The sequence below is a fragment of the Capricornis sumatraensis genome, chromosome 8 (genome assembly GCF_032405125.1).
Source record: "Capricornis sumatraensis isolate serow.1 chromosome 8, serow.2, whole genome shotgun sequence".
Lineage (NCBI taxonomy): Eukaryota > Metazoa > Chordata > Mammalia > Artiodactyla > Bovidae > Capricornis > Capricornis sumatraensis.
Window position 1 is genome coordinate 76818949 of NC_091076.1, and position 68013 is coordinate 76886961.

At 53.9% G+C, this 68013-nt stretch overlaps 4 protein-coding genes across 7 annotated transcripts in view; 1 reads left to right on the forward strand and 3 right to left on the reverse strand.

Annotated features, from left to right (window-relative positions):
• The first annotated feature begins 4900 nt into the window (after positions 1–4900).
• Positions 4901–9364, forward strand: CHRNE (cholinergic receptor nicotinic epsilon subunit). Its single transcript, XM_068976723.1, has 12 exons — positions 4901–4946; positions 5202–5344; positions 5459–5503; positions 5609–5718; positions 5861–6016; positions 6313–6413; positions 6782–6982; positions 7060–7174; positions 8445–8559; positions 8635–8821; positions 8906–9012; positions 9129–9364. Exons 1-12 carry the CDS (start codon positions 4901–4903, stop codon positions 9276–9278), a joined length of 1476 nt encoding a protein of 491 aa, XP_068832824.1. The 3' UTR covers positions 9279–9364.
• C8H17orf107 (chromosome 8 C17orf107 homolog) lies at positions 7479–8259 on the reverse strand. The gene is made up of 3 exons (XM_068976724.1): positions 8194–8259; positions 7863–8063; positions 7479–7763 (listed from the first exon to the last, which is right to left on the reverse strand). The coding sequence occupies exons 1-3, from the start codon at positions 8257–8259 to the stop codon at positions 7479–7481; spliced, it is 552 nt and encodes a 183-aa protein (XP_068832825.1).
• A 574-nt stretch (positions 9365–9938) lies between the features above and the next one.
• Positions 9939–56241, reverse strand: MINK1 (misshapen like kinase 1). 4 transcript variants are annotated; one of them, XM_068978769.1, is made up of 32 exons: positions 55988–56241; positions 26343–26408; positions 24632–24688; positions 24414–24539; positions 22636–22746; positions 22173–22263; positions 21656–21786; positions 21280–21334; positions 21091–21169; positions 20686–20861; positions 20215–20284; positions 19651–19864; positions 17819–17935; positions 16823–17038; positions 16485–16658; positions 15927–16127; positions 15404–15489; positions 15139–15249; positions 14883–14995; positions 14639–14727; positions 14126–14289; positions 13631–13733; positions 13406–13543; positions 13109–13217; positions 12600–12767; positions 12350–12493; positions 12050–12184; positions 11761–11861; positions 11527–11676; positions 11283–11442; positions 11056–11195; positions 9939–10752 (listed from the first exon to the last, which is right to left on the reverse strand). In XM_068978769.1, exons 1-32 carry the CDS (start codon positions 56042–56044, stop codon positions 10669–10671), a joined length of 3936 nt encoding a protein of 1311 aa, XP_068834870.1. In that variant the 5' UTR covers positions 56045–56241; the 3' UTR covers positions 9939–10668. The 4 variants fall into 4 exon arrangements, with proteins under 4 accessions (XP_068834870.1, XP_068834869.1, XP_068834868.1 ...); XM_068978768.1 differs by having other exon boundaries at positions 13631–13736; XM_068978767.1 differs by having other exon boundaries at positions 13631–13736; positions 15927–16187.
• A 6355-nt stretch (positions 56242–62596) lies between these two features.
• PLD2 (phospholipase D2) overlaps positions 62597–68013 on the reverse strand; it is a 12977-nt gene continuing 7560 nt past the window's right edge. Inside the window, exons 13-25 of the mRNA XM_068977205.1 lie at positions 67887–67997; positions 67535–67705; positions 67041–67167; positions 66718–66836; positions 66517–66630; positions 66260–66364; positions 65960–66048; positions 65727–65840; positions 65495–65544; positions 65089–65223; positions 64708–64861; positions 63533–63647; positions 62597–63279 (exon numbers count right to left, since the gene is read on the reverse strand). Coding sequence (XP_068833306.1) covers positions 63055–63279; positions 63533–63647; positions 64708–64861; positions 65089–65223; positions 65495–65544; positions 65727–65840; positions 65960–66048; positions 66260–66364; positions 66517–66630; positions 66718–66836; positions 67041–67167; positions 67535–67705; positions 67887–67997 — 1629 coding nt within the window. The 3' untranslated portion in view covers positions 62597–63054. The remainder of the gene's footprint in view (positions 63280–63532; positions 63648–64707; positions 64862–65088; positions 65224–65494; positions 65545–65726; positions 65841–65959; positions 66049–66259; positions 66365–66516; positions 66631–66717; positions 66837–67040; positions 67168–67534; positions 67706–67886; positions 67998–68013) is intronic.

Below are 68013 nucleotides of genomic sequence, written 5' to 3' on the forward strand. Positions count from 1 at the left end.
GACTCATGACAGGGTGTCCTGGTAACTAGATATGTAGGAGGTGGGCTGGGTTGGTAAGTGATGGATGGCACTGGTCGTGTGGCCATGCCCACCACCACCCTGGGTAAAGGGGGCATCTTTGGCCCATTCCAGCACCTTTCTGTGCCTGCACCCACAGCCTCATGGCATCAGGCAGCAAAGCCTGAATTGGCTGCCTCTGGAGAGAGGTCAAGGCTGATGTGGGGCCAAGACCAGGGGTGAGATGAGGTGGAAGACATGAGACAGCAGAGACTACACAGTAGGAAGAGGACGTACGAGATAGAAAAAGCAGGCGTGAGAGGAGCCCAGAGCAAAGGCAGCTGTGGTCAGTCCCTGGGCTGCCTTGGGTGCTGACAGTCGTCTGGGCTGTCCCAGTCTATGTGAAAACCTACAGGAGATCTCACTCGTGAATCTGACTCTTGCAGTGCGAAGAAGCTAAGTGACACGGGACCCTACCCACAGCTTCTGCTTGTCACCTGTGAGGTCTCTTCCTCCTCCTTGGGGCCGTGGCTTATTCATCTCTCTAACCAGAGCATCTGGCCCTGTGCAGGGAAACCTGTAGGTGCCTATTAATGTTTGAATAAATAGCTGCATTTATCACAACAGTCCTTGGCCCAGCCTTCGTCCAGAGGCTGTGGAATGAGCGGCAGTGCAGATTTTAGATCCGGTACCCATATCAGCCATGTGCAAGGAGGTGAGCTGTGCCAATGAAATCCTTTTGGGCGACTAAGTCTAAAATGAGCAATGAAAAGGCATTACCAGGAGGAACTGAGGTTTCAAGGGTGTGTGGGGAAATGGAAAAGCTGTGTGGACCCTCAGTGTAAGGTTTTGAAGGACCTTACAGGACGAGAAAGGAGACCCCAAAATGGTAGATGTGAAACGGTTCTGTGGCCTGTAAAACGAACACAGGTGTCCATGATCAATAAAGCTGACTGTAAGTCTCAGGCGTCGTTGCCAATCTACTCGTGTGACTATAAGAGGGAGCAGAACCTTTGTGTTCTTCTACAAGTTAATCACTAACGGGATGTTGCCTATAAGCTTAAATTACCCATAATGGCCCATCTCTGGGACACTTGTCACCCAGGTAATGAACACTAAGCTAAAATACCTTCGTTTAGCTCACGAGGAAGCATCTTCCTGACCAGACCCATTTGTGAAAGACTGAAGGCAGGAAGAAATTCCTGCTGGAGTCTGGCCAGAACCAGGGCTTTACTCCCTCCTCTTTTAGTGTTAAAAGAAGCCTGAATTCTAACTCAAGGAAGATGGTTCATAAGGACACAAGTCTGCCATCTTCTCAGGCTGCTGGCTTTCTGAATAAAGCCACCATTCCTTGCCCCAACAACTTGTCACTTGATTTATTGACCTATTATATGGCAAAGCAGTATGAGCAGCCAGTCTTGCTGCTTGTGGCCAGCCAGCTCTGGTTGGGGGATTTTGGGGGTAAGGCCCTAGCAGCTGCCCGGACCACTCGTCCTGAGGATCTTCCCCTTAAAATTCCCTGAAGCTTCTCTGGCTGTCCCAGTTCTTAGCGGGTGGAGCAAGGAATCAAGATCTCATGCAGTAGGTAAGTCACTCCATGTAACAACTGGAGATTTTATTTCTTCTCCATTTAGGGCTTCTTTCCTTTAGAATAAGACAATTTGTATTTGAGTGGAGCGTGTGTGTGTGTGTGTGCTCAGTCATGTCTGAGCGACACCATGGACTGTAGAGCCCACTTTATAGAGCCCACTATAGGCTCCTCTTGTCCACGGAATTTTTCAGGCAAGAATACTGGAGTGGGTTGCCATTTCCTACTCCAGGGGATCTTCCCGACCCAGGGACCGAACCCTCGTCTCTTGCATCTCCTGCATTGGCAGGCGGACTCTTTACCACTAGCGCCACCTGGGAAGCACATTTGAGTAGGGCACCCTGTTGGAAAGAGGATAAGAGGACATAGTTGATGGACTTTTATGCAATTTGTGTGAATTGGTTTGTTTATTTGGATGCTGACATTTGTGTGTGCTGTTTGTCTGTCTTGTATTTATGTCTTGAAGAAAAATGGGGAATGGGGAGTTCCATGGTGATCTAGTGGTTAGGATTTGATACTTTCACTGCTGTGGCCCAGTTCAGTCCCTTGTTGAGGAGCTGAAATCCTGAAAGCCATGTAGTGTGACCAAAAAAAAAAAAGGGAAATATTTCAACTATGCCTGAAGAAAGTCCTCAGAGGCGTATTTTGGATAAGTGGTCTGATTACAGCTATGAAACCATGACTAAGAAGTTGAAAATGTATGGCGCCAGTACCTGCTAGGATCTCCTCAAGGGGTTCATTATGCAGGGTTATCCTGGGACCCTGTGTACCATGTACTGCTGTTTTTGCTTTGTTAATTACATCACATGTGGTCTCCCGTGTCATTGGTATCTGTTAAACCCCAAGACCAGACTTGAGGGTTTATTTAGGGTTTTTGGTTTACCCTTTAGGTTTTTGGTTTCATATTGTTTTGGTAGCATTTCTCCAGTTACAGCCAAATCAGTTTTATGATATTTGAAACTTCTACTGATGTCGAATGGAGGAAAGGAATAGAAAAAGTCTATTCTTGTCTAAAAATGGGACATTCAAAGGGCGAAGAGAAAGATTCCACTTGGTTCCTAAAAATCAACAAAAGCCCTGCCCAGAATTCAGCCTGGTTGGTTGATGCTAAGACAAAAAAGCATCCTTTGTATTGTTAAAGATGACGACCTGCTATATGGTTTTACAGCAGTTTTTGAATGGCTCCATAGCTATTCTGTGAAGAAGCAAGGAAAAATGATGGAATCCTCTTATGTTGTGTGGCTCAGTGGTAAAGAATTTGCCTGCCAATGCAGGAGACCTGGGTTCGATCCCTGGGTCGGGAAGATCCCCTGGAGAAGGGAAAGGCTACCCACTCCGTCCCTCGTATATGCAAGCTCTTGTGCTACTGCATTCAGGTGGGAAAATGTCAGACAGTCGTTGTTGTTCAGTTACTAAGTCATGTCAGAAACCCAAGGGTGCGACTTCCCTGTGGTTCAGTGGCTAAGACTCTGTGCTCCCAATGCAGGGGCCTCAAGCTCCGATCCCTGGTCAGGATGCTAAATCCCACATGCTGCAACTAAGAGTTCAAATGCCCCAACTAAGACTCGGTGCAGCCAAATAAATATTTTTTTTTAAAAAGAAAGAAACCCAAGGGTAGGGTGAGGGAATGTTGCTCCAACCTTTGGTCCAGCTGGCTGTCCCAGCTGCTGCATTGTTATGCCACTATATACACCCCTTCCACCATCGGTTGCTCCTATTTGGCCCCAATTCTAATTCCTGAGTCTGGGGCTTTTCCTTATAGGGATCAACTGGAAAATCCTCTGTTAGTTCCTGAGGCACAGGGACCTGGTCTAGTATCAACAGCTAAGACTCAGCAGGGAACCCAGTTTGGGCCAGATGCCACTCCCCGGCAGAGCAATTTGCCTTGCACGTTATCCCCCATTGACTGTGGGGAATTGTAATAAGGAAGAACCTTTTGTGTTCTGTTATGTTAATCACTAAAGAAACATTGCCTGTAAGCTTAAATTATACATAATGGCCCTTCTCTGGGAACCCTGTCTCTTAGGTAATGAGCATTAAGCTAAAATACCTTTGTTTAGCTCACTGGAAACATCCTGACCAGGCCCACAGGTAAGTGGCTGCAGGAAGGAAGACATTAACACATCCCTTATAGAGTGTGGCTGGAACCAGGACTTGGCCACGTCCCACCCCCCCAAAACCACTTAAATAGAAAAGAAACCTGACTTCTGATTTAGAGAAAATAGTTCATTGAGACACTAGTCCACTGTCTGCTCCATCTGCTGGCTTTCCAAATAAAGTTGCCCAACAACTTGTCTTTTGATTTATTGGCCTGTCATGTGGCAAGCAGCAGGAGTTTGGACTCAGTAACATGACCTGGGCCTGACCTGGAGTCCTCTTTGATACGTTTAGGGCAATGGCAACTGCTTTGCTGTACTGGTGTGAGGCTTCCTACCCCATAAGGAAACACACGGGAAATTTCTTAAAGCAGATTCCTGGCCCCTCCTCTGTGTCATCTTACTAAACTGGGATTCTTTGGCGATGGAGCCTAGGAAACTGCATTTTTAACAAGCATCTCCAGTGATTGATTAGGGTGGTCCAAGGAGATTTAGGATAAGACTGAAATGTGGGTTTTGAATGAGGTGGGGCAGACAGTAACTTTCAGATGTGGCCACAAGGTGGCAACAGAGAGATGGAAAACGGGGATCTCTGTAGGTGACAGAGCTGCAGGTGGGCAGACACTGGGACTGGCTCTGGGAGGAGGTGGGCCCTGTACTGTGGCACCGTCTCTTTTGCCATGTGGAGTTTGTTATTGCAGCCTAATCCCCTGTGGCTGCCTGTCTCATTACCGGATCTTTATGGACACTCTGCTTTTGCCGAACTCTGCTGGTGGAAACTGCGTTTGTGTGACCTTGGCTGGGCTATGGGTGGTGCTGAGTGTAGCAGGCAAGGGATGTCACCTGTGCAGGGCAGCTGACTCAGAGGATGCTAGTGCAGTGTTGAAAGCAGGACCTTCCACACCCCCTCTGCCAGGTCTGTGGTTCCAGGTGTTCTTAAAGGACCTGCCCACCAGCATCAGGCCTGCTCCAGTCATGAGAGGATCGGGGCTGGGGCTGGACAGCTGGCCGAAGCCCAGGCAGAGAAGGCTGGGATGGGGTGGGGGCAGGGAACTCAGGATGGGGCAGCTGCCTCTGGAAGCAGCCAAGATGTCCCTGGCTGCAGTAGGGGTAGTCAGAGCCCGGAACTAACACCCTCCTCCCCCTCACTCATGCACCCTGGCCTGCCCTCTTCGGAGCCTGCCAAAGCTCAGAATAACCTGGGGGACCAGACAGCGAAATGGCAGGGGCTCTGCTCTGCGCCCTGCTCCTCTTGCAGCTCCTCGGTATGGGCCAGGGTCGGGGGAAGAGGTGGGACACCCACGCGCAGGACACTGACATAAAGGGACAGGACAAAGACCGACTGAGATGTAGACAGACATATTTGGTCCCCAGGCACAGTATCACTAGTTCGGGAGGCAGACATGGGAAAATACACAGCCTCAGAGACAGAGAAGCAGAGACCTGTAGACCCGGAGGCAGAGCAGGGCGGCTCCTCAGCCTCTCCCTGTCCTGACCCTGCTGCTTCGCCCCATCCCCAGGCAGAGGTGAGGGGAAGAATGAGGAGCTGCGCCTTTACCACTTCCTCTTCGACAACTATGACCCAGGACGCCGGCCAGTGCAGGAGCCCGAGGACACTGTCACCATCTCCCTCAAAGTCACCCTGACCAATCTCATCTCCCTGGTAAGATACCCGCACCGGTACACGCCATCTCGGAGCCTAAAATCCCACTTCTGGCCCCAAGCTCTCAACTCTCTCCGAAAGCTCTCCCCCATCATCTTCATCTCCCACCCACAGAACGAGAAAGAAGAGACCCTCACCACCAGCGTCTGGATTGGAATCGTGAGTCGAGGCTGGGGAACAGCGTGAGATCTAGGGGACCCTTTTCTCCCAAACACCTCACAGGCAGCGCGGCACACGTCCTTCCGTCCCCTCCCCCGCCCCTAGGACTGGCAAGATTATCGACTCAACTACAGCAAGGGCGACTTTGGGGGCGTAGAAACCCTGCGGGTCCCTTCAGAACTCGTTTGGCTGCCAGAGATTGTGCTGGAAAACAAGTGAGGACCGAGCCAGACTGGAGCGAAGCCGAGGTCTGGGGAGGGGTGGGGGCTGGGCTGGACCTGGTTGGGGCAGGGGTGTTGCTTGGGGGGTGTGGGAGCCGCAGATCTGGGCCAACTCTCGGTTTCCTGGAGCCCACAGTATCGACGGCCAGTTCGGGGTGGCCTACGAGGCCAATGTGCTGGTCTCCGAGGGCGGCTACGTGAGCTGGTTGCCCCCGGCCATCTACCGCAGCACCTGTGCCGTGGAGGTCACCTACTTCCCTTTCGACTGGCAGAACTGCTCGCTCGTTTTCCGGTGGGAAGACTTGTTCGCAGGCCCGGACAATTGAGGGATTAAGGGGTGGGGCCAGGTGCGCAGGGGCGGGGAGACCTCTAACCCGGGGCGGGGCTTTGTGCTGGAGGTGGGGCTAGGCATTAGAAGGAGATAGCGCGCTCTAGCGGATGAGAAGTAGGGGTGGAAACCCAGGCTTGGAGGCGGGGCCTGGGTGATCGGGTGGAGCGTGATTCCCCTGCCAGAACCCAGCTTTCAGCGCGGGGCCTGAGCCCCGGGTCCCAGCCTCTGGGGTCGGGGTCCGGATCCTGGCTCTGCAGCTCCCAGACGTACAATGCCGAAGAGGTGGAGTTTGTCTTTGCGGTGGACGACGAGGGAGAGACCATCAGCAAGATCGATATCGACACTGAGGCCTATACTGGTTAGGCTCCCCTCCTGCTCTGAAAAACCCGCTTCTAGACGTGTCCCGAGAGGGGACTTGCACAGTGGGGTTGCCCTGGGCCCTCGATGCTGGGACTAACTTAGACAGCCCTGCTTTAACTTGAGCCTTCCCTGAAATCATTCTTGATTGTCGGCCTAGTACTCCTTCCTCCCTTGTGGTGGTTCCGTAAGCTCCCTGGGAACGCCCCTTTCTGACCCAATTACCAGTCCACCTGCCCTGGCCCAGATGGCTTTCATCCTCTCCTCGCCTGGAACTGCAGGCCCCCCCACCGTCAGATGTGGGGACGGAGAGCAGAGGAGGGCGCCACATTCCCCGAGAGCCAGCTGACGGCGCCTCCCGTCCCGCAGAGAACGGCGAGTGGGCCATCGACTTCTGCCCCGGGGTGATCCGCCGCCACGACGGTGACTCTCCGGGTGGCCCAGGGGAAACTGACGTCATCTACTCGCTCATTATTCGTCGGAAGCCGCTATTCTACGTTATTAACATCATCGTGCCCTGCGTTCTCATCTCGGGCCTGGTGCTGCTCGCCTACTTCCTGCCCGCGCAGGGTATGGAGTCGCCTAGACCCCAAACCCGGGCCCCCTCCTGGGGGGCGGGGCCTGTCCTCACCAGGCACTCCCTCCAGCCGGCGGCCAGAAATGCACCGTTTCCATCAACGTCCTGCTCGCCCAGACCGTCTTCTTGTTCCTGATTGCCCAGAAAACCCCAGAGACATCTCTGAGCGTGCCGCTGTTGGGCAGGTGAGGGGCGGAGAGGATCCAGGCAGTGGCTACGCGGGGCGTGGCTAGCGTGAAGGGCGGGGCCAGGGGGTCTCAGTGGAGAGGGCAGGGCCAATACCTAAGGACTCCGAGGAGCCTTAACTATATGGTCCCCACCTGGACTTTATTTGGACGTGGGGCAGGGCTGGGATCGTAGTGGGTTCTTCGGTCCCCCGTCCTCTGCAGTGCTGCTGGACGCCAACTTGAGGTCTCCGGAGTATCTCTGCTGGGGGTGGGCCGGCTCAGTGCCACCCAGCCGGGACGCCTCTGGCCCCCAACTCTTCCCTCATCTTGAACTCACCGGTTCCCCAGGGGTTCCGAGGTCCAGCTGGCGTTGCCACTGTTGCAGGAATGAGGCGGACCCCTGTAGATCTCGTCCACACAGGCACAGCCAGGCCCCCTGGAGCAGGAGCCGGGCGCTCGCGCCTGCTGCAGCCCCCACTTGCAGAGCCCCCTGCCCCGCAGCCTGAGCTACCCGGGCCAAGGCTCCACCCGGATCCCCAGCGTCTGGGCCCGGACCAGGGCCGCCGTCTAGTCGCCGTAGCTCCTGCTGCACCCACAGGGCTGAGATCTGTAGAGGGGATACAGAAGTTGGTGGGAATGCAGAGGTCTCTGATCCTCGATCCCCTTCCCCGACTCCCTCCTCTGCACCCCGCCCCCGGCGCCCCACCTCTAACAAGGTGGCCCCGAAGTTCACTACGCTGGCCGCGGCTTCTCTTAGCACTAGCCCCAGGGTGGGCTTCCGGGCAGGCGGGTTCTCCGGCTCTCGAGGCTCCAAGGACTTCGGTTCTCTGAACCTCTGCTCCAGATATTCATGGGCTGCGGCCGCAAGGAGCTCCAGGGAAGACAGAAGCGGGGGCTGGAGGGCCACCTGGAAAGGCACAGGGGCAGCGGGGTCATCGGGACATAGGGCAGAGGTCACCGCGGGGGGGGGGGGGGCGCTGGAAACCTTCCCAGAGCGTCTCCAGGTGCAGCCCTTACGGGTATCCGTGTAGGCGCACCTCCGTGGAGCTGTGGAAGTGGTAGACCCACAGCAGGGTTTCCAGGGAACTGGGGGTCCCCTTCATGGTTGCCACTGGCCGTGCGAGGGCAGGGGGAAAGACCGGGCCGGGGGGCGGACCGTCTGGCCCCGCCATGAGGAGCTGCTCTATGCCTGCGGAGAGGTGCGTTTGTGAGGTCAGAGGACTAGTGGCCTCTCCGTGGCTCGTGGGCAGCGGGGAGGCTGTGACATCACGAACTCTGGGCTCCTCAGGTACCTCATTTTCGTCATGGTGGTTGCCACACTCATTGTCATGAATTGCGTCATCGTGCTCAACGTGTCATTGCGGACGCCCACCACTCACGCCATGTCCCCTCGGCTGCGCCACGTAAGCACCGGGTGGATGGGCTTGGGGCAGGAGGTGGGGCTTCAAGCTAACCTCGCCCCGCCCCGCCCACCCCAGGTGTTGCTGGAGCTGCTGCCTCAGCTCCTGGGCTCCAGCGCGCCCCCTGAGATCCCCCAGGCTGCCTCGCCCCCAAGGCGGGCGTCGTCCCTGGGCCTCCTGCTCCGCGCGGAGGAGCTGATACTGAAAAAGCCGCGGAGCGAACTCGTATTTGAGCAGCAGAGGCACCGGCACGGAACCTGGACCGGTGAGCGGACTAGCCCGAGGGGGCCAAGGGGGGCGCCTTCAAGGGCGAGGCTCTTGATCACCCACCCCGGGTCGCCCCCACCAGCTACCCTCTGCCAGAACCTGGGCGCTGCCGCCCCCGAGATCCGCTGCTGTGTGGATGCCGTGAACTTCGTGGCTTCAAGCACGCGGGACCAGGAAGCCACTGGCGAGGTGGGGCCGGAGCACCGAGGTGGGGTGGAGCGCTGGGGGGCCTCGCCATCCCAGACTCTTGCGCAGCTGGCTCCTGCAGCTTTTAGGGACTCAATTTGTGCCCACCCCTTCCCCAGGAGGTGTCCGATTGGGTGCGCATGGGGAAGGCCCTTGACAGCATCTGCTTCTGGGCCGCTCTGGTGCTCTTCCTCGTGGGCTCCAGCCTCATCTTCCTCGGGGCCTACTTCAACAGAGTGCCCCCGCTGCCCTACCCGCCGTGTATGTAGACCTGAGGCCACAGCCACACCAAGAATTCCCACCCGTCTCCAGGAGGATATTTGAAAAACACCTTGCTACCACTGCTTTATTACTATCCTTTCCCACTGCCAATGATAAATCTGTATTCAACTTCACAAGGAGTCATTGTGTGCACATGTGTGGGTTTGGCCACCTGGCTGGCATCAGAAAGTGCTGCAGATGGTGCAGGCAGTCTCCCGCATGTCAACCCTCCAGAAAGCAAGAAACACTCTCACTTCAGTCTTCCTGCCCTCCCAGTTTTTCTTGGGCCCCAGTCCCATGTGATCCTCTAGCCCTGTGAGCCTCTCAGAGGCTAAACAGGAGAGACCCGTTTGCAACACTTGCACATCGAGAAGCTGAAGCCAGGCACCTCTGTGGTCTGGCCAGGCAGGAGTGGGTAGGAACCAAATGGTCCCAGCTCAAGGTCCACAGGTTTAAGGCTGAGGATGCCTGGGCCTTCCCTTAGTTGTTTCTTGTAGGTTCTCTTAGCCCAGCACTGCCCATCCACCCCCTCTCCACTAAGACTCAGGGACTGCAGATTCCCACCCCCTTCATCCCAGCCATGTTGGTGGGCCCTGGCTAGAACCCGGGATGATGAGAGAAAACAGAGTAACCTAGGTCCTGAAGTGGTAGGAGCTGGTTGAATTGTCTTTATTAACAAACGAGATCTCCAAGGCCACTACATTGAGGAGGGAGGGGGCGGGCTACTTGCTGCTCACACTATATACAGATGCAAGCAAGGGGGGGAGAGGGTGAGAGCTCCCTGCTCCCCCCTCCACCGGGGAAGGGCAGAGGCTAGAAGAGATGGGGATTGTAAAGGGGTAAATGTTTTGGCTGGCGGGATTCTCCCCTCCATTCCCTGGGGTTTGGGGGGAGGGTAATCATTAAAGTGCTTTCAGAAAATGAGGAAATGGTCCCTGCCCCTGGAGTGGCTGGTGACCCCCCTAAAACCTAGGGCCCAGTGACCCCCCCCAGGGTCTGGTACATTCAAGGGGGGAGCCGGCTCCCCTGACGTGCAAATGATGGGGCCCAGGGCCCTGCCAAGTCAGCAGCAGTGGGGTATGGGGTCCAAGCCCCAAGCACTCTCCTTGTAAGTGGAGAAAGGGGGGTGGGGCTAGGCCCACTCAGTTCCTGGTAAGGGGAAGCTGTGCCTCTCCCTGGAAGTTGGGACAGGCACAGTTTAGGGGAGGGAAAATGTTGGGGAAGAGGATGGTCACGTGATCACAAAAGCATCAGGGGTCAGAAGTCACGTTCCCAGCAGGCTCCAGTGAATCAAACCAGTAAAAGCAAAAGCCCAGGGAGGGAAGAGAAGGGCGGCCCGGGGAGTCTGGCTGTGGGGGGTGAGCTGGTCCACAGAGGCCAGCCCAGCCCAGGGCCCCGTCACCAGTTCATGATGCAGTTACGGTTCAAGGTCATGAAGTAAACTTGGCTGCTGCCCCCGGAGCGGACCGAGGCGAAAAATACCTGGGTGGGGAGGAGAAGAAGTCACCAGGGTGAGTGGGGCAGCCAAGGTGGAGGTGCCTCAGTTAACTGGGAGAAGGGAGAAACTGCAGGATTTAGTCCCGCAGAGTGCCCCCATTCCCTTCCAAAAGGCAGGAACATGTGGCATGAAGGAGCCCAGACTTCTTAGAGACTGAAGGTGGGGGAAGGGCAGGCTGCCTCTCAGGAAGACCTATAACCACCCCTCCCCCAGCTCTGCCCAGGCCCAGGTAGGGGTGGGGATGGGGCCCACACTGTGCAGGAGCCTGGGCAGCTTATCATTCCCACCTTGTCATTCCGCTCACACAGGAACTTGAGCCTCTGGGCTCGTTTGTGCATGAAGACCCCATCCAGGTGGCCTGTCTCCACAGAGCGGATCTCAATGGCTTTCTCTCCCCAGCCCATGATCTGGTTGGAGCAGATGTAGGCTGGGTGGGGAGCAGAGAGGGGTGATAAGTGGGCTACAGCCCGGCTGGCTTGAAGACACAGGCCAGGGGGGCAGGCCCCTCACTCACCCACAGAGGTGGGCATCTCTCCCCACTGCAGCACCACGTCCTTGATGATCCGGCCGTACGTGTTGACATAGACGCCCTCATCCTCGTAGCACAGCAGCATCTCCATGCCGTCCGTGTTGGGGAGGAAGATGATGGCGTGGGGCGTGATCTGGCTCTGGATCTGGGGAGGAGAAAGAGGGTGGGAGGCCCCAAGGCTCGGCCCAAGCTGGGGGCCCCACTCTGCCCGCAGCCCTGCCAAGCTTACATGCACAGGGATGTAGATGTCGTAGCTGTTCCCCGAGTCCACATCCACAGCGTGGAAGCCGGCGCTGGAGCCATAGATGACCTTGAGCCGCTGGCCCTCCTCTACGGTCAGGTCCACCAGTAGAGGGCGGTGCGGGAGGTCAGCAAAGGACTGGGGGGGGGGAGAAAGGGCTCAGGGGATGTGGGCAGAGGAGCCAGACCTTGGACCAGTGATGGAAGTTGAGGCTTGGGTTACCTTGAAAGCCATGAATTTGTGGTAAGGTTTGGGGGCCCAGGCATACACCTCCACAGAGTTCTTCAGGGCGATGACCAGGAACTTGATGCGTTCGTATTTCACTAGGGGCAGGAAAAGGGGGGATGCAGGCGCTTCCCTGCTTGGGCTGCAGCCCCTCCCCCGGGTCTGTCTACATCCCCAACTGCAGGCCCCCCCATCTCTGGCCTTCAAGGCTCTCAGCCCAGGACCCCGTCTCTTTCTCTCTTCTCATAAACAAATGTGCCCTGCCGCTGTGTTGTGACCTCCTCACCCACGCGGTAGTGCCCGCAGCCCTCCATGTCCCCCACAGTGGTCCAGCCTTGCTTCTTCTCCACTTCCGGATCATTGTGCAGAATCTTGTTCCGGAGCCAGGACAGGTAATACACCCGCAGTTTGTTCCTTTTCCCTGAGGAACAGAGAACCCTCGCTGGAGGCCCAGCTTCCACTTCCCCACCATCCCGTGTGGACCTCGAGGGGTGAGAAAGTGGGGGCCCCATCTTCCAGTTCCTGTCCTGGGGCAGCCCTCCCCTCAGGCACTTAGCCCTCCTCCTGGCCACCGCCTCCCCCCAACCTGAGATGGTGATGAGCAAGTTGAGTCCCTCCAGCACGTCCATCTGCTGGAAGCGCCGCCGCCCGATGAGTCCATACACCTTGCCCTGCCCGCTGCGGTCCAGCAGCATCAGCCCGTTCTCCGTGCCCACCAGCAGGTTGACCCCTGCAAGAGGAGCCCTTGGGCAGATGAGAGGCAGAGCCAGGCCCTCGCCTGACCAGGAGCACGGGGGCACACCAGGCCCCTCTTTTCCTTCCCCACCCTGGCTTACCCCAAAGGGCTGCACAGAGGATCTCGGAATTGAACCGCTTCTTGTACTTCCGAATCTCGGGGGTTTCGCTGTGGGCCCGGGTGTTGGTGGGGTTCACGTTGACCACAGAGCCTTTCCTCACGTCGTACTGTAGCTGATCGAGCCGACTGCCCTCTCCACCCACCAGGGCTGCGGGAGGAGGAGAGGAGAAGGGAGTGGGCTGAGTCCTGTCACTCTGTCTCACTGTATCCCACGCTCCAGGATACTCCAAACCAAAGGGAAAGACTAGGGAATGGACCAGGTGCCTGGAGGAGTCTACACAGGGCCAGAAGGCCTGGCAAAGCCCTCGCTCCCTCATGCAGGTCCCTGGGTCACCTCTGAGCATTCTGCCCCGCCTTGAGTCAATGCGGCCCCAGAAACCCTTACTGCCTTCGAGCCAGGGCAGGTGCGGGCCACAGGGGAGGCTGTGAGCACTCAGTGAAGCCTGTCATTAGAGGCCACCCGACCCCTCCCCAGGCCTCCTGTCTCACCTGTAATGGGAATGGTGTCCCCACTGCCTCCGGGCTGGTAGATCCCCAGGTCCACAAACATCGTAAACGAGCTCTTGCCGGGTGCTTTTACCAGCCCACGAGACTGGTACTGTGGGGTGAGGGTGGCAGTGAGGCAAACATGCCAGACCCCAACCTGGGTCCACCCCTCCTGTTGCACCCTGGCCAACCAGCTCCCAGGGCTCCCCCTTGCCGACCACAGTGCCCCAGCGCCCCTGGGCCTCCTGTCCATGGCCAGTGACCTCCTCTCGCCCCACGGAGCCACCTCCACCCACTTACGTCACTGCCTCCATCCTTCAAGGGGGGGCTTTGACCTTTGCTGCTCTCAGTGGGCGAGTGGCTGGGCTGGACCACATCTGGCAGGTTTGTGTAGCCATTGCTGTCGGCGTGCAGCAGGCTGCGCTCCTCCTCGGGGGTCTAAAGGAACAAAGGGAAGGGGGCCAGTGCTGGGGCCGAGGAGGGGCAGGGCAGGCTGGAGCAGAACGGGAGAGGAGGGGTACTCACTCGCTGGACCACCATGGTGCCACCCCCGTACGGGGTCTGGGGCCCGGCTATCTCCTCCACGTCGTGGACCACCATGGTGCTGACGCTGTCTGTGTCTCCATCGCTGCTATGGAGACAGGAAGGTCAGGAGGCCCTCCGGGGCCTGCCTGTCACCCAAGTGCCACCTGAGTGCCACAGGGAGCCGGGGCACGGGCACCTGCAGTGTCTGCTGGCACCCAGCAGCTCCCGCCCCACACTGGGGGAGCGCTGGCTGTCCTGAAGAGGCGCTCATCTCACAGGACAGTGCAGGACAGCAGGGCACACCAGCCCCCAGGCCTGTATCCCGTTCTCTACGGAAGGGTAGGAAGAACCGGCCGGCAATGACAGCCGAGGCCCCATAGCAGCTCTGGGATGGGAACTGCTTTCCCTCAAACTTGACCCAACACCCCCTCCCTCAGCACCTGTCTCTCAGGCGCCTCTGGCAGGGATGTGCCCCTGCCCTGGGCGCCCCCATACCGGGCCCCAGGGGCGTCTCTGCTCCCCTCTGACGGCTCGCCATTGCTCTCCTCTTCCTCATCCTCGCTGCTCTCCACCTCCTCGCTGGACGACGAGTAGTCCATGGCCTTCTTGGGAGGCCGGGGGGCCTCGTCCAGGGTCCGCTCTTTCAGTAGGACGAAATCCTGCGGGGGAGGAGCTGCGTGAGGCGGGGAGGCAGGGGTGCCGCGGAGGCCGGAGAAAGGCAGGGAACAGGAGGGGCTGCCCGCGGCCCTGCTCACTAACCTCACCAATGGCTCGCTTATAGCTCTGGGAAGGGCCGCGGGGGAAGAAGGGCAGCCAGGAGGAGGCAGGAGAGAGGTTAAGAAAGGTTAGTAACTGGGAAGGGCCACCCTGTTAGCCCACAGACCCTCCAGCCTCAGACTAATGATGGCCCTGCCCCTGGCGCCCAGCTCTCTGGGGCTCCAGAGGCTCCACAGTGGCCCCCAGGTCCCAAACCATGAGAAGACGGGAGGGGGCCACCTGATGACTTACTGCGGGCCGGCCTGGCCGCGAGCGGTGGTCATCGGGCTTGGCTTTGTTTCCAGGGGAGAGCACAGGGGAGTTGTCCAGTTTGGAGGAGGCTAGATGTGGCAGGGTGGGGGAGAAAGGAGGTGACTGACACCGGCGTAGGGTGGTCTGGCCTCAAGTCCAGCCTGGTAACGACGCTGCCCAGTCCAGAGCTGCCAAAGGTGGGGTCCACCCTGGGGAGACTGACCCCGGGGCTGGGCTCACGTACCTCCCACCCGGTTCCGCTCCAGCGAGCCGGCTTGCGGGAGGTGCCCGTGAGAGGCCGGGAGGACGCTGTCTGAGCGCTCCCAGCCGGGGTCGCTCCTCCTGAGGTCGGGGTTACTGTGGGAGGGGCGGAGGCAGGGTCAGGGCGAGGGGGTGTCCGCGCCCCGGGAGGCTGAGCTGCACCGCAGAGGAAGCCGTCACCAGGGGGGACGGGTGGCAGAAGTGAAGGTGGGAGGGAGCAGGGGGGACAGCTCCATTACCTACAGGCGTTGGGCGGGCCGGGGGGCGGAGCGGGGGGCCCTGGAGGCTTGGGGCTGCCCCGCTCTGCCCGCCTTTGCAGATAGATTTGCCAGGCGGAGTTGCTGCGAGGTCTGTGGAGGGAGCACAGGGTGCCGGGGCGGGGCGGGGCGGGGGCTGAGGTGACTGGGGCGGGGCTCGCCCACCCCTAAGTGGGCAACCTGGCACACTGCCCTCTGCCGCCCGCCCCGAGCCCTAGGCTGCCACCCGCCCCCAGCCAGGTGTTACCTAGCACGGACCGCCTGCGCTGGCCGGGACCCTCCGGCCCCACTGGTGTTAAGGGCAGTGGCGATTGATGAGGTCCTCTGAGGCACCTGAGGAGGGAAGGAAGGGGTCAGGGCTCCGTGACGGCACGGCAGACACCAGGCCCCTCTTAGAGACCCTGGAAGGGGCGCCCCCCACCGTGATGGAGAAGCAGACCTAGGTTGGGGAAGCTGATGATCTCTGTCCAAGGTTCATGAGCGGGGGAGACAGCAGAGCTGGGATCTGGCCAGCAAGTCTGTCCCTGGTGCTCCCTGAACCCCGGGGGCCTCTTCTGCTCCCACACACACCATGGAATCACCTGGACACACTCGCATGCCGGCCTGCCTACCAGACATCAGGGTGACCCCTGCGGGATCGGCCAGGCCGGACTCCTTACCCTTCCATTCCCTCCAGACACCCAAGCTTGCGTCCACCTTGCCTGCTGACCACTCCCACTCTATCCCCCCAATTTCTCTGCCCTCTTCCGGCTCTGCAAGGCTGCCCTTACCTTTGGAGGGGCCTCATTATCAGGCCGGACCCAGGCTGGGGGGTTCGGGCTGGGGCCAGGCCCTTCGGAAGTGGGGTCTGAGTTCTGCCGGATGACAGCTCCTCGGGCACTCGGCGTGGCGGTGGGTGCGGGCACGGCGGGGTCGGGGTCGTGGGAGGCGGGGAAGGCAGCCAGGTTTCGGGTGGGTTGGTCCTGCAGGGACTGGGAGCGGGGTACAGGCGCTGCATATGGCTTCAGTGGGACCCGGTGTGCCACCAGGCTCTGCGGGGAGAGACCAGGGAGGGTGGGCCGCCTGCTCTGTGGCACGCCCCCACCTGGGAGCTGGGGCCTGGGCAGGGAGGAAGGGGCAGGACAAGCCTCTGAGTTCCAACTATCCATCGAAAGGGGCTCCTGAAGCCCAAGAACAGGTAAGACAGAGAGACAGACATGTGCCTGTCTCTGCCCGCAAGTCCTGAGGTCTGTGCCCCCTGGCTCTGGGCATGTGCATGTATGTGTACACACAAGGCACCCCCCCACCCCCAAATCTGTGTGTGAAGACAGGAACAGGGAGAGACTCACCTTGTGCGGTCCCTCCTGGGGCTCTACCGGCCTCTGCATAGGAGGAGTTTGGGAAAGGGGTCCTGGGGGCCCGGGGGAGGCCTGGGGGACGGGGGGCTCAGGCCCTGCGCTGCCTGGCTTGCTCTTGGCCAAGGGAGAGTTCTGCTGTTTGTTCATCCTTGTTCTCTCTTCCACCTGTGAGGCGACAGGACGCCAAGCAGGACGGCTTCTGTCCTGTTCTCAAGTCATGTCCCAACCTCTCCAGCACCGCCCAGACGCACTGCCTGCCCTTTGCCCTCCCCAGGGCCTCCCGCGTGAAATGATGGAGTCTTAAAGACAGCACAGGAGGCGCTGAGTACCTCTCGGGCCCAGGCTGGCTTGTCGGCAGGGTTGACGCCCCGACCGTAGTGATACAGGGGCTTCCGGTCCCCGGGCAGGATCTGCTGCTGTTTCTGAAGCTGCTGCTGCTGCTGCTGCTGCTGCTGCAGGGACTTGAGGTAGGCATGCTCCTGCTGCAGCTGCCTCTGCAGGCGCTCGGACTGCCGTTGCTCCTCCAGCTGCTTCCGCTTGTATTCCTGGGCCCAAGTGTAGGGAGAGAGGGCTCAGCAGGGTGGACCCTGGAAGCCAGAGCAGGCACGCCCTTGCTCTCTTCCGACTGCCTAGAGAGGAGAGGTCTCTTCCCTTGATGCCCGGGTGACCCCTTCCCCTGAAGTGCTCCCGTCCCACTGCGGCGGAGATGCTCTGAATGCGTGTCTTCCCAGGGGAAGCTGGGGACCCCATTACCAGCAGCAGGGCCTGTTCCTGGAGCAGCTGTTGCTGAAGGATCTCGAGCTGTCGCTGCTCCTCCTCTAGCCTGTGACGGATATACTCCTGGGGGGCGGGGTGGGGGGCAGAGGGCAGGGAGAGAGGGAGAGGCGGGGGGGTGGGGGGCAGCAGCGGCGGCGAAGGAGTTGGAGGATGGGGTCAGCGGGGTGAGGATGAGGAGGAGGCCGAGGTGGGGGGTGGGGGAGAGTAAGAGAGAGGCCAGGGTGGGATGAGCCCCACGGAGGCAGGGAATGAGGGGCACACCGGGGCGGAGGCCCCATGAGGGAAGGTGCAGGGGGCAGGAGTCAGGGTGGGAGGCAAAGAGATGGGGAATGAAGGCACAGAGACAGGAGGAGGGCAGGGAGCCGGGGTGGGGGGTTGAGGGGTGGGAGAAAACAGAGAGAGAGAGTGAAGCTGGAAAAGATAGGAGGAATTCCAGGGGAGGGAGAGAAGGGGAAGGGGCCTGGGGAGCAGGGCAGGCAGGCGGCAGGAGCAGGAGGGGAGGCCAGGGTGGGAAGGGGTGAGTCCGGTGTGCACTGGGGGCGCTGTACCTGCTCGCGCTCCGCCTGCCGCCGCTCCTCCTCCCGCCGCAGAGCCTGCATGTCCTCCAGCCGCCGCTGCTGCTCCTTCTCCTGCAGCTTCCGCTGCTCCCGCTCCCGCCGCTGTTGCTGCAGGCGAGGGGACAGGCAGCCTGAAGGACCACAGCAGACCCAGGGCAGCACTGCACGCGGAAGCAGGGACCCACCTCAGCCCACTTCTGTCCCTCCTGGGCTAGGCTCCATCTCGTTGGGGATGGTGGTGAGAGCGGGTGGCTTCAACTTGCTTCTACAAACCTACCTACCCTCACACCAGAGCCCACAGGGGCCTGGCTCGGGAGGAGCTGCTGTCTAAATGGCTGTGGGCTTGGGATGGGAGCTGCCAAGAGGAGGGGGCCTAATTGGATAAAACCGTCCCCTATCCATTCCGTCACCAAACAGACAAAACCGAGTCCACAACAGTGTCCCCCATGTCCCAGCTACCAGCCTCTCAAATGAACCCTAACGGCCAAAGGGAGTGGGCTGCAGTGGCAGCCTTCAGCCACAAGAGGGCACCAGGTGCCCGTACACAGAAATGTGACTTAGTAAGGGACCCTGGGCAACATCAGTAGCCCAGGTCACATTCACTTAATAACTTTCACAATCTTCCTGCCAAAAAATAAATAAATAAAAGAAGGAAAGAAAGAAAGAGCACAAGCCCTAAAGATACATCAGGCCTTCTCCAGGAAACACCTTGGTAGACAGATTTTGGTTACTCTGATACCTGAAAGCCGTATTTATTAATAATAATTTGTACTAGGCTCTCTTGAGCAGCCTTTCTTGAAAATTATTTTTCGTTCAATGAAGACAGGGGCCCACTTTGGGGAGCAGAACACAGGCAGTGTGGAGGCTTCCGCCTATCTCCTGCTGCTTGAAAGTCACTCAGTCGTGTTCAACTCTGTGACCCCATGGACTAAACAGTCCCTGGAATTCTCCAGGCCAGAATACTGGAGTGGGTAGCCTATCCCTTCTCCAGGGGATCTTCCCGACCCAGGAATCAAACCAGGGTCTCCTGCATTGCAGGTGGATTCTTTATCAACTGAGCTATCAGGGAAGCCTACTGCTTAGATAACTTTTAAATTAAGCTCAGCCCTCCATGAACTTTGGATCATGTAATTATTTCAACAAAAACCCCATCATTTAAGGCAAAATTTTAACCAATCTATAACGTCTCTTCTTCCTCACCATGCCCCCTGCAAAATAAATACCTTTATACACATATACAAAGTATTTTTTAAACTGGGATTTAAAAAACTGCAGCTACTTAAAAATAAGATTCTCTATTAATTAAAATTAATTTCTGCCATCCACCTCCAATTAGTGCGCTGGACAAGCTTGTAGGAAGCAAATCTAAGCCCCAACAACTGTAAGTAAAAGGAGGGCCTTTCGAGGGATCTTATTTACCGACAGACGGGGCACCTGCTGGAGGGACAAGTGCCCAGGACATGGAGGGGTTTGAGCAGAGACCCTCAGCCTCCTCGGGTCGGAAGGGAAACAGAGCAGGCAAACCCCAGAGCTGAGGTTTACATACAGACACGAGGAAGGGGAGACAGTGGCTTTTTGGAAAACTCCGCTCTGAAGGGATGCTGAGGGTACCACCAACCCACACTGGGCTGGTGGGTGCCTTAGGGGCCCCTCAGAGAGGACAGAGCCCTTCCCTGCAAGTCTGAAGGCGGGAGGCTAGCCCCCCTCGCTCCCTCTTCTTCATGTTGTCCTAAGCGCACCAGCAGACCAGCAGTGGCACCAGGACCTGGTCGGGTCAGGCCCTTCCAGAAGGACCCGCCCCTCGACGTGCCCCGCCCCCACACCTCCTCAACCCGCCGCCGCTCCTCCTTCTGCTCCTCAATGCGCCGCTGGCGCTGGTGCAGGAGGTGTTTGATGTGCGCCTCCGGGTCTCGCTGTTGCTGCTGCTGCAGCTGCTGCTGCTGCTGCTTTAAAGCCTCTGAGTTGCTCTTGTTCTCCTGCTGGAGCCGGAGGAATTCCCGGCGGAGGGTCGACTCCCCCGGCACGTTCATGATGGAGCTGGGCAAGATGGTACATGGGAGTATCGGGGTCAGAAGCCACCCTCCCCTCTGGGAGCCCTAAACACGTGCTTCTGCAAACCAGACCGGGTCGCCTCGGGTTGCTCCCGGATGACCGAAGACCTGTCCTCCCTCTGCCCCGCCTTGGGCCCGCACTCCTTCAACACCCCAGTCTGCAGCCCTGAGTTCCCTCCAGCTCCTGCATTCGTTCCGTTCCGACTCAGCACACAGGGCCTCCGTCCCATGGGTCCACCTGTCTGTGTCCACCACCCCCAGGCTGAGTCCCCAAGCCAAGAGCCACTGTTGTCCCTCGAACGGTGACGGTCCCCCACCTCCGCCTGCCAGGCCCACCTTGGCTCCCCTTCCTCTCCGTGGCTGTCATCCTCCTCTTCGCTGCCGCTGTATTCATATTCCGTCTCCTCTGCAGGGGGGAGATCACTGCTGTTTCTTCACCCAGTGCCCCAGACCCCACCCTGAGCTAGGGAAACCTTAGATGGGGATAACCAGGAAGGTCTGTCTGGATGGCACGCCTCCTTGGAGCAATGGGGGTGACAGCGGGTCCCAGGTTTGGGCCTTGACAGAGATGGGGATAGGATCCCACGGTGGGCGGGATGTGGGTGGGAGGTGTCCGCGCATTCACACGTGCCCATGTGCAGTTCTAGACCTCCCCACCTAAGGTGGAAAAAGCCCTCTGGGGTTGGACATTTGGGAAAGATCTCCTTGGACAGGGAGAGCTGGGCCTGGAAGGGGGCCTGAGGGGGAGCCAGGGCTGGTGAATAGGAGCAGGGGTGGCAGACCCTCCCCCCCTCCCCGCCCACTGACCTTTCTCGCCTCGCTTCTTCCGGGATCTGTCAATGTGGTCCTTGAGCTGGATGCGTACCTGCCGCTCGGTGGGCTGGTCACGGATGAAAGGGAACTTGAGGAGCTGCTCGGTGGGTGGGCGGCTCAGGTAAGCCTTGATGAGACACGTGTCAATGAAGTCAATGAACTTCTTAGACCTGGAGACGATGGTGGCTCATGTCAGAAAGGGGGTGGTTCCAGGAAGAAGGGGGTATTCGTTCATCCAAGTGTCACCCACTTCCCTCCCATCTTCCCATGTCCCCCACACCACGCACCCCCTACCCACCCCTTCTTCTGCAGTGCAGACCCAGGCCTGGGGGTAGGGGGTAAGGTGGAGGCCTTGTTTGGGGGGGCCTCCTTGCTAAACACCAATCCCCCGAGACCTACCATTTCTTGGACTTGAGCCTGGGTGGTGGGTTCCGGGGGATGAGGAAGAGGGCTCGCATGGGGTGCATGTCACACAGAGCTGGAACACAGAAGAGGCACCATCAGCTGGTCTCACCGGCCTGCCATGACCCCACCTCCTCCCTACAGCTCCTTCTGGGCCCTCCCTTTGCTCCCAAACCCTGCACTTACGGGGGGCTCCCTCGGCCATCTCGATGGCTGTGATTCCTAGAGACCAAATGTCACTCTGCGGAGGCATGAAAAGAGGGACAGGTGAACGCTGCTGACCACTAACTCCCCTCTCCCACTATCCCCAGCCTCTCTTCCCCGAGTTGCTTCCTGGTCCATACCCTTCCCGAGGCTCCTCTGCTCCAACCCTTACTGTCCTCCAGCTCCCCCACCCTCCCCATCTGTACTTTCCTGGCCACAAACCCTTCCCTAGCCTCTCACTGCTACCACAACCCTGGGCCTTCATTTCATTCCCCGACCTGCTCAAGCTCCCAACATTTCCAACCTGCCCATTGCCTCCCATCTCACTTCCTACCCTTGGCTGCCTCCCTGCCCATACCCTGTAATCGTAGGTGGCATCAGGGTTCTCGTCACAGGCGATGACCTCGGGGGCCATCCAGTAGGGGGTCCCGATGAACGTGTTCCGCCTGCCCACGGTGCGGTCCAGCTGTGCGCTCACCCCGAAATCCACTGGGAGGGCAGAGGCAGAAGGCCATGACGGAATGCTGCACCTGCGGCCCCCCTGGGCTGTTCTGTGCTAGCCCCACCCGGCCACCTCTTCACCCCATCAGCATCCATCCCAAAGGCCCTGACCTAGTCTTCCTGTGTCTGGGGGAGAAACCAGGGTGAAAGGACCAAGGGACAGCATTCTAGGCAGAAGGGGCCAAACATCTCCCCAGAGGGGCTGGCACAGCACCCGGACACACCAGGGAGCACACAAAAAGCTTCTCCAGTGGTTTTCAGCAGAAGGCAGGGAGCAAATCCCCCAGCCCGTAGACAGGTGGACTTGAGCGACTAGAGGGGATGAACAAACGGGTCCCCAACTCCGTGCTAGAGGTCAGAAGGCGTCAGCGTACCTAGCTTGACCTCGGCATTCTCTGTCAGCAGCACGTTCTGCCCCTTGATGTCTCGGTGGATCACCTTGTGGGCGTGGAGATGGGCCAGACCCTGGGGCAAGAGGGGTGGGGGGGAGTATTCTTGGTGTTAGAGGACAAGGATGTGAGTCGAGGGGCTGGGGAGGCACCTGGCTGGGCTGGGCTGGGGGAGCTGTCCCTCTCCACCTGGGAGCCAGGAGCCCAGGTAAAGGCTCAGCTTTGAGGGGAGTGTCCTCAGACTGGAGGATCCAGCTGCACGGCCCCAAGGAAAGGGCAGGGCTGGGAAACAGAGGCACGGGGTCCCTCTGAGGGTTCTCCACACGCACTCGCATCAGGCCATCTGTTCCTTCAAGGGGGCACAGTTCCAGCTCCTTCCCTGTGAGTGCAGGGAAGGCCCGCTTCCAGGGAGATGGGAGGAGGAGGCAGGGAGGGACCTGGCGCTCACCCGGAGAATCTCCCTGCAGATGTAGGCTATACAGTCCTCCTTCAGGGCGTTCCCTTTTGTGTTCTTCACCAAGTCCGTTACAGAACCAGCACCACAGAACTCCATCACCAGCTATGGTCCCAGGGAGGCACCGGAGGGAAAAGTTATCTGTCAGGCAAGGCCTCCTTCCCGTGCCGGGCCCCTGGGGGAGAACTGGAGTCCTTGGGTCAGAATTGGTATGAGCTGGAGAGCAGGGGCCATGAGGCCCCTAGTGAAAGCCACAGAACTTGGTAAGATTAGGAGAGAAAGGGGAAGGAGACACAACTGGGAGACACAGGGCAGGTGGGCTGAGGGAGGTGATGGTCTGGGCCAGAAGAGGACCCCAGGGAATCCCTGAACTTGCAGACAGAATGACTCAGGTTTGTGCACTTTCCCTGGGGAAGGGGCCAAAGCTTCCAGCAGATCCTCACTGGGACCCACAAAGCCCAACAGTGAGCGGAGAACCAGCGCTCCAGAGCAGGGGCCCGGCAATCTACGGCCAAGAGGCTGAGCAAGATTTTTACATTTTTAAATGGCTGAAATAAAAATCAAAGAAGAATCACATGAAACTGCCATCTTAGCATCTTAAATAAAGCTCTCTGGAGTCAAGGGACACTCCTGTTTTCATCTCTGCATTGTCTATGGCTGAGCTGAGTAGTTGTTAGAAGCTTATGACCCACAGAACCCCAAATATTTACTGTCTGGCCCTTCAAAGGAAAGGCTGGCCAACCCTTGAGAGAGACAAAAAAGGGACTCAAGAGTCAGCAAGTCCCAAGGTCTGCTAGAGAGACAAGACAGAGCCCAGGGGCTACCAGAGAGCTGCAGAAGGGAATCTGAGGCTTCAGCACAAAGTCTGTAAACAGGCCAGGCAGAGGCCGGGAGATGAGAAGAACTCCGGCTGGCTGGCACCTCTAGGGACTCAGAGCAGAGGCCAAACAAATCCTGAGGGACCAGTATCCCCGTCCAAATGTTTTCACTGTATGCTTCCCACCTCCAGGGACCCAAAGCGGAGGCCAAACAAATCCCGGGTGAGCAGTACGCCTGTCCAAATGTTTTCACTGTATGTTTCCTACAAGCTGCATTCCATGCCAAAAAAAGGCAGCCTGAGGTACCTATATTTGCATGCGCCAAAGAGGTAATCTGCACATCTGGGGAGCCCCTCCCATAGCTGGAGGGGAGGATGGGGTCCACAAGGGGGCGCTGGGTCACTAGTGCTCAGCTTCTAGCCCTTAATAATCTCCCACTACACACAGCTGGTTGCCTTTCTCTACGTGTGTCTCTCCCCACCCAAAAAAGCCTAAGTGCTTTGGAGGCAGGGACCACAACTCATGATTATCTGTGCAGGGTCCACAGAGGACGCTCAGTTAGTACTTGTCTAGCAACTGCTGGGAGGGGGACCTGGTCTGGGGGCCAGTTCCCCAGCCATGGCTGAGTTCCCTGCTGCCCTCTCCTCTGGGCTGGGTTGAGCCCAAGAAAGGGTGAGGCTGGGGAATTAGCGGGCAACAGCGCCCAGGCAGGGAAAGGCGATGACTCTTAGGAATGTTCCGAGCCTGGAGGGAATTTGGGGGAGGCCCCAAAGAGCTAAGCGAGCTGCGGCCGAGTAATTGGAGAGTAATCGCCCTGAGAGGCTTGTGCGCTGCTGGGAGGGGCCCGAGTCTTGCCAAAACCCACACATATGAGATGTGCTGCTTTCCCAGGAGCTGTGCTCAGAGGCAGGAGAACAGATGCATTAACTGGGGCAGGCCAGGGGCGCTCCTCACCCAGAGCTGGTCGTCGTTCCCTGGGGGGCTCTTCTTGATGAAGGCCCCGTAGTAGGTGGCGATGTTGCGGTGGTGAGAGTATTTTTTCAACATGTTGATCTCCTGTTTGATCTCTTCCTCCTCATCCTACGTGAACAGGGAGAGGTGAACCCTGAGAGCCACCCCCGCAAGCCCCCCTCTCAACACCCCGACCCTCCCCTGCCCTACACGCGCCTTACCTCCGTGACGTCCATGACTTTGATGGCAGCCAGCTGCCCAGTCTTGACATGCCGACCCTGTAGAACGAAGAGCCAGGCATGGGGGTGGTCAAGCCTGCACTTGGGAGGGGCTTAATTCTGAGAGAGGCCACAATTTTTGGCTGCTTTCTTTCTTAGAAAATGCCCCTGGCTAGACACCTCAGTTTATGAGTCAGTTATAGGAAAATCACCGCCCCTGGATTCCAAGTGCTAAGCTGGATAAAGATGAAGGGTCTCCTCTCCTGAAACACTCAAGAGGGATGAGGGAGAGACACTTGTGCTTTGTCCCAGCCTCTCTGCCTTAGACAACCTTGGCTGAAAGTTAGAGCAGCAAGTGAGGGCTCCCTCTCCATCCTCAGATGGAGCAGCATGGAGCTGGGAGAAGCGGCTGGGGGAGGAGGGCTTTGGCTCTCCAGCATCTTCTATGCAAGACAGACTGCCTGGGTCCTCTCCTGATTCACCTCTCTGGACAGGAGGCCTTTCCCAGAATCACCCCCACCCCCAGACACATACACAGGGCTTTTTATTACTGTTAACAGGAGAGAGTAGACAGGGCTGAGATTTTAGGAAACTTAGAGAAACATGGGAGGGCTGACTGCTATGTGGAAACCCCACCACCAGTGCTAATGGGAAGAAACTTCTTCTAGAGCGTGTCCCTGCCATTCCCCTTCTGCCTCCCTTATCCTTCCAAAATTCCTAGCAGGAGTCATCTCAGGCTCCAGTAGGAAAGTCTAAGGCTTCCTGGGGAGGAGGAAGGTGTGTGTTGGGGGGGACTGCCAGCCCAGGGGTTATTTTTATCCCCAGCAGTTTTTCACGACCCCCAAGCCCAGAGAAGCAGTAGAACACAGAGCTGCTATTTCCATGGCAACAACTAGGCAAGAGATGGGGTGACTGGGGTGGGGGGTGCACCTGCTTTCCAAAGCTTACAGAGAAGAAGGGTAAGAGACAGGTGGGTAGCCCCAGTGACCCAGGAAACCCTGGCCCCTGAGACACAGGAGACTCGTGAAGAGGCCGAGTGCCATATCTAGAGCTGAAGCAGCCAGGCGCGCGCTTGAGGGCAGCATCCACCATGAGTACCACCTCCCTGCTGGGGCTGCCTCCCCCATGGAGTGTGACCGGCGGGTAGACCACGTGAAGGGCCAGACTGGCCAGGCCAAAAGCCACAGTCTGTGGTTGAGGAAATGCCACTGCTGTGGAGGCGGAGGAGAGAGGCAGCCTCAAAAGCAGAAGGCCTGCGCCCCGGTCCCAATCCTGCTGCAGGCCGGTCAGGGGGGCTCAAGAAAGTGGGTCCCCTCTGCTGAGGGTGCCCCTCTAGGTCCCACCGCCCCCGAGCCCTGGGTCTCCTGTGGACTCAGGAGAAGCCACACCTGTACTTCTGAGCTCAGTCACACATGTCCCCATGCCCTTCCCGTTGCCCCGCGTGTCCCCGTTCCTCACCCCACCCAGCTCCAGACTGTTCTTGCCACACCCAGGGCTGGCTCTAAGCTCAGAGGTAGAGGCCAGCAAAAACACCCGCCTCTCGCTGCTTCCTTTCCTCCTGACTTTATCCCTTTCCTCTCCCTCCCTGGGCCCCCTCCTTTCCCAGGGCCCCCAGCCCCTGTAATCCCTCCAGGCCCTGTCAAATCTCCAGACCACAGCTCACTCCAGAGAGGCCCATAGGAGAGGGCACCTCCCGCCACATCCAGAGCCTCACCTTGTACACCTGTCCGTAGGTGCCATTGCCAACCACCTCTACCAGCTCGAAGATGCCTGCAGGGTCCTGAGGGGGCAGGGGGAGAGAAAGAATGAGGTATCAGCACTTCAGAACAGAAACCCGAGCTAGAGGCGGGAAGGCTGTTCGACCAGGAGTTGAGAATGACTGTGTTGATGGGGCTGCTGGGGGGCTGCTGGAGACCTGCCCTTTTCTGAGACTGGGTCAGAGTTTATGTTTGGGGAGGGGAAAGCCAGAAGAAGGGGAGAGAAAACAGGGGGCAGAGCCCCGCTGGCTATTTAGACAGGCTGCTGCTTTCAGACTCAGTGACGATCTCTGAAAGCCTGTGGCCTCATCCGCACGAGGGGACACCTGAGTACCCACCTCTGGGCTGGTGGCAACTTTAAATGGGGCAACACCCACAAAATGCTTATTAAGTCGGTGCCTGGCACAGGCGTGTACGCAGTGAAAGTAAAAGCAGGGATGAGGAAAGTTAGGAGGAGCCAGAGCACAAGAGCCAGCCTTCTCCCCTTTCCCAGTCCTGAGCCCAGGGCTCCCAGCATTTGGTGGGGTACAGGGATCCGGAGGGGATGGGGGGATGGAGAGCAGGGAGAGGAGGTGTGAAGGGAGAACTTTCAGTTCCCCTTGTTTGGAGCCAAGTGGTACCAGGAGAGGAGGGGCGAGGGCCTGCAGGGCTCAGACAAACGCCTCCGAAGAGGCTCATGGCCTGCTGGGCTGAGCAGCACAGCCGCAGGGAGGCCACCGGCACCCTCTGGGCAGGGCTCCTTTCTGAGAGAGAGGGATTGGGAGGTGGGGTTGCAGGCCAAGGCCTGCCAGGGGTGCCTGGGGCCACAGGCAGGCTCTCCCCCACCTGCAGGATGGAGGGGAGGCACGTGCCACTCAGGAAACAAACTCCCCAGCAGACACCTGAGCCTCATTGCTGACAATCCTCAAAGTATATCATATAAAACTTTCTCTCTGATTTTGAAAACCAAGATAGGATTTCTGTAAAAACAACCAAAGAAACTCCCCAAACCAAACAAACCAAAAGAACACCTCCTCCTTCACCCACTGCAGCAAGGGGACGTGGAAGGTAACCTGGATGGGCTGGAGACCAGGGAGACCCCCACCTCAGGAACGTCCTGAGAGGACTGGAAATGTGGCCTGGTTCCCGGACATCCTCGTCAGAGCCCGTGCCTCCACACGCCGTGACTATGCACCGACTTGTCTGTAAATCCTGGAAGGAAGGGACTGAATCCTCCCTGCTTACTTGCCTGTCCAGCACCTAGCCCAGGGCTTTGCAAGCAGCAGCCTGAAAGAACATTCCAGAAATGGCCAGGTTTGCGGGAGCCTTGACAGAAGCTACAGAGAGAGTCCTTCCACCTGCTCTGAAGGGGCCTGGGCTGGCCAAACCAAGAATTCCCTGGTTCTATGTTCAATTACTTAGCTCCAACTTAAGTTACTAAACAAAACAAAACCCTTGAATAGGTCTAAAAATCAGCAGGCCCCACAGGAAAGGGAGAGGGGCTGACAAGAGGTCTGCTTGAACCTGAGAGCTACAAGGGACCTAGAAGAAGTTATCTTATCCACCTGCAAGTCTAGACTCAGAGGCTTGAAGGGAACTCACTTCCCTAAAAAGTCTCTCCCAGAGAATGGCCTCATCCATCCTGGGGCCTCTACACTCTTAACCATCGGGAAGTCCTTTCTTCCATCTTTCTTTCTGAAATGGACGGAGACAGGAGAAGGACACATGGGCTTGATCTTCTGGTGCTCCTAATCGAAGAGGGGATAAGAGCAGCCTGGCAGAGTCACAATGACACAGCATCGTCACCTCAGATCAACACAAACAGAGGCTGCAACCTGAGCTCCCAGCCTGTCTCCTCAGGCTCTGTTTGGAAGGCACTGAGAGATGAAAGGACAGCCTGTGAGGTCAGACACTCACGTTCAGACACGGATTTAATGGTCTCAAGCCTGTTTCCTGACCCCCGGCCAGGCTGACCTCACTTATTGAAAGGGTTATTCTGAGAATTAAGTTGAGACTGTGCGTGTGACACAGGAGTCCTGGCCCGAAACATCCTCCAGGGAACATGCTCCACGGAGGCCTGGCCCCACTCTGTTTCTCAACGACAGCACCACCCTCACCCAAGCCCCACCTTGGCAGCATCCCCTCCCCAGTTCCTTCTCCTTTCAAGACGCCCATGTGTCTCCTCCTCTCCATTCCTGAAGCTGCTACTCCAGGCCCATCCCTCCACCCCCTCCCTCCTGGAGCGCCTGCCTTCTGCCGCTGCCTTCTGCTTCACCCTGCCTTCCTGAGTTTGCTCCTCTACCCAGAAGGGAGTCCAAACACTTCAGCCAGATACTTAAAGTTGCCCCATCACCAGACAACTGCTAAATACTGCCGAGTGAGTGTCTAAATCGGCCCTGCCCTGGGCCCTAATCTGGGGAGATCTGCCAAGTGACTTTGTCTTCTTCCATTTATCCATTAAATATTTATCTATGTGACAAGTTCTTAGTGAGGCACAATGGGGATCTCAACCGTGCTGTATGAGAACCACGGACAGCCCCTCAAGGGCCATGTGATTTTACAGGCAGGCCAAGCACCCCAGCGTGGACACGTGGACACCCAGTGGTTACGCGCCATGAGAGCAATGGAAGGCACTCCAGCCTGGAGTAGAGCAAAGACCACTGGAGAGTGATTTCCAGGGGGACATAGCTATGTGTCCCTGAGCAAGTATTTAACTGTCCAGGGCCTCGTCTTCCTCACACAGCTAAGAGGAAGCTGGACTGGGTAATAAGCCAGCTCTGTGGTTTCAGGGGACAGAATTTGACTCAGGGTGGGAATCTCAGGCAGGCTCCCTGGAAGAGGTAGTGTCTGAGTGGTGACAAGAACAGAAGAGCAGGGAAGGCCAGGCCCTGCTGAGGGACAGCAGCTTGGGTTTGGATGTTGTTTGAGATGTTTGGGGATGCACAGAAGTCAATATCTACCAGGCAGCTAGAAACAAGGGTTTGAGGAGAAAGATTTAAAGACTGTTTGTGAGTGTGGGAAATGGTGTTCAGGGTAGGTGCACAGGGAATGAGGACTAGAAGGGCCAAGGCCAGCCCCTGAGGAAGGGCCATGTGCTGCACACGGGCGATCAGAGGAACAGACACCAGAGGGGAGGTGGTCAGAGGGGACTAAGAAAAGCATCACTGGCCTTGGCACCAAGGGCCCCACTGGGCATCCCCGTGCAGACCACAGTGGTGAGAGTAGATGGCGGGGGGTGGGGTGATGAGGAAGTGAAGGCTCTGGGGGCAGCACCCTTGCTGGAGAAGCCCGACTTGGAGAGGAAGGGGAAAAGCAGATGATGGCTAGAGGAGGGAGCAAGGTCAGACAAGAGGGTTTTCAAAATAGGGAAGATCTCAAATACTTAAGGGAAGAAGACTAAAAAGCGACTGCTGATGCCTGACAACTTGCTGTTTAATGATATACATGGGAGCATATGTATCTATTTGTGTATAAACTGCATCAGTGGATTACAGCACTGATCAAATACCACAGTGCCAGACTCAAGGATTCATAATGTCCAGAAATATTTAATACCATAGTTCAAATATGACTTAATGCATTGATCTGGCTTCAGATGTGGGCCCTTCATATATCTGCCTCTCTGTACGCGTGGCCACCCTCTTCGATGGCGATCTAGAAGGGGCATCCCCAAAGGGAAATGCTCTGCTCCTGGGAAGCCACCAGGCAGTCCTGGCCTGCCCGCCTGCACAAGGGCACAGCTCTGGAGCCTCCTCCAGCTCTTTGCCTTGGTGCTCAGACTCTGTTCTCAGCAGCCTGGTTCTTGTCCAGCCAGTTGCTGGCAGGTGGAAAGGGATGGGGTCAAGGGTACAGGAGACTAATGAAGGAGGGCGAGAGAAGGACAGAAAGAAACAAGACGTGAAGAGTCGCTGCTCTGTCGAGATTAAAGACAAAGGAAGATGGGGGAGCTCCCCATGAATACCCAGTGACTCTGACTTAGGTGATTACGTCGGAGGGAAGATCATTTGCTAAGTGGGAGCCTGGGGCCTGAATAAGGCTGGAAAAGCTTGGGAACAGATGCTAGACACGGTGCTTTAGGATATGTGAGAATCCTAGATTCTGCTCGAGATTCCGATTTAGCACTGCAGGTCTGGGGTGAGGAGGGAAATCTGTATGTTTAACAGATCCCCTGGGTGATTCCAACGTGGAGGTCAGTGGCCCCTTTCAGAGAGGCTGTGCTGCTTTGGGGAGTTACTAACAGGCGAAAGGAAGCATCAGGGATCTGAAAGGAGGCACAGTGGTAGAGAGCTACTGCTCTCCTACAAGGGCACCACAGCACCCCCATCTGCACTGACTCAACTCATGCCCCTTTTATCTTTGTCAGGGGCCAACCCCACCAAAAGATGACCTCTCCTGTCAGCCAAGTCAAATCCCAAGTGGTGGTGGTATTCTTTTTTTTTCTCCAAGAAATCACTAGCCATTCTAGCCCACCACAAGCTATCCAACCCATGAATTTCAACCTCAACCTCACACATTGATCTCATCTATTAAACTCATGGACAAGTTCAACAAGGTTGCAGGATACAAGATCAATATATGAAAACCAACTCTTATTTCTGTATACTACAATTAATGATCCAGAAAGGAAATTCCGAAAACAATTCCACTTACAAGAGTATCAGAAAGAATAAATCGAACCAAAGAAGTGTGAGACATGTACACTGAAAACTGTAAAACACTGTTCAAAGAAATGAAAGAAGACCTAGGTAAATGGAAAAACATCCTGCATTTACGGACCAGAAGATTTAGTACTATTAAGATCCACACATTCGGTGTACTTTTATCAAAAACCCAGATGGCTTTTTTGGGCAGAAATTGACAAGTTAGCCTAAAAGTCATATGAAAATGCAAAGGACCCAAGAGACAAGATGTCTTTAAAAGGAAGAATGAAGTTAGAGGACTTGCACTGCTCAACTTGAAAACATACTACAAAGCTACAGCAATCAGGACCACGGGATACTGGCACAATGGCAGACATATAGATCAATAGACTGGAATTGAGAATCCAAAAATAAACTCTTCAATTTGCAGTCAATTGATTTTCAACAAGGGTACCAAGATCATTCAACAGTCTTTTCAACAAACTGGATATCCGTATTTAAAAGAATAAATTTGGACGCTTATGTCATACCACACACAAAAAATTAACCCAAAATGGGTCATGGCTCTAAAAAGGTAAGAGCTAAAACGATAAAAAATGAAAGGACAACACAGGAGTAAGTCTTCATGATCTTGGATCAGGGAATGGTTTCTTACGTATGGTACTGAAAGCATAAGAAACAAAAGACCAAAAAAAAAAGGCAAATTGGACTTCATCAAAGCCTAAAACTGTGTGTTTCACAGAACAGCATCAAGAAAGTGAAGACAACCCACAGGATTGGAAAAAACATCTGCAAATTATGTGTCAGAGATAAGGGGCATGTAGATAAAGGATTTATACCTGACAAGGGACCTGTATACAGAATACTAAAAAGCCTTAAGAATATAATAACTCCACAAGAAAAAGACAAATAATTTTAAAACGGGCAAAGGATCTGAATAGACATTTCTCCAAAAAAGATACACAGTGGCCAATAAGCAGGCGAAAAGATGTTTTATGAGTCACTAGGGAAGTAAGAATCAAAACCACAACAAGAGGCCACTTCACACCCACGAAGACAGCTTTAATCAAAATGACGGACGACAAGCACTGATGAGGACCCAGAGAACTTGGAACCCTCATACACTGCTGGTGGGAAGGTAAAACGGGGCTGTCACTTTGGAAAACAGTTTAGCAGTTTCTCAGTTTAACTCTATATAAAATAGAGTTACCACATGACCCAGCAATTTGACTCCTAGGTAGATACCCAATGCACCTGAAAACACACAAACACACAAAAATCTGTACCTAAGATGTTCACAGCAGCTTTATTCATAACAGCTTAAAAGCAGAAACAGCCCAATGTCCATCACTTGATGAATGAATATGATGTATCTATTTATGGATATTCCAATGATGGAATATTCTTTGGTAACAAAAAGGTATGAAGTAATAAGAATACATGCTACAGCAACGGATGAACCTTGAAAACATTACACTAACTAAATGACAGAAGGCAGTAAAAAAAAAAAAACTTCACATATTTACAGCTCCATTTATGTTTAATGTCTGTAATAGGCAAATCCTTAGAGACAGAAAGCAGATCGATTAGTCCTCCTTCAGGGGCTGGGGGGAAGAAATTGTGGTGACTGCTAATGGGTACTGGGTTTTATCTGGGGCTGAAGAAAATGTTCTGCAATTAGACAGTGTTGACAGCAAGTCTGTAAATACACCAAAAACCACTTTAAAATTCTGTGAAAGGGTGAATTTTGTGCTATGTGAATTGCACATCAATAGAACTGTTGTTAAAAATAATAACCTTAAAGCCCCTCTCATACTACTCCATAAATTACTGCTGACAGTGAAAACTGCCGCCCTAAGAAAGTTAACCTACTCACATGGAAGGGAGCCCTCAAAATGCTAATAACACATGTGAAAAAGTCCTAAGACAAACACAGACAATGATAAAATATACCTACGTATATAATTTAGAATTAGGAAACCTGGTTTCTTTTCTTGGCTCTGTTGCTAACAGGCTGTATGTTTGTGGGCAAGTCACTTAACCTCTCTGGATTCCCTTTCAATGAGAAAACTTTCTGGTTCTGTCTCTATGATTTTTGTTTTTTTTTTGGCTGTGCCACACAGCATGTAAGATCTTAGTTCCCCGACCAGAGATTGAACCAGCATGCCCTGCACTGGAAGCATGAAGTCTTAATGGCTGCACTGACAGGGAAGTCCCCATAACCATGTGATTTTAAATGCTCAGGTCCACATTCCACAAAGCTGCCAACCTGATGACTATGTATTACTTCCTTACCATGTGCCAGGAGTTGTGTTAGGCTCTGGAAGAAAGTTGAGTAAAATGGGGCAGTCCCTTCTGTAACAGTGTTCTGACGGGGAAGGCAGACACTAAACAACTCTTCAGTTCTGCGGTTGCTCTCTCGTGATCCCCCAGACTTGGGCAATCAGGCAAGGGCAACAATAAGGATGACGGCTGGGGTCTAACAGCCTTCCCAGGACTCTCTGAGCAAGGATGCTCTTTATCTGTCCCAACCCTGTGCCTCTTACCTTGACCACCTCATGAGACATCTCCCACATTTTCTGTCTCAGAGTGCTCTCTCATTGCCTACCCTCCCCACATCCCTGTAATAATTAAACAGCTAGCAGGTTCTCAGCATTTTCTTTGGTCCTGGTACTGCTGAGTGCTTGAGAAGTATAATCTCATAGCAAACTGTAAGGTAGATGTTACTGGCATATTTATTTTACAGGGAAGGAATATTAGAGCAATTAAATGACATGCCCAGGGTTACACACAGCCAGGAAGCAGAGGAGCCCAGGTCTGCCCTCAAAATTCGACTTATAGGCCTGATCAAAGTTCTTGTTGCCTAAGGGACCCTGTTTTCAACCATTCCTGACCCAAGGGTACCCAGTCTGAAACCAAGAGAAAAGATGAATGAGGGCAAATTTCCCTCTAGGCCATTCCAACTAAAACCCAGAGGGAAGACACCAGGAAGGTACCTGGGGAGTTAGGGTGGCAGAGGTTGTTGTGAGCAGAGAGGCTGGCTGAGAACAGAACAGAGTGGAGGGAGAGGGAAGTGGGGGGACAGGGGACTGGCTGGTGCTCGCTGTGCCTGCTTTTACCACGACTCAGTCACCCTACAGCTCTAGCTCCAAGAAACTGGCCGTGCTGTGCGCTGTTCGTGTGCTCAGACTGCAGTGAGACTCGGACCCTTCAAGTCAATCGAAATCAACATGACAGTAGCACTACCAGTTAATTTAATCCCACAAAACTCCACGACACCGATACTATTATGATTCCCACTTTACACATAATGGAAATAGAGACTTGGTGAAGGTCGAATGGCTAATGAAGTGGCAGTGCCAGCATCTGAAGGCACATAGCCTGGCTCCAGAGTTTGTGCTGCAACTTCTTGTATCCAGCCTCACTTGAGAGCTTCCTTGCAACTAAACAAGCTGGACCATAATCTCATTATTTAACTTTTCGCATGGTTATGTCTCATCTCCCGAAGTAGAAAAGATGCTCTTTCAGGGCAGGAACCACACTCAGGTGGTACCCGGCTGCCACCTGGTATGAGAGCTCTACAGACTTGCACAGATGTGGGCGCCCAAATGTTTTATTATATTACCTGGGCAGCTCTCTGTGTCATACACAAAATCACTTTTGTTGAATTGTGAGCATGTGGAGTAACAGTCTGTGGCTACTTTCACTCACAAGGGTTTATGTTACTAAGCGTTTCCTGAAAGGAAAAGTGCAAGTCAGTTTCTCAGTCGTGTCCAGCTCTTTGCGACCGCATGGACTGTAGCCCGCCAGATTCCTCTATCCATGGAATTCTCCAGCAACAACACTGGACGGGGTTGCCATTCCCTTCTCCAGGGGATCTTCCTGATCCAGGGACTGAACCTGGGTCTCCTGCATTGCAGGTAGATTCTTTACCGTCTGAGCCACCAGGTCTTCAGTTGGTGGAGGCTGTGGAAGGCAGCAAAAGTGTTCAGGATCAGTTACTGAAGAGTGGGGCTGTGAGACACCTGACAGACCCCCTCATCCAGGTCAAAAACTGCCAGGGAGACATTACACAGCACCGGACTTCACACCGCATGATGCCATCTGTGATTTATGACTGTATGCATTCAGGTATGAAGAGACAGCAGTGATGTTATCTGCAGTAACTCTGCAGGTAGATGTGCCTCCAGGCACAATTCAAGGGATGGCATTCCACACGCCACCTTTCAGCCCGACCCACACGTGCACTCACGTAGTGACATGCCGCTCACGCAGGACACTGCCCTTGCACTATTCAGGCATCAGCTGGCGCCGATTCCTGTTTTCCTCACAGCACCAGCTGTGTTTCTAAGTACCCGTGAGGTGCTCAGATGCTTGTTGATTTAACCTTTAAATGCCAGCAGAGCAAGGAGGAGGTGGGTTTGGTTGAGGAGAGCTTTCTGGAAGAAGTAGAAGATAAAGAGCTGGGGGGGGAGGGAAGAGGCACCAAGCTGGATGGATAGAGAGGAGACCCCTGGGGTAGGCAAGTGGCAGCAGGAATGGGCCATCCCTTCAGACTCCTCTGTCTTCAGTTCCCCTCTCATGATTTCCAGTGTGTCAGTCTGCCCAGCTGTAGCCCAAGACTTCCTGAAGGCACTGCCGTGTGCTTCAGCCAGCATTTGGCACAGGCTGTGTGCTCGATAAAAGTTAGCTAAATGTGGATTGGGCACAGGGCCCTGATCCTTCCCAAGGTGCCTACCTGTACCTTCACTGGGGGCTCTGCTTACTGCTGGGACTGGTCAGGAGAGAACTGGGCACAAACTGGGGAGCTTTCTCCCTTGCTCTGCTGATCCTCAAGGGGCTCCCTGGACTGACCTCGCCCCTGGCCCTAGCTCATATCTGGAGAAAGGACAAGGGGAAGATGGCGACAGAGCTCTCACAAATAGCAAGGCAGTTACTCTGAGGCCTGGGGACCAGTACTGACTGGCATTCTCCTCTTCCTTCTCTGAAAACCAAGGAATTGTTTGGTGAAAAATGAACGTGGTGACTATTTCCCAAGAGAAAATGCAGAAGAGCTTATGCATCCATGTTTGAGGCCTGGCTAGGATGGGGTGGCAGGCAGCGAGAACTGAAGCTCAAGGATGAAGGAGCCGTGAGGCTCGGCTGCAAGACACAGGAGAGAAGGAGCGCCCCAACTGCTCCCTCACAGTTGGTGTGCAGGTGCCCAGAAATCCACAGAAGAGGTCTGGAGTCACAGGGCAATCCAGGATGAAGGGCAGGTGACAGAAAGGTAAAAGCTGGCTAGCCCCTCAGGTTTGGGGTCAACGTTTCCTGAAGTGGCCCAGAGCTGGCAGGTCGAACCCTGGCCTCGGCGCTGCTCTGACCACATGCCTCCCTGCACTGCTGCTTCAAGATCATCCACCTCCAAGCGGGGAGTCACATGTGTGGTGTCTGCTCTGCATGGAGATGAAATCCCCCAAGGGGGACAGGGGTTCCCGAAGTACTTTAATAAATGCAAACTGTTAGCGTCAATATTTGCAGCATCTTTTTAAACTGCCTGCCAAAGAGTGCCTTCTTAAACCTTGGCTCTACCTTCAAGGAGCTTATAAATCAAGATGCCAGAATGGAGAATTAACATGCTGAGAAGTTACATACACTGAAGCCTCAGGGATAATGCTGCTTGTGAGGCAACTGCCGGAGAAGCAGGTAGGAGTGGCAAATCTGACCCCACTTTTTTGCTGACCCACGAATCGGACAGAATTTTCAGAGCTGCAAGGGTCTGTCCCTTCCAAGAGATTCTAGGAGGCTGCTGGAATGGTATAAAGAACCAGGACTCTGCAGTTTGGGGAGGGCTGAGAATCCCTGGGAAAGACACCAGGGAAGGTCCGGTCTCTCCTGCACTTCAGGCCCTGCTGTGATTATTCACTGGGATATGCCCTGGCAGGTCCTCCTGCTGCAACTGGTGTGGCTCCCTAACCTAGGCGAGGTGCCATCCCACCCACCCCTCCACAGGGCAGCAGCGCCAGGAGGCGGGCTTGCCCCCGGGCTGGGGGAAAGGAGGACAAGTGTGGGCCTCAGCCCCACCTCCCCTGTCACCAAGCACACCAGGACTCCACAGAGGACCAGAGGCTCAGAGAGCCTGTGATGTCAATGGAGGATGGGGAAAAGAACCGCAGGGCCACTCAGGAAAGAGAATGGGAACTTGCGGTCCACAGAGGGGACTGACAAGAGCTGGCGTGATGGAGGCTGCGGCCAAACCACCCTCTCGCCTGGAAGAGCAGGGCTGCCAGGGCCTGTGGAGCCTCTGTTTATCTGGTGCTGAGACTAGGCTGGGCTGAGAGGGCCTCCCACCCTCCCTCCCTGAAGAAAACAATAGGCCTGTTTTCCTGAGCTCTTCCTGTGACCCAGCAGGCCCTCAGGAAAAGGAAGAGGGGGGCACAGGCAGGGCTGGCACCAAGGCACAGCCTGGAGGAGGGGGCCTTCAGTCTCCTAGCAGCTCACCAAGGCCTTGAAGCCACCCCTACATGCCAACCATCCAAGCGCTAAACCACTGACTGCCGTGCAGATGCACCTTCAAACCCTGTCCCTCGTACCACGACCAACCAGATCACCTAAGCCCCTGCTATCGGAGCCCCCACCGGGAAGGGGCCAGGCGGGGGGGTGGGGGTCAGACAGGTTTCCCCGGCAGCTTGAGGCCCACAGGGATGCAAGCACAGTTGGTGCTGGCAGGGGCGGCTGTCCTGGTGGAGAGATGTCCTTCAGTTAGCTGTAAGCAACTGAAGGACGTGTGTGCATGTTCGCCTATGAGAAGAGATACAGGAGGGTGTGTGTTTGGGGAAAGGACGGGTGTAAGAGGAAGCGAATGGGAGTGGATGTGTGGGCTGCGGTGGGGGTCGGGAGGTGGCAGGAGGTTTCCTCAGGAAGCTTCGTCCCCAAGCACAGAAAGCAGACACAGCCTCAAGGACCCAGCAGGTCCAGACGCCTGCCTGTGTCAACAGGAGGAGGCCCTCCGAGGCCTGAGTCAGTCTCATCCCGCCCCCCCACCCACCAATGACCCAGGAAGTGTGTTGTGTTACCCCCATTCCTACACCAAGGGCTCAGTGTGGAAAGTGGGCCCAAGGCCAAAGCATGAGACAGACAGACACTCCCGTGGGAGAAAGGAAGTCGGCTGGAGTCGGCGGCGTGGTGGGGGGAGGACCATCAAGGCACCTCCTCACAGAGCCAACAAACCCGAGAGAAGAGAGCTCGAAAGGAAGATTAAAACCCTCCTCAACTCCCCGTCATCCACAACGTCCAGTAATGAACCAGATGGCCTTCAGAAGACTCGCTTCCTAGTCTTCATTCCTCTCTGAAGCTGAAGCTCCTCTCTGCCGTGCATAAGCCTACCCCACACTGCGGAACTCAAGTGCATCCTTTTATTCTGGTTCCACACCGTGAAGTACTCACCCTCTGCTTGTCGGCGGCTTTGAAGCATTGTTTTTGGAAAAGGAGTACAGGAGCGGGGGGAACCGAGTATGCTCTGGAGCGGAGGGGCAGGAGAGAAACCAGGAAGGATGTTTATGTGCTGGCAGAGGGTAGTTTTTAAGTCACTCTTTCTGGGTCTCTATGCCAGAAGGACACACATGATCATGAACACACACACACAGATACACGAAGAGGCAGAAGCAAGTCCAGACCCGACACACACACATGAACACAAATACCATTCTGATCAGAAACCAGTCAGAGCGGACAGGGGCCCTGCCTGCGCCAGGCTGGGAGCGGTGCCCTCCATGCCTCAGCGCCCAGGTTCCTCACAGACCTGGCTTCCCGGACGCCCTGGGCTGAGGGCTTTATCCAGATCAGAGGGTTTTCCTGGATGGAGAGCCCCACAGGAGGCGGGTAGCTGACCCGTGCAGGGAGCCAAAGGAGAGACAGGCAGTGCAGGAGGGAGGTGGGGAGGAGGGGACCAGAATTCGAGCAGCAGCCTGGTGCCGGTTCTAAAATGGCCGCAGGCGAGGCCGGGGACAGATGGTCTCTTTCTGATGCTGAGCTGGAGAAGTGGGGAAAGGGAAAAGGAAAAAATAAATACCGTCACAGTCAGAAATTTAAAAATAAACCAAAAAACCTACAAGATAAACAGCTTGCTTCTGAGGTTCCGCCTGGCTCCAGCAGCTAAAGGAAAACAGAGAACTACAGGCCTGGGGTGACAACTCCCAGCCTCAGAAGGGAGGTCATTCTAGCCATCCCCCTGCTCAGAGCTGGAAGGTCTTGCAAAGCCTTCCAGGCAGCTGAGGGTGGTGTCTCCCCTTTACTTCTCTAATACTCACTTTCCAAGTCTCAAGTTTTTAAAGCCTTTGCTAATAAAACGTTACAAGCTGTCAGAGTTTGGTCTTGTCTCTGCCATAATGAATACAGAGACTGTCTCTGTCTGTGGCCAACAGCATCAACTTCATCACCTCCCAGCTGCTGCCTCTGCTGCCATCATCCAACCACCCAGCTCTTCACAATTTACAAGGTGTTTCCACAGTCATTGTCTCATTTGTGCCTCTGACCTGGAGGGAAGCCAGGCAGGAATTATTACCCCACTTCACAGATGAGGAAACCAAGGCTCCAAGACGTTGTATTCTCAAAGTGGAGCCTGGTTCGTCTTCTGATGGCGAATCCAAGGAGGCCTCCCATGGCACACGTGCCCCAGAGCTCTGTCCACTGGCCCTCTGTGGGCCAAAGAGGCTCTTCCTTAAGCTCAGATCTGACTGCCTTACAGCTGATGATCCAAAGGATGGCTTACCTGGAGCCCCACCCATTCCCATCTTGTGGCGGAGGTGGGTAGGGGGAGAAGGACAAGGCAAGGAGTTCTTGGTTCTTTTAATACGCCACGCTCCTTTTCACCTCTGGGTCTCGGCACATGCTGTCCACTCTTCCAACTCCATCTCTCCCCTCCCTTTGACCTGGATGCCCTGTGCACATCCTTCCAGACTTCAACACAGACCCCATCTCGTCCAGGAAGTTTCCCTGACTGTGGTCCTGCTCCCACGGCACTCTGCACAGCCCCTTTCATGGCACCAATTTCATTTTAGTGACTGATTCTTTAACTGTTTGTCCTCTGCAAGACAAAGTCTTAAGAAGTCAAAGTGTCAGTCGCTCAGTTGTGTCTGACTCTTTGCGACCCCATGGTCACCGTGCTCCTCTGTCCATGGGATTTTTCCGGCAGGAATACTGGTGTGGGTTGCCATTTCCTTCTTTAGGGGTCAAACCCAGGTCTCCTGCATTGCAAAAGATTCTTTACTGACTGAACCACCACAGAAGCCCAAGGCCACGTTCAATATCCTTCTGTTGAATGGATATAAAAACAGAAGAAAGCAGGTGCTATCTAGATAAAACATCCCCTTTCCCTAGTGCTATAGTTTCTAACACTAGCTTTGGGTTTAATCTCCATTTTTTTCCAAAATAATCCACAAATAGTCACTTAAAAGCAACGAACGAGGGCAGCTACTGAAAGTGAATCCTCTTTTGTTATGTGAATCAGCGCCCCATAATTTATATGTTGGGTAAACATATATTACTAGAAAGCGGACTTTCCTACAGCAGGAACTCCTATACCGCTGGCTAGAATCAAAGGGAAACATTAACAAGGACCCAAAGGCTGTAAGAAGCAACAGGGAAAGAATAGAGAACGGGGAAGGTTTCTGAGGGAGAAGAGAGCCAAGCTTTCTGAAAAGGAGAAAGCAGGGGGCAGAGGCTAGGTTAGGTGAAGGACAGAGGAAGGTCACATCTTAGACAACTTCAAGGAAGGTTCCCAAGTAGGAGCAGATGACTCGGAGACATGTTTCCTTAGCTGAAGCAGCAAGGCAACCAAGAGGCTAGTAAGACGGAATGACAGGGAATGGTTTAGGCTTCACTGAGAATCAGAAGGCCTGGGCACTGGTTCTGATTCTTTCATATCATGAAAGCAAATCAGCAAATCTCTTAAGCTTGCAGAGCCTCTTTTCCTTACCAACCCAACCCCATCTCACAAGGGTTCATAGATGTACAAACATTTTGATACACACAAAGTGCTACAAATTTGCAGAGTCATTGTGAAGAGACTTGCTTTCCATAGAGCCAAGGAAAAACTCTGTCAGAAGGTGATTTTCCTGGGATTTAGAGTGAAGAGTGGCAGCTTGGGAGAAAAGAGACAAGACAAAAAAGTAGAACTGTGAGGAGGGCAGGCAAGAGAGAAGGGAGGGAAAAAATGACCACAGCCTTGGAGGCAGGGCTGAAAGGCGCAGGGGGCGGCGGGAGTGGGGCCGTCCCTGGCAAGCAGAGAACAGGAGAGAAAGGGCAGAGCTTGGACGCTAGGAGGCAGGAGTGGGGCAGACACCAAGCTCCCACAGGATGACAACAATAATCAGGGGCTGGGTAATCATAAGGCTTCTCGTTGTTGGCTTTCCATTCTAGCACAAACAAACCATTAGACTTCGTTGCCAACCACCTCCTGTGGGAGTCAGGTGTCCACGAACACCAGGCAAGAGGCTGGGGAGGGCTCGTGACCAAGAAAGCCGAGGTCCTGTCTGACCCCTGTGTGGCTCCTACTTCCAGATGGGAGACCCGGCCAGATGCCACCGGAGAGGACACAGGGAGGAAGGCTATGACAGATGGGACTATGAGAAGGCACCCGGGAAGGAAGGGTAGAGGGCGCCAAGTGAGTCAGTTGAGAGAAGAGCAGGTGGAGGGTGGGGCCCACAGGGAGGGGAAGGAAGGACTGTCTGAATCAGACTTAGAAAGGGTTACTCTCCGAAGGGTGGAGACCAGAAATTCTCTGGCCCCACCAAGGACCAACTCAGAATAAATCACAGCCCAAGGGGTACATAGGTGAGACAGAGGGAGGAATTTCCTGACCAGCAAGATGGAGCAAACATGCTCCTCCAACTATTCACCAGGCCCACTGCTCCTCTTTTTTCCTGAGAAAGCTTCCCTGGCTACATTCCTGCCAATTTTAGGGCCCTGTGACCAGGTCATGCCATCATTCAACAAACGTCGAGTGCCTGGCAGAGACCAGAATGTGGCAATGAATGAAACAGAAACAGACCCTTCCTTCGTGCAGCTTATAGGAAGCAAACATTAAAGACACAATTACACACCTACACAAACTGAACTGCAATAGGAAGGCAGGGCCCTCCTGGTGGTCCAGCAGTTAAGAATCCGCCTTGCAACGCAGGGGACACTGATTAGTTTCCTGGTAGGGGAAGATCCCACATGCTGTGGAGCAACTAAACCAAGGCACCACAATTGCTTAGCCTGTGCTCTCGAACCCTCAAGCCACAGCGACTGAAGCCTGGGCGCCCTAGAGCCCGTGCCCCCTAACTAGAGAAGGCACCGCGACGAGAAGCCCGCACACCACAACCAGAGCAGTCCCCGCTCACCACAACTAGACAAAGGCGCACTCGCAGCAACGAAGACCCAGCGTGGTCAAAAATAACATACATTAATAAATGCATACATTTTCAGAAAGTACACAGGATACTTTTTGAAAGATTAAAGGGAGGTTATGATAGGGGCTTGGGCAGTAAAGGGCTGATGGGGGGAAGTGATATTTAGTCTGAGACCAAAAAGACAAGTCAGAGTTATCTCAGCGAAGGTCAGAGGTGGGGAAGGCCCAAAGAGCCTCAAGTCTCCAGGCAAGGCCATCGAGGATCCAAGTAGCCTTTCCATAAAGCACTTTACACATTTTTGTGTAAAGTCTTGTCTCTCACATCTGAAGGAAGCTGTTTATCACCATCAGAATGTCCCCAGGGTGAGGTGCCGGCCTACCCCCACCCCCAGCTGAGCCCACAGCTTCCACACACAAGGACATGTGGGGCTGGAATTCCTGACTCAGGGGGCAGGACAAACAGGAGTTTCAAGTTTAGACATTAGATTTCGAAGTTGCTCTCTTTTCCACTGATAGAGGGTAGAATGCTCTTTGATAGAGAAGGGAAAGCCAGACCCACACCTGGGGGCTGAGTGAGGCACTCACCGACAGCCATTAAGACTGAACTCAAGACACTGGGTGGTTTTCTCTTTCCCCATACAAAATGTGAAGGAGAAGAGGAGTGCTAACAGAACCCCAGGAGACATCCTTTCTGGGGACTTCCATAGGAGAAAATCATGCAGCTACCACCTACCTAACGAGCAGTTACCAGGCCAAGTACTTATACACTTCTGTTTAACCCTCGAAACAGCCCTGTTAGGTGGGTCTTCGACAAATGGCAAAAATGGGGTGTGGGGGTAATTATGACCTTGCCAGAGGTCACACAGTAAGTGACAGAACTGGAGTTTGGATTCAAATCCCTCTCCAGCACCTGTGGGGATGGGAAAGGCCCTGATATCCAGGTCCCTTCCTATCTTCAAAGAGCAAGTAAAGCTGTCCTGTCTTCCCAGGTCAGTCCTCACCAGGTCTGCCTGTTCTTCCCTCAGCTCTAACAGACTCAGGGGAGCCTAAGGAAGAGAAGGGAACAACAGAGGACGGGATGGTGGATGGCATCACCGACTCAACGGACACAAGTTTGAGCAAACTCTGGAAGATGGACAAGGACAGGGAAGCATGGTATGTTGCAGTCCATGGGGTTGCCAAGAGTTGGACGCTACTGAGCAACTGAACAACAAGGAGCGCACCCACACTGATGTTCTTACTTCAAACGGTCCTTCAGACTTTTCTGAACCTTCCCTTTCTTTGGTATCCTTCCTGGATGCCCCACCCCACGTCCTAACTCAGTGCTCAAGGATTTTTAGCAATGAAGAGAAGAAAGAAGGGAGGAGGGGCCTCTTGGGTCTGGGGGGCCTTAAGGATTATCTGGTCCAGTGGTTCTCAAAGGGAATCTGCTCACCTGGGAAAACACACATACCAAGGCCCTGCCCTGGGAAGAGTGAATCACCTGGAGGGGAGGGGCAGGGTCTGGGTAAAACGTAGGTTAAAGAAGCTGCCCAGGTGACTCTGAGCGTGCCTCTGATTAAGAGCCCCCTTCCTAAGGGGGAAACCCAAGTCCTAGGGAGACGACGCTCATCCTATAAGCGAGAGGAACTGAAACAGGAGCCAGGTCTCCAGGCTCCTGATTCCACGCCGGCTCCATATATCACGTTGCCTCGACTCTGACAGCCCTGTGTCAGCAGGCCTCCACCAGGGAGCTCTGCAGACGTCACTCCTGCCCCACCTGGGCAGGTTTCAAGGATGGGGTGGGGGATGTGGGCAGCGGTGGGGACATTAATCACTGACTTGCAACACACACCTCTGCACAGAATGCACCTTGAACTCCAGGCTGACCAAACACACAGGAGTCCTCCGTTTCTGCTCGGGCCTGGGCACTGCGGCAGAGCAACAGAAGCCTCTGAGTTCAGGTCTAACCAGCTCTGGGACCCTGGCCCACTGCTGGCATCTTTAAAAATGTCAGATGGTCCATGGAGGCTCTGCTTTAAACATGGACACTTAAGCCACTCCGTGCTTTTATCGGTGGTGGTGATAACAACCAAATCCAGGCAGGCACAATGCCAGACGGCAGGATAATACCTAGGGAAGGCTGTGCTCCCATGAGTGAGGAGTGGAGTGCTCCTCCATTCACACCATGAGCACCAGGGGTGAGTGAACCAGGCTCAGCCCAAGAAAAACCATCAATCCATTTATAGTTGACTCAATCTAAGAAAGAAACAGGCTTTAGATTGGAGTGAGAGGGGCTGTGGTGAGGAGGGCCACGGGGCAGACCCTGGAAGGTGACGGTGAACACGTGGAGCCTCCTATAAGGTTGTGCATAGGAAACAGAAAAGATGGTGAGTCCTCAGGCCTTGGGACCTGACACCAGGGCGGGTGATCCAGGGAAACAGCCCCGAACAGGGGACCCTAAGCTGCCCCCCGAACCACCAACTAGAGGCCCTGTGGCCTGGATCTTGACCTGTAAGACAGGCCTCTCCGCCACACAGGTCTCCCCTACCCTCCTCTCTTCCTGGGTGACTTAATTGCCAAGCCTGCCTCTCCTTCTTATAGACTTCCTTCCCCACAAAGGTCAATGAAAAAACTGTAAATGGTGTGAACAAAGGGAGGAGGCAGGCAGGCCTCGGAATCGGTCACCTGTATTCTAAGAAATCCAACTCAATTCTAGGTTATGCTTTGGGTCTGTCCAGGGGTGTGGACACCACAGAGGAATACAGCCTGACCAGGCTCCAAACTCTGCAGGCCTGGAGACCCAGGAAGGTGACATCAAAGGGGCCTCAAAGGCTGCCATCGATTCCCCCATGACAGCTTTAACAGCTGACCACTCCTTCCTCCCCATGAGAATCTAGGCCTTTGCTGTGGCCTGTCATTCCACAGGAAAGAAGCTCCTGAGCTCAGACTGCCTGATACTAAACAACTACCTCCTACTTGATGTCACCTTTCTGCTCCTAATGATACATGAATACATTAGAGTTACACCACTGGCCACCCCTTGGGAAAGGGGAAACACAGAAAAGACAGAGACCCTCCTCTGGGTACAATGTACTCATGTAAGGATGGTTTTCTTCTGCTTCCAGGGAGAAGCCCTCTCTGTTAACACAGGAACCCCTCACACACAGAGATATGCTGTTTCATTTTATTAGCTTCGTCCCCTGCATGGTGGTCTTCCCACCTTCCTCTGTCGCTACCCACCACACCCCTAGGATGAGAAGTAAGGGCTGAGAGTAAACAAGATGACGCATATAAGTACAACAGAACCAGAAAGCAAAGCCCAGCTGGGAGATGGCAAAAGGAGCTGAATACGGAAAAGAAACCCTCAACTTCTCTTTCCGTTGCCTGAACCTTTTGTGATTCCAAGTGGCCATTTCATTGAAAACCCCCTCGGAGGCCTACTGCCTTGCACTGAAGCCAGGAGGAAAGGGAGTGTCCCGGGTTGGCTGATGACACACGGAGTTCTGAAACAGGTCACCTCACCTGACTCGACAAATAGTGAGTATCTGCCATGTCAGCCCTCTGCTTAGCCCTGCACACACACAAAGGGAGGAGACACAGATGGGTGGTTGCCAGAGGCTGGGGGCGGGGAGTTGGGTGTTTCATGGGGACAGGGTTTCAGTTGGGGAAGATGAAAACGTTCTGGAGGGGGACGGCAGTGATGATTGCACAACAGCGAGAATGTACTTGATGTTACCAAAGTGTGCACTTAAAAATGGCTAAGATGGTCAATTTTATGCTGTGAATATTTATTAATAACTACAATTTTTAAAAAAAATTTTAAGGTGGGAGGGATGAGCTAGTCTTTTTCTCCTCCCTCTGAAGAACAGGGCTTCTTCTGAATCATTAATGCTCTTTCCTCCAGAACAAATCTGAATTCTTGCATACCCCTTTCGCTCCCGTCATCAGAGAAGGCTGCCTGGCAGCTTGACATCCAGAAATCTCCACCAGTTCTGGGCACAGGCCCCTGGATCTTTGTATTCTCAGCATGTGCCCATCAACACCAACCCACCAGCAGTTCCAATGGCTCAGGCTGAGGTCATTTACTATTTTTTTTTTACTTCCCTGGTGGTCCAGTGGTTACCCATCTGCCTGCCAATGCAGGGGACACATGTTCGATGCCTGGTTGGGGAACTAAGATCCCACATGTGCGGGGCAACTAAGTCCCTGTGCCACAACTACAGTCCATATGAGCAACGAAAGATCCCACATGACGCAACAGAGATCCTGAGCACCACAACTCAGACCCGCTGCAGCCAAACAATTAAATATTAAAAAAAAATCTAAGTCATTTACTAAATAAGTAAGTAGAGTCATCCTCTCGTCTCAAAAAATGCTCCCACGTGATTAAAACCTGTCCACTGCCAAGACACAGATATAAACGGTGACCTCTTAGAGGCGGTGACCACTGCTCTTACAGGCTGCCTCCAAACCATGAAACAGGCCATGTTTCAAAGTTTCCTAATACAATTCTTCACCGCAGACATTTTATGGACAGTGTTACATTGTCCCGAGGGAGCCCACAAAGCCTGTTTTCCACAGGCCACACGTCCATGATTAAAGCAAGTGGAAAACAATACTGCTCAAGGCACACAGTCCAGAATGTCAGTGGCAGGGCGCCCTCCCCTCAATATGCCCCAGAGACGCCTGACACCTGGACGCAGGCCTCCACCAGTGCAGGGGCACACGGGCTCAGGTTCTGGGTTGAGTCAGACCTGAGCCCAACTCTGCGACCTGCTGCTTAGTGGCTGTCCTCAGGCACGTTATTTAATTTCCAAGTTCTGTAAGCCTTGGTCTCTTCATCTTGAAACATAAGGAAAATATCCCACTTCAAAGGGTTACTGTGAGGAATAATGAGATTATACGAGGAGGGAACTGCATAGCAACTATTCATTATTTTCCCTATTCTACTCCAGAACCCCTTCTGAAATGAATCCACATTAAAGTATAAATGACCTGTATCAGAGCAGTTTTCATTCCAAACTGAAGAAAGAGAGAAAAAGAGGGCTTCCTAAAGGTCTGAAGGGACACAGGGACTGGCCAACCTCTGAACCACGTGTTGTCTGTCCTCCCAACCCTGCTCTCTGGGATTGAAGGTAGTTTCCATGGTGAAGAAGGACATCGTGAAGGTGAGAGGGACTTTCCCCAACTTCTCCAAACCTTAAGCTAGACTAGACCAAGAGCCCATCAGTTTTGCCCCCTCAAGTCAGATTCGGATAGCAAGAAGTGATGGTGGCCCCGCGACATTCATGCATCCCCACCAGCCACTCTGCTCCCAGCCCCTCACTCACCCCCAGGGCTCTGTCCTTCTCCAAAGGAGACACTAGCCCAGCGGTCTTCCCTCTAGTCACTCCCCCGCAGACTGAGGAACGACACTCCCTCAGCACACCTCTGGCTCCATGGGGCCGACCTTAGGATGCAAAGACCCCTGCACCAGCCTCCTCTCTCACAATGGGACCTAACACCTACCTCCTCCTCTCGCCTCCCTGCTGCTCAGATTTTAGGGCACCCCATGTCCAGCTGTTCTGTTTCAATAGAATTAGAGCCAAATTACAAAACTGTCAATTTCTGGCTTATAGCAGCAGAGTGATTCAATTATATATATATACTTAGATTATTTTCCATTACAGGTTATTACAAGACAAAGTCTGTCTGAATCTTTTCTTGAAGACTCTCTCCTAGGCTGCTCAGAACTGAAGACCAAGTATGACATGCTTTTCAGCCACTCTCTTACAAATATGCCTTGAAAGAGAGAGTGGGTGGGCGGTGAAGAAAGAACATGAAAATCGTCTTCCTTGCAGTCTGGCTTTGGAGCTGGCCCATTTTACCTCCGGAGGTGTGCTGGCAGACAGATCCAAGCTGAGAAGAGCTTCGTGCCATGCGCACGAGTAATTTACAGCCTATATTCCTCTCTCTGCCCAGAGAGAAGGAAAGGAGGGAGCTTAGGATTGACTTCTGACTTCACGGGAGAAACTTGTCCAGTCCTTCCCCTGACATTTCCCACATCCATAATAGGTTCACAAGAGGCCTTATCGACCAGGTGGGTGGGAAAATAATTCTTCAGTGTGTTCTCCGGTCATCGCCAGGTGGTTCACAGCCTTGATCCCCACATATTAATATTTAAGGTTGTTAGTGCTTCCGAGACAAACTGATAATGAAACCTCCCTCCCCAACATTTCCAAACACTCCCAGCAGAGCAGTGCCCCCCTGGGTTGGGAAGCACTTAGTCAGGAACTATGCTATTTTGTGTCACATGGCGCCCAGCACATACGAGGCACTCCGGTGGGAAAGCGACAAGAATGCTTGGCTCCTGATCGCTTATCAAGGGAATAAGTACTGAACCCTGCTGTGTACTCTATATGCACTGTGAGGCTCAACAGAAAGTGTGGATTATGGTTCCTATAGTTAAGGAAGTGAAAGGAAAAACAAGACGATGAAATACGATTTAGTAGGGGTGATACATATTCAAATGCTAAATTACAAGGTCCGTGAGAAGGTGACCAGTGAGGGCTGGCACGGTCAGGGGAGGTTTTGTGGGGAAAGTGAACACCGAGGTGACTGGAAGGAGGTGGAAACTTCCTCACTCGGCCCTACTGATCCTCAGTGTGTCCCTGCAGAGACCACTGCTGAAAGAAAATTCCTCCAAGCCTGTGGTCTAGGAGCAACTCGGCAATTCCGGCCCTTCAGATCCTATCCTGGATGGTTTTGGTGGAAGAGGGTGGGAGAAGATTTCCCTTTTCCCTCAGAAGACCCACTGCCATGGGCCTCCTTTCAAGAGGCCCTTCTCCTCCGAAAGGCAGAGCAGATTCACCACCACAGGCACAGACTTCGTCACAGGCTCTGAGGGGGCAGCTCCTGGCTGTGACTACAGAAGCTTCACCTGTCACCCTTGGCTGCAAAGACTCTCCCACTGTGAGGACACAGACTTCCCTCCTCGGTCCAAGGTCTTCTCGGCTGCTCCCTTACCAACCTGCAGCATTCCTCTTGCTGCAGGCAGAGTTTCCATGTCTTCCACCCATCCCTCTCTCCACACCACGGGCTGGGCCAACACACACTTCTGGCAGCCCGCCCCACCCTCCTGACATTTCAGCCGCTCCTGGAGTCTGGCTCCTCCAAGAAACCCAAGACTGTGGTTCTCTGTGCAAAATTGGTAACACTTCCCGACACACCACACTCATCCTTGACTTGTTCAGTGTAAATCGAGAGAGACCTGTTTATACATACAGTATCCACCTAGCGTTAGGCAGAATCCCACTGACCATGGAAGCTAACTCCAAGGCTGGGCCTGCTCGTGCTTATTCCTGTGAGATTTACCTATCTTCCAACCCTACCCACTACTCGGGGCCAATGACATCAAGTCACACACACACACACACATAGGTGTAAGGAGATGAAAATGTTAATTAGCTGGACTGCAGTTATCATTTCACTATGCCTATGTCTATCAAAACATGTTGTGTATCTTACATACATAAATACGATACAAAACAGCAGTCCCCAACCTTTTTGGAACGAGGGACCGGTTTTGTGGCAGACAATTTTCCCAAGGACTGATAAGTGGGGGATGGTTTCAGGATGATTCAAGTGCATTACATTTGTTGTGCGCTTTATTTCTACTATTATTCCATCAGGTCCATATTAGGTCATCAGACAGTAGATCCGGAGGTTGGGCACCCCTGATATAAAAGGGCTGTACCATCTAGTGGTACACCCGCTCCCTCATACACTCACTTAACACAACAAGCACACGCAGTCACCCTCTGCAGAGCGACATGTGAATTCGCACACACCCAGTACTGAGACCATCCCCCCACTAAATAAAAATAAGAGTCATATGCTCCTTCCACATACATACCCTTATCCTTTGAAAGAGACAAACTTTTTTTCCTCTCTCATAGGAAGATTCAGAAAAAATCCTTTTGGAAATGAGCCTGGAGTTTTCACCCCATCCTCAAGCGCCTGTCCCGTGGTTAACTGTTGACCTAAACCCCCACCCTAAGAATGGCCCCATTCCAGGGTCTCCCAGTTCGCGTTATTACCACACTCTACCTGCTGGCTCACCTCTAGCTAAGCTTTCTGTGGCACTGTCAGCTTGGTTTTCTGACAGGTGATTTGTCTCTCAACCAACCAACCAAATATTTCTGTCTTGTAAAAAGTAAAAACAATTCCTGTTATGTACTCTCATGGCTTGCTGAAGTTTTCTGCTACAGTCCTTATCATGGCTTGCAATTTTCTGTTCATGTGATTATATATAGAGAGATATACATATGACTGTTTTATGAATGTCTCTCCCCACTACTAGAACATAGGAAAACCATGTCTATCTTGCATGTCACTGTATCTTCATGCCTAGTTCTAGTTCTTTCCTCAAGGAGAACAGGAAATCCTACCTTTAGCAAGTACATCCTTGGCCGTCTGGTCACTGGGCAAAATCTCCAGGGGCTTCCTGGTCACCATAATTCCATCCCTTTATTCTCTTCTCCACCATCTCCTATCCATATTAAGAACAAAAAACCTCAAACATCTTTTCAATCACCCTCTTGGGGAGTATCCTGTAGATGGAAGAATCCCAGACTGAAGTCAAGGACTGGCTGCTTAGGAGGAAAAGGCCAGGGAAAACAAGAGAGAGAAAAGAATGAACGAGGGCTTCTCCCAAGTCATATTTTTGTATCTTCCTATATTCTGTAGGCATTTGAGAAATGCTTTGAGACTTGACTTATTAACTTGATCGCTTTCTGTTCTATTTCTTCAGCCTACTGAAGAAAAAACTGAGGGAGTTGTGAGTGTAAACTGAGTGCTGGAGGAGGGGGAAAGACTGGATATCAGATTTCAAGATGACTGACCACTACAGACAGAAAACAGAAAATGAGTACGAGTCACAGCAGAGTTAACAAAAACTTCCTGACCCTGAGGGTTCTAAGATAGAGGAAGGCAGAAACAGTTTAAAAATTGCAGAGGGTAGGGGATATGTGTGAGGGGACTGGGGGGGAGCCTCAGCCTGCAAAGACATTGCTTAGGTGGAAGCTCCCAGAGCTCTGATTAAATGGCTTAGAATGGTATCATCACATTATTATATCCTTCCTGTAGTATCTAGAACGTGATTCTCAATATAGTAGACCAACAATGCTTGGTGACTTGACTGATGCAGAAAAGGATGTTACAGGTAACTCTCTCTGGTACAACTTTGGAGACAGAAAGATCAGTTGCGCAGACTCTCAAACGGCTTCTGGAGATGCTCTGCAGTCCCAGAGCTGTTTTATGTTCCTGGGTTGAGAGGTCACCACATTCCTTATTTATTAACCAAGGCCAAAGTACAAGTTCGTAAAGGGCGGCTGCACACTTCCTGCTATCTTGTCCCCAGGATGACAGGCAAGGACACTCAACCTACCCAAGCTGTTGTCTCATTTTAGGCACACAGTTTAGAGTGGAAAGGAATGGAGGCCAGATCTGAAATTAGAATTTTATTGTGAACTGAGCTCCTGGGAGAAGCTGGTGGTGGTAGGCAGGCCAGCTCTCTTGCTGACCCTCTTACTGTTCTCTTAACTGTGAAAACCTCACTTCTCCAAAGACCCTCCCCTCTGTGGGTCACAAAGGGCAAGGGCTCTGTCCTACCCGCGGCACAAAAGGTGGCGATGTCTCCTTCCTAGCTTGGGAGATGGGTGAACATCTCGTTCTAGCAAAGTTCTCTGCTACCTTCCTTCCAGCCTCTGGCCAAAGCAGCTTTTCACTTCACTCCAAGTGCCACTAGTTCCCCCAAGAGCCCCACCCTCACCTGCAGTTCTCTAGGAAAAAGTCCCCACTCAAAGCCCCTGCTTCTGCGCAGGAGATCAGCCAGTCCAGCCCTGGCCTGAGGCATCTGTCATCAACATTTGGACAGCCAGCACATCAGAGTGCAGCGGTTGCTCAGCGGCCTAGAAACACATGCCCAGAACTGCCAGCCCTCCAAGTGGTGCTGGCTCCACAGCCTCGCGAAGAGAAAAGGAAGGGGAAGAGGCTCCTCCAGAGAAGGGACACAACAACACAAGACTGTTAGAGTAAGAACATCTCCGTCAGCACGACTGCCCGGCAACAAGTCCCTCCTGCCTGTGGGCCATGGTGTTATTTCAACACACACTAAGCGCAGCCCCACGGTTCCAAGGACACTGCAGTCTAAAACTTCCAGCTGGCCGGACAGTAAAGAGAAGCTGCTCGGTTTGTGAAGCGGGTAAACCACGAGGAGCAACACAAAAGGAAAGAGGTCAGCCCAGGGTCTGCTCCCTCCTTGTCCCATCCACTTCCACTGATACTTCTGCTCTGTGAGAAGCCAGGAGTTCCCAGTCAGAAGATTCTTCTGGAATATAACCAAACTTGGACACAGAGAGGGTCTGAAATAAGAGGCCCATTTTTTTTCTCTTGGAAGATCCTAACTTTACTTCAAGGCTCAGATGGAGGTTTCCAGAGCTCTGTTTACCACCAGACGAGGTCTCATTCCAAAAAAACTCAGAAAAGATATATTCTTAATTGTGTGTATACAAAAGGCAAGAGAAAGCCTAACCAGCATGATGTTTATTGAATGCTTTCTCCAAGCAGAGCTTAGAGCTAAGAGCTTTCACTTGTTAGGACACGCATTTATTCAACAGTTGAGACCCCCTCACGTGCAAAACACTGTTATAGGCCCTGAGGATGCAAAACTGAACAGAACAGTCAAAATCCCAGCTTTCACTGAACTTAGATTTTAGTCAGGGTTGATAAGCACATGTCAGCTGGTGATAAAGACTACAAAATAAAAGCAAGCAGACTGAGGGATGCTATATAAAAATTTATACAAAAATGAAGCAGGGGCAGGAGTGCTATTCTAGATACACTTGTGCCAGAAGCCTTCTCTGATTGTCACCTGATAACAATTAACAATAAGGGCAATCATATGGTCATGATGTGCCAGGAACTGGACTAAGTACTTAATATGCAGTATTTCACCCAGTCCTCAGTAACTCGGAGTTCAGTACCAGCACCACTATACAGGTGAGCAAACGGAGAATTCGAAGGTGAGGCTCTTGGCAGAATCTGCAGCCAACCAGGGAAGAAAGGCCATGGTTACTCATAAGTGAGAAAGCGGGGACTTGAACTTAGGAACACAACCGCACACTACTGGGCCAGAAGACAGATGGAGCCTTAAAGAGGTCAAGCGTGCCTGTGGTCACAAAGTGGCAGGTCTACCCACCTCCCCACCCATGGCTAAGAGATAGTGCCATTCAATCTTTCCTAATATCAGCCTATTACTCTCATCAGCACCTGAAAGCTAAGCCTTATCTTGAAACAAGAGAAGAAAAACAACTTGGACTCTGTGAGGCTGGCTAATAAATGCTGAATATGCTCCTCTCCAATCCCCCTCCCCAGTTTAGAGAAACACTTTTCTGCTAATTCTCCAGGTTGCCATTTCTCGACAGACAAGAACAGAACAAGAGATGACTGAGCCCAGCTGTTACACAGGGGCTCTCTGAGGTGGGGCAGAGGGGACAGGTCCTTCCCTGAGAAAAGTCCAACAGGCCTTCTGCAGTCCTATTTCAAAAGAAGTGCTCCCCTCCCGCCCCCCCCCCCCCCAAACCCTGGAGTACTGGGCTGGTGGTGGCGGAAGAGGGATGCTTTCTTAAAATGCCCGAGGCAGGAAAGACCATAAGCACTGGGAGCAGGTCAAGGGCCTCTCTGAAGGGAAGGAGAGGAGAATAGGGCAGGAGATGATTGAGGAAAGAGGCCAACACTGCTTCAAAAGTAGAGAAGTTAAGAAGGGAAATACCACATCCAAGGTCATAGGGTGTCTGCAGAATTGCTGGAAATCCCAGGCCGAGGATCCAGGCCAAACTAGCAGAAGAGGCTAAAGGAAAAGAGAAGCCCAGGCAGAGCCCCACAAGGTTTAAGCCAAAGATCATGGTTTGGACCCACCTGTTTTTATTATATTTAAGTTACCTCAGCAACAGGAACCTGCAGCGAGAGTTAATCAACAACCAAGGTGGGAAGGCAAGGTGGGGACTCATCCTGTAGATAGTACACTAAGGGGAGCCTGGATTTCCATCTTATACCCCAGCTGGCCTGACTTGAGAATCACAGTTTAAACTGATAAAGACTCTCCCTCCCAAAGCCTTCAGACCCTCTTCCCCTAAACGCACATACACACAGAGAGAGAAAGAGAGAGAAATTCAATCTTCCATCTCCCTCCTCAGCAACTCATCACCTTATCTGAAGCAAGTCAGGTCTCCTAGCCCAACGTTTCACCAAACAAATTATGACCTGAATGGCAAGAAAAACTGTGTCACCTAGAGAAACCCAATTAACGACATGACTCTGCTCTCTTCAATTCCCCTCTCCCCTCCAGTCATATCCGGGGCACCTGTGTGGCTGACCGCCTTTTCCAGCTACTGGCCACATTCCCCGGCCAACTCAAAAACCAGAAGACATTTCAATAGGGGCCTCCGGAGCACCCAACCCAGAGATGGGAAATCCTGCTCTCCCCAAACACCCTGGCCTGTTGAGAGAGCATGAAGGACACAGGACAAAAACACCCCCTGGGGGACAGGCTGGAGTCTTCACCTTGAAATCACTCAGTGCCAGGGCTCCCTGCTGAAGAAAAACAGGTAAATGCTGCTGAAAGCTCCCAAATGAGGACGTGCAAGGGCCCCAGGAGGGACAACGAATAGGTATTTCCAAGAAATTCCTGCTGCAGTTGTTCCCCTCTGATCCCTTTTCTAATGAGCCCCTCCCTGGAGAGATCTCCGTCGCCTCCCCGGCCTTCCAGCAAAGCCATGAATACCTAAGCTTTTCCAAACCCGAAAGACCACATGCTGCATGTGTTCGTGTGTGTACAGACCTGTAAACATCCTCTTCCCAGCCCAGGCCAGAGTTTCTGAAGACCAGAAACGCGTCCCCTCCTCCCCTGGTGCACTTGACTTTCCTCCCAGCCCCACAGCTCTGCTGCAGAGTTGGTAATGTAGTATGCGGGGGACCCTGAGACCGGAAATGCCTGGTGCTGGACTGCTGCACCTGAAATGCGGACGAAGGCACCGGGGCGGGCGGGAGCCGAGCAGCCGGGTGAGGGCGGCGGTAGGAGGTGTGCGGCCCGAGAGGGGAGGCTGAAGTGCCGGCCGGCGAAGAGATGCAATTCAGGGCTGGGCGAGGAGGAGAGAGGGTGATGAGGGGGAGGCTGGCGAGGCAGTGGCAAAGTCAAAATTCGAGGAGCCGGGAAACAGGAGGCGGGGGAAGAAGACAGAGGAGCAACGAGGGGGAAAGAGGCCCCAAAGGGGATCAGGGGCCAGGAAGGGGCACCACGGTGAAGATACTGCAGGTTCAGGGGAACTGGAGGGTGACCCGCAAACACCTGGAAGGAAGGGGTCCGGAAGCTGAGTAAAGGTAGAGGAGGAGAGAGGAATGGGGGCGGGGCACCCCAGGGCGGGGACCGAGCTGGCTCCCAGAATCTGCAGCGCGTGGAGAGCGAAGGGGAGCGGAGGGCGGGGGTCGCCGCGGGGGACCCGGCGCCCGGGGAGCTCGCGAGGCGTGCGGCCACCCGCTCTCCAGCGGCGGGGACGGGAACCGGGCGAGGCTGGGGGGGCGGCGCGCTCACCCGCAGGGCGGACAGGTCGATGTCGTCCAGGCTGCGGGCGGGGGCTGGGTCGCCCATGGCCTCCACCGGGAACGGGGCCCCGGGGCCGCTCACGCTCCGGCTCGGTTATTCCGCTGCCGCCGTCGCCGCTTCTCCCCCATCGGGGGATCCTGGGGGCGGGCTCCACCGCGCCTCCCCCGTAGAACGGGGAGGGGGAGGGCCGGCGGGAGGACCGACCCACCGACTGACAGGAGCTCTCGCCCCAGAGCCTGCAACCCGAGCCGCCCGCCTCTCCTGCGCAGGCGCAGAGTGGCCGCGCACCCGGAGGGTGGAAGAAGGAACGTGACGCGGGCGCGCCGGGTTCCCCCTCCCCCTCGGCGCCGACACCTGCGCGCAGGCGCAGGAGAGGGAGCGAAAGGCGCGCGCGAGGACTGAGGGGCCGCGCGAGCCTGGCGTGAAAGAAGTGGGCGGCGGCCGAGGCGGCCGCCGAGCGCGCCCACCAGCTGGCGCGCGTGCGCATTCCCGTTTCCTTCCCTTCCCCTGTTTTTTGCGCTTTCTCTCCCCCATTTCCTTCTGAGCTCTCCTTTGACGCCTTTCCTTCCTTTTCCCTCCTCTTTCGTGTGCCCAGCTGCCAATCAAACCACCCACCTCTCTATTTGCGGGGGAAGGGGGGTGGGACCCAACCCCCTCTATTACTCGGGGGGTTGTTATGGTAACTCCCCACGCGAGGGCTGGGTGGCCTCTAGATAGGATGGGCTGTCCACCCACCTAATTGCCATAGCAACAGTGGAGCCGCTGAGGGAGGGGCGTCTTCGTGAGAACTTGGCTGGAGAAACCGTCTGGGGGCTGGGGAGTGGAGGGGGGACTGGCTGCCTCGTGACTGCCCCTTACCCCTTCCCCGACTGCAGTGGGAAGTGTTGAGGATCCTAAGATCTGAGGATAGGAAATCCTACTGCAGGCCTTTGTCTCTGCACCTCTTGTTCGGCACAACAGAACTGCTTCCACAATTACTAATTGATCACTGGAGCTGTGCGTGGAGGAGGGGTGGCAGGGAGAGGTGGAGGGGAGCAGTAAGAATCTATGTTGACCCCCTTCAAGTCTGGCTTGGGTCACCTTAGGTCTAGGCATGTTGGCATAGACCCCCCAGCCATTAGCTTCACTGGAGGCTGGGTAATGCTATATAAAGAACAAGGAGTCATGTTCTGACACTGACATGCTGTGTGACCTTGAGCAAGTTGCTTTGCTTCTCTGGGCCTTTCTTTCTTTGCAAATTTGAAAGAGAAGGCTGCTTGATCTTTGAGATCACTTGTAACAGTGATAGTATTTCTGCAAGACCCCACCTCCAGCCTTAATGTAAACATTACTTTGTTGTTGTTGTCGTTGTTTAATCTCAGTAGTGTCCAACTCTTTGCGAACTGGTGGACTGTAGCCTGCCAAGCTCTTCTAACAATGGGATTTCCCAAGCAAGAATACTAGAGTGGGTTGCCATTTTCTTCTCCAGGGGATCTTTCTGTACCAGAGGTCAAACCTGTGTCTCTTGCATTAGACGGTGAAGACTCTTTCTGCAATGCAGGAGACCTGAGTTTGACCCCTGGGTCAGGAATCTCCCCTGAAGAAGGGAATGGCTTCAGTGTTCTTGCTTGGAGAATTCCATGTACAGAGGAGCCTGACGGGCTACAAGTCCATGGGGTCACAACAACTGAACTACAATTAAGAGACTAACACTTTCACTTTTTACTGCTGCTGCTGCTGCTAAGTCACTTCAATCGTGTCCAACTCTGTGCGACCCCATAGATGGCAGCCCACCAGGCTCCCCCGTCCCTGGGATTCTCCAGGCAAGAACACTGGAGTGGGTTGCCATTTCCTTCTCCAATGCATGAAAGTGAAAGTGAAGTCGCTCAGTCATGTCCGACCCTCAGCGACCCTATGGACTGCAGCCTTCCGGGCTCCTCCATCCATGGGATTTTCCAGGCAAGAGTACTGGAGTGGGGTGCCATTGCCTTCTCTGAGAGTTTAAATGAGAAGTCCTTGGAAAGGGACAGACACTCTCCTTTCTGGACTCTTCTTTTCACATTCAGATGCACATCCAGTCTCGCTCCCCCACCTTCCCCCTCTTCTGTTTACCTTGCATTTGTCCTTGTCCAAGCCACAGTCATCACTCACCTTCAATACTCTTATTAGCCTCCTACTTGATCTTCTTGCCTGACCTCTTTAAGGTCAATTCTCCATGCTCATAGTGCCTGGTTTTTCTAAAACTCACTCAAATCTCACGTCACTCTCCTGTTAAGATCCTTCGCTGACTCCTGTCTTTTGAGTCTGAAGTGTGGCAGTCATGATCCTTCAAGATTCTGTCTGCTTCTCTAGCCCTCTTTTTCAGTACTCCACCATTCAACCTCACACACTCTAGCCATATGGAAATCCTCTCCATGCAGTTTCCAGAACTCAACAGACCCTCCTCCAGCCTTTGCACTTGCCACTTCTCTCTGGAATATTCTGACCATGCCCATTTTCAGTGCCTTTTGCTTTGCCCTTCATGTCTAAATTACTTCCTCCACAAAGCCTTCCTTCACCCCCTGAGACTGAGTTTGGCTCTTCTGTTTTAGCCACCAGGCTTCAACCCATGGTAACTTTTAATACCTTGAACTGTAAAATGTTGAATCTCCTTAAAGGTAAGAATTATGTCAGCCTTGTTCAACCCAGGGCCTGGCACCCACTAGAGGTTTAGTAACATGTATGTGAATGAAGCCTCTGTATCTGGGTAGGCACTGGGTAGTAACTCAAACACAAGACCATGGGATAGTAGGAAAAAACACAGAATTTAAAGTTAGTGCTTTGTGCAAGTCATTCATCCCTCTGAGGCTCAATTCTATCACTGTAAAATAGGGATAATAACAGGGAGGTTAGAAAAAAATAAAATTAAATGTGTGAAGCACTTGGTATGTATGAAGCTCTCAGTAAATTTACTAATGCCTAAGAGTAAGACATTAGTAAATTGAGCCTCAGAGAGATGAATGACTTTCACAAAGCACTAACTTTAAATTCTGTGTTTTTTCCCTGCTACCCCATGGTCTTGTTCTGGTGGCTCAGACAGTAAAGAATCTACCTGCAGTGCAGGAGACCTGGGTTCAGCCTCTGTGTTGGGAAGATCCCCTGCAGAAGGGAATGGCAACGCACTCCAGTATTTTTGCCTAGAGAATCTCTTGGACAGAAGAGCCTGGGAGGCAATAGTCTGTGGGATCGCAAAGAGTCAGATATGACTGAACAACTAACACTTTCACTTTACTCTTAGGCTGTGTTTAATAAAGAGATACCTAATCAGTGAATGACCAAATGAAGATCACAGTATGGGGTGGGGGGGTGGGGGTGGGGAGGGAGTAGGGTAGGCTATATGGCCAGCCAAACCTCAAGAGGCAATGGAATCTGGGCCTGGGGAAGACAAGATTGTCTGGAGAAGACTGGAGAAACAAGATTGGCCCCATGTGATGATTTTTTTCCTTAATATTTATTTATTTATCTGGCTGCCTCAGGTCTTTGTTGTGTCATCTTTCTTAGTTGCTTCACAGCATGGGGAATCTTAGTTCCCCACCAGGAATCCAATCCATGTCCCCTGCATTGCAAGGCCGATTGCTAACCACTGGACCACAAAGGAAGTCCCCATGATGATAATTATTGAAGCTGGAGTATTGATGCATGGGCACCTAAGGGGTCACCATCCCCTATTCTCTAATTTTATGTACATATGAAACTGTCCATAATAATTTAAAAAGAGGTAATGTGGTGGAGGAAGCCCTGAATCGGGCATCAAGAAAAGTTAAAATATAAATTTCCCCCATGGCCCAGTGGCTAAGACTCCATGCTCCCAATGCAGGGGGCCAGGGTTCAATCCTTGGTCAGGGAACTCGATCCCTCCCACACGTGGCAGCAAAGAGTTGCGATGCCACAGCAAAGATCCCATGTGCCAAATAAATATTGGGAGGGGAAAAAAAAGTTAAAAGTATTAAAAATAAGACAAATTTTGGATCCCTGGGGGATGGATATTTTGCACAGACACAACCACCCTCAGATCCTCCCACCCATCTTGGGAAGCTGGATTTCTTCTCTTCATCCTGGGTCTAGAGCCAACTCTTCTGACTGCAACCTCACTGCTCTTTTCCCTGCCCTATGGGGGTCTCCATTCAAGAAACGCCATGACCAATGAGGGCAGAGCAGATAGACCAACAGATGGTATGAAGCAGAAGCCCACCTACCCCAGCCCAGTCCCAGGGCAGCTGCTGCCTCCACCCCACAGTTAATGAGATAATGGTCCCGCAGGGAAAGAGGCACTTAGTGCTGACAATGAGGCTAATTAGCAGAATGCCAATTAGTACCTGGGGACCGCTATACAAGGGAGGGGGAATTGCTTGTGTGGAAATGGCTTTTTCAGAGGAACAGAGGGCTGCACTCAGAGAAGAGGATGGGAGCAAAGCGATAGCATCTCCTTTCTCCACGTCATCATCCACAAGGACCTCTCCTCCAGGAAAGCCTCCTAAACTACTCACTCTGTTTCCCCTCTGTTTCTTCCTGCTCAATTCTGAGATTGAGGGATGAGACCAGAGGGATGAAGGGCAAGAGCCAGCACTGTGCTAAACTTTTTTCCAATTGCAAAATATTTCAGATATACAAAAAGATACGGGGAAAATATGCATAAAATTTATATCCCACAACCCAACTTGAGAAATAAAAAAGTCGGGGCTTCCCTGATGGTCCAGTCGCTAAGATTCCATGTTCCCAAGGCAGTGGGCCTGGGTTGGATCCCTGGTCAGGGAAACTAGATCCCACATGCCACAACTAAGAATTTGCATCCTGCAACTAAAGATCCCACGTGCCGCAACAAAGACCGAAGATCCTTGAGGCTGCAATTAAGACCTGGTGCAGCCAAATAAATAAATATTAAAAAAAAAATAATAAAAGTTACCAGTTCAAAGAGCTCTCTCTGTATACCCATTATATTAGCCTTTTCTCTCTACCTGCCATGGGAGGTAACCCTCCTCAATCCAGTGTGTGCTACAGTCTCTTGTAACTATGTATGGATGTGAGAGTTGGACCATAAAGAAGGTTGAGTGCCAAAGAATTGATGGCTTTTGAGCTGTGGTGTTGGAGAAGGCTCTTGAGAGTCCCCTAGACTGCAAGGAGATCAAACCAGTCAATCCTAAAGTCCTTCATTAGAAGGACTAATGCTGAAACTGAAGCTCCAATACTTTGGCCACCTGATGCAAAGAGTCGACTCATTAGAAAAGACCCCAATGCTGGGAAAGTTTGAAGGCAGGAGAAGGGGATGACAGAGGACAAGATGGTTGGATGGCATCACCAGCTCAATGGACATGAGTTTGAGCAAGCTCCAGGAGATGATGAAGGACGGGGAAGCCTGGCGTGCTGCAGTTCATGGGGTCGCAAAGAGTCGAACATGACTGAGCGACTTAACACACTCTCTCATACACAATGACGTGTACTTTCTCTCTTCACTCTGCAGCAGTGCCAACTCTGTGCAATGACAAAAATGCTCTCCATCCAGTATGCTAGCCACTAGCTGCAAGTGGCTCCCAGCCACTTGGTGGCTGATGCAAGGAACTAAATCTTTACCTAGTTCTAATTGTTATAAATTTAAGTGTAAATAGCCAAATGTGGCTGGTGGCTACTGTACTGGACAGTGAAGCTGTGTCCTATGAGGGTGGGGACTTTGTAGTACTCACTGCTGTTGGTCTAGATGATGTCTGGCAAAGAGCAGGTGCTCAATAAATATTTAAGTCAACAACTGAATCTTTATAGCAAGATAGTTATGTAAGTATTATTCCCATTTCCCTGGCTTCCCTTGTGCCTCAGCTGGTAAAGAATCTGCCTGCAATTCGGGAGACCTGGGTTCGATCCCTGGGTTGGGAAGATCCCCTGGAGAAGAGAATGTCTACCCATTCCAGTGTTCTGGCCTAGAGAATTCCATGATCTGTATAGTCCATGGGGTCGCAAAGAGTCGGACACTACTGAGCGAGTTTCACTTTCACTTTCATTCTCATTTCCCAGGTGGGACCACTGAGGCCCAGAGAAGTGATGTGACTTGACAAGGCCATTGAGGTAAAAAGTGACAAGCCCGCGACTTGGGTCCAGTTCTTTCTGACCTCAAGCCTATACCCTTACCGACTCCCAGGGGCTTCCCTAAGCCTCCCCTGGGCAGTCACTTGAGGAACAAGTTGCAGCCCCTCTGGGCCCTTCTCTGGGCGCCTCCCTCACTTGCAGCTGCACCCTAGGCTCCATTTTCCTCCAGGAGTCCTGGTGTGGGTCCACGCTTCCTACTATACAGGCAGCCCTGTGTGAACACCTGGTCTTCCCAGCACCAAGTGATGGAGCTCCAAAAGCCACAGACAAGTGGAGCAGAGCTGAGATGAAGCCAAAGAAAGAAAGGAGTGGGGTGGGGAGAGGGGGATGAAGGACCTGTGTGGGCCTGGGGGGCCTTTGAGACACACACTTAGTTCAGCCAAGGAAGAGACAAGGAGCTTTTCTAGGCTTTTATTTATGAAATGCTTATTGAACGGATACAAAGTTAGTGTCTGTCAGCAGCTGGTGGAGGGGGTTAGTGTGCATCCCCCCTCCCACCCCTCCCCACCATGGGCACTGAAGCCAGCAGTGGCTCCATCCTTCCCTCTGCCTTGGCAGTAATGAGCTGGGAGAGGCCTTGGGGCAGGGAGGGGGTTCCCCAGCAGGAAGACAAGGGAGAGATGAGAAGCCCCAGGGCCAAGTCTGGTCCTCTTGGAGTAGGAGGCTGATCCCAGGCATCCTGGCAGGAGTCTTGCTTCTCCTTTGTAGTGGTGGTTTGAACTGGACAGCGAGAAGGAGGAAGCTCTCTGGGACCCTCTTCCATCTCCCCAACTGGGATTGGGAGTGTCTTCTTTGGTTGTTTCCCAAAAAACGTCCTTTGTGACTTCTCTAGTCCCCTCCAGGGATGCCTGCCTCCCCCAGGTCTCAAAGGCATTGCCCTGGTCCTGAGGGTTAGGGGGCAGAGAACCAGAGGCAGTGTAGCCCAGAGGCTGGTGACCTCTTCCAGGCCGGAGGAGCTGCAGCTATGTCCACACTTCTAGGGGCATCACACCCTCCTTGCTACCCAGGGAGGGTAGCAAATACTCATCCTCCAGGAACTTGAGGGGGAAGTGGACGAGGTGGCCCTGGACCTGGGTGAGTTCAGACCGGGCCAAGGGAGGGCTGACCGTGGCCAAGGGCTCCACGACTACATACTCCCGAAGTGCCCGCAGGGAGCGTGTGGCATTGGATGGAAGGCATCGGAAAATCTGTGGGTGGGAGATGCATGGAAGCCAATAAGGCTTCAGGAGACTCTGCCAAGAGTCCAAGCCCATCTGGGCTACATGACCCTACTCCCCACACCCTACACATATCCCCCTACACTGACCCTGAATCCCATGATGTCCCCAGACCCTCATCTCCTTATGAGAATGGCTGTGTGAAGTGGCTCCTCTCCATCTCACCCTGGACAGGATAATCCCTCAACTTCCCTGGGCCAGCACTCTCCCCACCCCCACCCACCTGCTCATAGATATTGGCGTTGCTCTCAGCTGTTTCTTGCCACAACTGGAAGAAGGCATCACAGACAGGGTCCCGGAGATCCAGATGTGGCCGAGCAGCAGCCCCTAGAATCACGCTGCAGGAGAAAGGGGTCCCAGTGGGGCTAGAGTAAGATCCTTCAAGGGCCTAAATATCAGAAAAGTTATGGTGCACCCCTCCAGGTAATTGAAAATAGATGCACAGTTAAAAAGTAAAATCGGGGCTTCCCAGATGGCTCAGGCAGTAAAAATTCTGCCTGCAATGTGGGAGACCCAGGTTCAACCCCTGGGTTGGGAAGATCCCCTGGAGAAAGAAATGGCTACCCACTCCAGTATTCTTGCCTGGAGAATTCCATGGACAGAGGAGCCTGGTGGGCTTACAGTCCATGGAATTGCAAAAAGCTGGACACGAGTCAGCAACTGACACTTTTGCTAAACAATCAAATCAGTGTAAACAAGTCCAACAGAGCTTTAATTTGTCTACTTTGGTGACTACTTTAATGCTTTTAAAAAAAATACCAAATTATTTTTGAAGTATTTGTTTCCCTCTCTCTCTTTTTCTTTTTTTGGTATCCCTGGACTAGTCTGCTTCTAAGTACTGAAGTAACTAAGAACACAAGCAAGTACTAATCCACCAACAATGCAGGAAATGTGGGTTCAATCCCTGGGTCAGGAAGATCCCCTGGAGAAGGAAATGGCAATCCTCTCCAGTACTCTTGCCTGGAGAATCCCTTGGACAGAGGAGCCTGGTGGGTTACAGTCCATGGGGTCGAAAAAGTAGGATACGCCCGAGCGACCGATGCACAAGTACTAAGTAAGTACTAGTAAGTGGCTTTCCAGGTGGCGCCAGTGGTAAAGAACCCGCCTGCCAATGCAGGAGACTTAGGAGAAGCAGGTTTGATCCCTGGTTCAGGAAGATCCCCTGGAGGAAGGCATGGCAACCCACTCCAGTATTCTTGCCTAGAGAATCCCATAGACGGAGGCACCTGGTGGGCTACAGTCCACAGGGTTGCAAAAAGTCAGACACGACTGAGTATTTAGCATAGCACAAGTACTAGTAATCCAGTACTACCTCTAGACAATCCTCACACCTGTTTAAAGAGCAAACCCTCCCCCTTTCCACCTCCCCCCACCTTTTAGCATCCCACCTGGCTCTACCTGAAGCAGTGCTTCCGCAGACTCAAGGCAAACCTGCCTGCCTGATACGCCACACCGTTCATGAGGGATGGCTCCATTTCTGTGTCCTCGATCAGCACGGCCAGCTCACTGTCCCGCTTCCCCAGCAAGCTCCGGTCATTGATGTTTGCTGAGCCTGGGTGGATGCAGGACACACTATATCTTCCTGAGCCCAGGGAACCCCACCCCACCCCGTCACCTCTACCCAAGCACCAGCCTGTGGGCAACACGACTTCTTTGGCCTCCATCCCCAACTGGACGTCAGCTGTGATCTCCATCACCCAGTCCCATCCCATTGCCCCTGGCTGGGCCCTGCTCCACCTCTCCGCACCCTCCACTCGTTGCTGGGGACCCAGCACTGACCAATGATGACTGTCCGGTCATCTGCAATAAGCATCTTGCTGTGGATATAGATGAGCTCCGAGACTGGGTGCCCGCCTAGTTCTCCGTGTGTGCGTAGCCCACAGATGGAAATATAGTTCTGCCACTCTGTCCCCACTGTGAGCAAGAGATGGGGGGGAGGGAGTGAGGTGAGAGGTGCCCTCCATTGCAGACGGAGTCCTGGTCCATCTACCGCCTCACTTCAGAAGCCCTATATAGCCTGGTCTATATACTTATCTCTGCACTAATAGGCCACCATGGGCTCCGGCAGTAACCACAGAAGCATGCAGGCATGACAGCCTCTGTCCCTCCATCCCTGGGGCTCCAGTCCCTCAATCTCTCCCTCCCCAGGGGTCCAGGGCTTGAACCCCCAGCCCCCAGAACTCACTGGCTGCTTTGAGACGATGTAAAATTGAATATTCCCCACGACACAGCGTCCTGAGCGAAAAGAATGGGTGAGGAAGGCGGAGACTGCACCGACGGGGGTTGGGGTGGGGTGGGGGAGGGGGATGTCAGAAAAGAGGTGGACCTCAACAGTCCAGCAAGAAGGGATCAGGATGAGGCCATGGAGGGGCAGAGTCTGGCAGGGGTTGGGGTGGGAAGGGCGAGGCGGTGGTCACCTGTAAGTGAAGTGCAGAATGGCCTGGATGGAGTTACCACCACCTGTGGAGATGTCACCCTCGAACCCAGGGAGCAGGGGCAAAAGCACGTAGACTCGGAAGCACTGCCCCTGTCTGGAGAGGCGCGGAGTCAGAGGTGTGACCCATCTCCCAAGCCTCACCCCTCCCCTCATCCCTCTGGTTAGTCTTAAAACACGCCCATAACCCCCAGGTTCCAAGCTGGTCCGCCTTACTTGTGGGCCTTCAGGATTCTGTCCACAATCTCATCGCCCACCTTGTTCAGCACCGTCCGCCCATCTGAGCAGCTAATGAAGAACTGATTCTGGAGCAGGGACCAATGACAGACGTCAGCAGTCTGGCCCCCCGTCAGCAGCTCCTGCCCTCAGCTCCATGTCGCCATCCCCATCCCCAGGCTCCCAGCCCTGGGTCCAGGCTTCACCAAGTTCTCCAGGTCCAGCTATGCCAGCCCTAAACGACTGAGCCCACTGACAGGATATCCTAAGTTTCTCTGCTCCACCCTCACTCCGACAGACCTCAATGTAGAGGAAGTGCCGGCTCTCTCTGATGGTGTGCAGATAAGCATTGAGAATGGAGTTCTCCAGGGTGCCCGCTGACCAGCGGTCCACTGACCGCAAGACCTGCGGGAACGACGGATAGGATGTGCCTCCTGAGTCCAGGAGAGGAGGGGTTCGGGGGCGGGGGCGGGAGGGCGCTCTCCGTCAGGGAGAGTGCTGAAGGGAGGTTGTGCTGAAGGGAGCGGGGAGAGGGCCGGCTGAATTCCGAGCCTCACCTGCACAGTGGCGCACTGCCCTCCGGAAAGCGTGAAAGGGAGCTGGTTTGCGGTGCTGGTGGATTTGGGCAGCAGGTAGGGGTACATGGGTATCTTGTACTTGGCCTTGGTAGTCTAAGGCGGAGGGGTGGCAGAATCAGCAGGAGATGGCTAGCTGCCCCTGGCTCCCGCCCACCCTCCAGGCTCGGAGGGATCAAGCACCTTGGTGAAATTCCAGCGCTGGATGAAGTGCCGGGCAAGGTCCCGGGCGGGTGAGCCGTGGACCGCCACCCCAATGTCCCGCCATGGCATCCGTGGCATAGTCTCCCTGTCAATGAAATCTGGGGGGAGGGAGAATGTCCCAGGAGAGTCAGGGAAGAGGTCAGGGACGGTCCCTTGGGAACACGTGGGTCAGGGAGGGGGAGGTGCTGACCGGAGAAGAGGTGGCATTACCCTTGACCCGGTTCATCCCATCCTCAGACCCAGGCCCGCCCTCTGCCCCGGCTCCCAGCTCTCAGGGACTTTGAAGAAGGTGGACCCCCTACCATCAAAAGGCCGATCCAGCTGCACCCAGTCCTTAGTGATCAGATTGCTGTAGTCCTTGCCCAGCCAGAAGAGTTGGTTGTGAGTGAGGTCGGGGGTAGCTGGAAGGTCTGAGCATGAGGTGGGAGGCTGTAGGGGGAACACACCCAAGCCAGGGGCAAGGAGAGGTCATGGGTCACACAGAACCAGGCCAAAGAGAAGAAAGGAGCACTGGAAGACGGGAAGACAGAGAGACACACAGAGGAAGAATGAAACAGAGAGAGTTTGATTCCCTGGCCCTCCCCTTCAGATGCATTTGAAATCCCTAGAGAAATGGGTAGAGGTCATGGGGAGGCAACTGAGTCAGTATATTCAAAGCAGGTTGTTGGGGTCCCAGAAAGGCCTAGGAACTTTGAATGAGGGCTATGACTGGAGAGGAAGGCTGCAGCTGGGAAGGGGTATGGATTTACATTAGTTGAGTTTGGGGGGGATGCTCCGGAAGGCCTTGGGGGATTACCTGGGGGGCAGCTGACTCAGAGGAATCCCCCAGATCAGTCAGTCTGTAGTGTAGGTCATCCCAGCGGCCATAGGCGAGGTCCAGCCCACCCAGGAAGGCCACTACTTGGTCTACCACCAGGAGCTTCTCATGATGGGCCCACAGTGTCACCTGGTCTGGGTGGCGCATCACCTGGAGCAGGTATGGGGGAGTTCATGAGTGTGGGCGTAGGTGGGAGAAGCCAGAGGCAGCGTTTGGAGGAGGCGGGGAACAGGAAGATGGAAAGATGAGACGTTCAAGGACAGGGAGGGTTGGTTGGGGGGGATGTGTAGTGAGGAGGGCCAGAAGGGAGGCCCTCTGGGGCCTGAGTCACCTTTATGTTGGGGTGCAGCAGCATCAGTACCCTCTTGCTGTAGCCACTGTTGATGGCCAAGGCCAACTCCACTTCCTTGAACAGCAGTACAGACACTCGGACACCCTCCTCCTGGTGGTCAGTGAGG

What these genes read in the sequence shown, in the direction of transcription:
- CHRNE (XM_068976723.1), top strand. Translation starts at nt 4,901, where the DNA reads ATGGCAGGGGCTCTGCTCTGCGCCCTGCTCCTCTTGCAGCTCCTCG. An exon ending in AACTGCTCGCTCGTTTTCCG is followed by an intron (nt 6,017 to 6,312) that starts GTGGGAAGACTT and finishes CTGGCTCTGCAG; the next exon opens with CTCCCAGACGTACAATGCCG. An exon ending in CCGGCACGGAACCTGGACCG is followed by an intron (nt 8,822 to 8,905) that starts GTGAGCGGACTA and finishes CGCCCCCACCAG; the next exon opens with CTACCCTCTGCCAGAACCTG.
- C8H17orf107 (XM_068976724.1), bottom strand. Translation starts at nt 8,259, where the DNA reads ATGAAGGGGACCCCCAGTTCCCTGGAAACCCTGCTGTGGGTCTACCAC. An exon ending in ACTTCCACAGCTCCACGGAG is followed by an intron (nt 8,064 to 8,193) that starts GTGCGCCTACAC and finishes GTGCCTTTCCAG; the next exon opens with GTGGCCCTCCAGCCCCCGCT. An exon ending in TCGGGGCCACCTTGTTAGAG is followed by an intron (nt 7,764 to 7,862) that starts GTGGGGCGCCGG and finishes TCCCCTCTACAG; the next exon opens with ATCTCAGCCCTGTGGGTGCA.
- MINK1 (XM_068978767.1), bottom strand. Translation starts at nt 56,044, where the DNA reads ATGGGCGACCCAGCCCCCGCCCGCAGCCTGGACGACATCGACCTGTCC. An exon ending in AGCGGCGGCGGGTTGAGGAG is followed by an intron (nt 17,936 to 19,650) that starts GTGTGGGGGCGG and finishes CCTCGCCTGCAG; the next exon opens with CAACAGCGGCGGGAGCGGGA. An exon ending in GGCAGGCGGAGCGCGAGCAG is followed by an intron (nt 17,039 to 17,818) that starts GTACAGCGCCCC and finishes ACTTGGGCCCAG; the next exon opens with GAATACAAGCGGAAGCAGCT.